This window comes from Mauremys mutica, chromosome 2 (assembly GCF_020497125.1).
Source record: "Mauremys mutica isolate MM-2020 ecotype Southern chromosome 2, ASM2049712v1, whole genome shotgun sequence".
Lineage (NCBI taxonomy): Eukaryota > Metazoa > Chordata > Testudines > Geoemydidae > Mauremys > Mauremys mutica.
In genome coordinates this window covers 63659196-63731284 of record NC_059073.1, presented here as the reverse complement: position 1 = coordinate 63731284, position 72089 = coordinate 63659196, and the positions used below count along the sequence as shown (strand labels likewise).

Here is a 72089-nt window from a genome sequence, read left to right as displayed (position 1 = left end):
AGACATTTAGTGCTGCTCAAGTCCCCTTGTGCGTTTCTGGGGTGCTGATCACTCCAAGATGGTGGGACTAGTGTTTTCAAAAGCACTGAGAGGCCCCCTGAGCAAGCTGCTCTTGACCAATAGTCACAGAGACCCTGCTATGCCAGGGTGCAAGCTAAGCCACTTACGGGTGCTCTCTGTGCAACACACATGAGGGAACTCCATTCCAAACTAATTTTAAAAGAAACCCAAACGTGAAGGAGAACATAAATGTGAGAGAAAGATTCAGAGACTGTCGGGCACAGAGGCAGACAAAGTAAATAATAGCTAAGGGGCTTGAGAGCTATGACAGTGCTCCAATAAGGGTACAGTACAAACACTACAGCAATCCTGGGCCTACCAGAATGGTCATAACGAAGGCATCTTGCCTTCTTAAAATAAGATCCAAGTGTTTGCACTGGACTGGTGGCAAATTACAATACATTCCTGAAAGATTAACAAACTATTCCTGGCATGTTGTATGTTCCACAGCATTACCATGAGATGTGGAATGCACTTACCTGAGGGGCTGACATTAATAACATAATGAACTCTGATAGTCAAGGGGATGAGAAAGATAATAAGAAGATCAAGAACAAGAAGCAGGTGGCAGAATATGAACAACAACCAGCTGTCCAAGCCTGAGAACCATCAAGACATAAATGACATAAATTGAGTTCCTTTTGGTTTATGCCAATTTAAGTGATGTCAGAATCAGCCATAATGTGTTTTAAAAGCACTCCAGGGCTTGAACTGGTTCTGCAAACGCTAAAATTCTCTAGCGTAGACCAGGTTTTAACAATAAAATCACTGGCCTTGCAAACAAAGTAATAGAAGTTCAATGGAAAATGGGAAAATAATAAAGCATATTAGGTTAAACAAATGAACATTTGTATTGTTTAAATTTTAATGTATTGTTTTACAGTGTACTTTTGCTATGGCTAAGCAGTATTGTGTCCCAATTTGTCAAAACTTGCTTTTTTTACAGTCCCAGAAATTTATATGCATCTGTTATGAGCTTGATACTTTAAAATTATATTAAATTCTAAATTTAAAGCAGTCCTGGAATAAGAGGGAAGGTCCACTCATGGATCAGTAACTGGTTAAAAGACAGAAAACAAAGGGTAGGAATAAATGGTGAGTTTTCAGAATGGAGAGAGATAAGGTGGCCAAATGTCCTGTTTTGGCTGGGAAAGTCCCTTTTTTAAACCCTGTCTCAAATTTTTTTTTTCAAAAGGAGGCAGTTGTCCCATTTGCTCTTGCTCACTTGATTAGTTGTCAAGAGCAAACGGGACAAATGTCCACTTTTGTCAAAAAAAGTTGGGTGTGGTGTGGAGGAACGTGGTGGGGGCAGCAAGGTTCCAGCAACAGGCTGACAGCGTTCTGAGGGGTTCTAGCCAGGGGCTGTAGCCACGGACAACAGTCTCAGGAATGGGGACCTTAGGCGAGTGGCTGGGGGTGTACTGTTTTCTCTTTGGGAAATATGGTCACCCAAGAGAGAGGTAAATAGTGGTGTCCCCCACGAGTCTGTACTGGGACCAGTACTGTTCAACATATTCATAAATAATCTGGAAAAAGGGGAAAGGTAGCAAAGTTTGCAGATGATACAAAATTACTCAAGATAGTTAGTCCAACGCTGACTGCAAAGAATTACACAGAGATCCCATAAAATTGGGAGATTGGGCAACAAAATGGTAGATGAAATACAATGTTGATAAATGCAAAGTAATGCACATTGGAAAACATAATCCCAACTATGCAGACAAAATGATGGGGTCTAAATTAGCTGTTACCACTCAAGAAAAAGATCTTGGAGTCATTGTGAATAGTTCTCTGAAAACATCCACTCCAGTGTGCAGCAGCAGTCAAAAAATCGAACAGAATGTTAGGAACCATGAGGAAAGAGATAGATAAGAAGACAGAAAATATCATAATGCCAGTATACAAATCCATGGAACGCCCACACCTTGAATACTGCAAGCAGTTTTGGTCACCTCATCTCAAAATATATATATATATATATATATATATATATATAAATGGAAAAAGTTCAGAGAAGGGCAACAAAAATGGTTAAGGGTATGGAATAGCTTCCATATGATGAGAAATCAAAAGGACTGGGACTTTTCAGCTTAGTAAAGAGATGACTAAGGGAGGATATGATAGAGGTCTATGAATCATGAATGGTGTGGAGAAGGTGAATAAGGAAGTGTTATTTATTCCTTCACATAATGCAAGAACCAGCAGTTACCCAATGAAATTAATAGGCAGCCGATTTAAAACTAACAAAAAGAAGTACTTCTTCACAAAATGCACAGTCAACCTGTGGAACTGAGTGTCCCTAGCCTCTGACTGCCATAAGCTGGGAGTGGATGGATCACTGAATAATTGGCTTGTTGTGTTAATTCCCTCTGAAGCACCTGGCATTGGTGACTGTCAGAAAACAGGATACTGTCCTATATGGGCCATTGGTCTGACCCAGTATAGACATTCTTATGTTCCTATGTTTTTATATTATGATACAGCAGAACTCACCTGACATACTCTTTAAAACAAATAGCAAATTTGCATAATATTACACATATGGGTACTGCAGCAAGAAAATTAATGACCATCATACCAATTTCCTTTTGGCATATACATTTGAGTAACTTGTCTTTAGTTCCATTAAACCAGAGTCAAATAAAGGCTGCACCAACTGAAGATGGTGGAGGATTTAGTCTATCTGCAGGGCAGCTGGTCAAAAATTTTGAGACGGAATAGTCTTCCGTGAGCAAGAAAATGCTGATTTGACAAAATCAAATATATATATATACCGGTATATAAAATATATAAAAATATAAATAAAGTCAAAATGAAACATTTCAACAAGATGCTTTGACACTACTGAAATGAAATATTTCAAAATGTTTGTTTTGTGATATATTTTAAAATTTTGACTTATTTTGATTTGTGACAAAAACAAATTGTGAAATGTTAAAATTTCCCATAGAACAGAAATTCTGAGTTTCGGCCAGCTCTAATCTGCAAATTTTAGAAGAATAATTATGGGGAAGCCAATAACAAGGGAAAATGTACTAAGAAGAAAGCCCTTCCCAATACAGGACCTGCAAAAGAGGCTACTTGTAACTGACTTCAGTAGGATAACACAATGGACAAATATGCCTCATGAAGTGTACACCACTGTGACACAGACACACCTTGGCAAAGGGTCCCCTACTCTTTGTAAACAGCTCTCACCCCAGACCTGACAAACTCATTACACCAAACACATATTTTGCAGGGTCTTTATCAATAAGAGATAGCATGTGAGATGTCAACAGAAAGCTTGTAACTTATCAAGACTCATAATAATTGTGAAATGTACATAAGGGTCATATGCAAGGAATCAAGTATGATTTATGGACTTGGAGTGAAAAGTAAAGATTAGTCACCAAGATGTTTTGATTATGGCCCATTTGGGCAAGAGGGAGTTGTCACCCCACACTGGCTGGCTGGTGATGAAATGAAAGGGTTAATTGGTTAGCCTTGTGCATAACAAAGACTTTGAATGGGAAAACCATCAGAGATGACAAACAGTCAAAATCACTTAAGAAGAAACTTTGATGAGTGGTTCCACGCTGTCTGTGAATGGAAACAAAAGACTATTTTCAGTATAACAGAGTATGGGGAAGGACACTCTGGATCCATTCACTGAGGAAATCCCTTGAGGAGCAGGGAGGCATTTATGAGCATCTGGATCCTCGTTTGGCTGAAATCAACCAGCTCTGCAAAAGACTGAACTTTCTAGGGAACATCTACTTTATTAGATAGGAAAGGTAACTATTAATACATATAGACCCAGGTTTGCATTTTATGTTTTGTTTTGTATTGTAACCACTTGTTTCCACCACTCTTTGATTTCTAGTTAAACCTGTATTCTTACTTAAATAAACCTTATTTTGTTTTATTATAAGTGCTCACAAGTGCTGTGGGGTTTACAGGAGTGGTGGTTTAAGGTAAAACTAGTAACCTGGGGTACACTGCACCTTTGACATCTAGGCTGAAGATCAGATCCAAAGTATGGGGATTGGACCATGTCTAGTTGGCAGCCGGTATCAAGTGGAGTGCCCCAAGGGTCGGTGCTGGGGCCGGTTTTATTCAATATCTTCATTAACGATCTGGAGGATGGTGTGGACTGCACCCTTAGCAAGTTTGCAGATGACACTAAACTGGGAGGAGTGGTTGATACGCTGGAGGGTAGGGCTAGGATACAGAGGGACCTAGACAAATTAGAGGATTGGGCCAAAAGAAATATGATGAGGTTCAACAAGGACAAGTGCAGAGTCCTGCACTTAGGACGGAAGAATCCCATGCACTGCTACAGACTAGGGACCGAATGGCTGGGCAGCAGTTCTGCAGAAAAGGACCTAGGGGTTACGGTGGACGAAAAGCTGAATATGAGTCAACAGTGTGCCCTTGTTGCCAAGAAGGCTAATGGCATTTTGGGTTGTATAAGTAGGGGCATTTCCAGCAGATCGAGGGATGTGATCATTCCCCTCTACTCAGCACTGGTGAGGCCTCATTTGGAGTACTGTGTCCAGTTTTGGGCCCCACACTACAAGAAGGATATGGATAAATTGGAGAGAGTCCAGCGGAGGGCAACAAAAATGATTAGGGGGCTGGAGCACATGACTTATGAGGAGAGGCTGAGGGAACTGGGATTGTTTAGTCTGCAGAAGAGAAGAATGAGGGGGGATTTGATAGCTGCTTTCAACTACCTGAAAGGGGGTACCAAAGAGGATGGATCTAGACTGTTCTCAATGGTAGAAGATGACAGAACAAGGAGTAATGGTCTCAAGTTGCAGAGGGGGAGGTTTAGGCTGGATATTAGGAAAAACTTTTTCACTAGTAGGGTGGTGAAGAACTGGAATGGGTTACCTAGGGAGGTAGTGGAATCTCCTTCCTTAGAGGTTTTTAAGGTCAGGCTTGACAAAGCCCTGGCTGGGATGATTTAGTTGGGTTTGGTCCTGCTTTGAGCAGGGGGTTGGACTAGATGACCTCCTGAGGTCCCTTCCAACCCTGAGATTCTGTGATTCTATGATTCTATGACTAAAGATGACCTGTGAAAATCCTAGAGAGGAAAAGAAGAGATGAGTTTTTGGGCTTTCGCATCTGTGGCCTTGCCTACGTGCATGTTGAAATCTTCCAGGACAACAAGCCAAGAAGGTGGGAGTGGTGGTCTGTGAGTGAGTGTAAAATCTATGTTAGCATTGACTTTGGTTTCTTTTGTCAGCTGAATTAATTTGAATGAACTTGAACTTGAGGCACCTCTTTTGGATTTGATGTTTGCAGAGAAGATGAATGCAATGCCACCTGCCTTCTTGGCCCATCTGGGTCGGCGATGTAGCATGCATCCTGTGGGGACAAGGTGGGCTAGCACAGGATTTGCAGAGTCTGCCAGCCAGGTCTCAATGATGCAGAACTATCAGGTTCTTCATAGCTGATGAGGTCATGTATGGTTCATAAATGATTGCTGACTGTCTGGCTGACATGTGATGTTGCAGTCCTAATGGGGAAGGAGAGAATATGAATAGGGGAGGATGACTTACTTATAATGTCACAAATCCAAACTTTTCATTCCATAGTTAGCACTCCAGTAATCATCTCACAGTTGCTCGTTAAGCAGAGAGGGGCATGAATTCTACCACTTTGCCAATGGGTTTCACGGATATTAGCTGACCTCAGAGGAATTCTGAGTCCATTCTAGTCTCTGCAGGGAATTGTGCTGTAGTGGGCAGAGACTCTTCTGCCCTTTTCCCCTCTTAAATATGCCCCTTTCTCTCCAATCTATCTCTCTTCCAGTCCTGTCTTTTCCCCTTCCGTCTTTCATCCCATTCCCATTCTCCTCAACCAGCCAATTCGAGTCTCCACTTTTCTGGCTTCTCAGTCCAATCCCAGTCTTCTCGCTCAGCAAGTCTAGTCTGACCTCTTCAGACTTCCACCTCCCAAACCCCATCTCCATGTCCAGCCATTTCCAGTCCCCATCTTCTCCTGGTTTCTCCAATCAGTCTCTCTTCCCCACCCTGGTCTCCATTTACCTCCTCCCACACATGTTCCCCATACCCACGCCTTCCAGTCCCAATCACCCTCCCGTGGTTCCTCATCCAATCTCAGAGTCCTCCTTCCTCCCTTCTGGATCCTTGTCCCAGTCTCTTAGCCCAAGTCCCAGTTTCCCCCTGGCACCCTAGCTCCTCATCAAATCTGCCTCCTCTCACCAATACCCCGCAGCCCATTGGTTCTCTGTCTCAGCTGCCCTTTTGGCTCCTCGTCCTATCTCTGTGTCACCCCCCAAGTGCTGTTTCACAGTACTCCCTGTCTCCCCAGCCTGCCCCAGTCTCCACACACGCTAACTCCCAGTCCCATATTCCTTCTCTCCACCAGCCTCCAATCTCAGTCTCTTTCCCTCTTGTCCTAGTACCAATCTACCACACAGAGAGGTTCTGTTCTTGTCCCCCCCATCTTTGAATGAGGCAGCTTCCTCCTCCGTGATGCCTGGGCCCGGCAGAGGAGTCACTGAGAGCACAGGAAAGACAGGATCCTAGCTTTCCCTTCAGGTGCCTTGGCTCTGGCACATCCCACAGATGCACCTGCAGGAAATGTCCTGCTTAGACCCAGCCTGGAGCCTGCCCAGTGTGGACAGGATCTTTGGAGATTTTAACTACTAAAGCCAAAGAAGTCTCTACTGAGCATGTGCAAATGGTGATTTTTTTCAGAGACTGGATTTGGGCAGATTTTCATGGCGATGGCAGGAAAAAAAGGCACATCCCTGACATCCTCTGCCACATTTCAAGTCCCTGGTCCCAAACATCAGGGCACTAGAGCTGTTCAAAGAAAATGCAACCCCAGTTCAGGAGAGGTGGAAGCTTCCTAAAAGTGGAGGGCCACCGGTGCCTAAACCATGCCCCGCCCCCACAGCACCCCTTCCCCTGAGACCCCCACACTGCCCCTTCCCCTCTTGCCCTCACCCTCACACTGCCCCTTCTCCCAAGGCCCCGCCCTCACGCTGGCTCTAACCCCCAAGACCCTGCCTCCCGCTCACTCCTCTCTGCCCCCTCCCCCATCACTCGTCCTTATGGCCAGTAAAAAGTGGGAGATGGAGCCATGGCCCCCTGTTCTGGCACCCTGCCCCAGTTTACACTACAGTCAACAGGGTGTTCTGGTTGAAAACTGGACACCTGGCAACCTGTCCTTAAGCACATACTTAGCTTTAAGCTTTGAAGTCAGTGAGATTGCTCATGTGCTTAAAGGTAGGCCTGTGCTTGGCACCCTTGCAATCAAGGCTGAAGGCAACAGTTATTTTTCCAGTCAGTTCAGTGGGAGCTGGAGGTATAACAGGGCTGAAGACAAGTTACTACTGGTTCCCTTAGTTAGCACCAGCCTAGCTTTAGTCATCTTTTATCTTTGCATCAAAAGCCCCAGATTCCCTCCTGGCAGACCATATGGACAACGGTACCAAATGAGAATGCTCTCATGTACACTGAAGTGAAACCCAGCTTAACTACACTCATTTCACTGCAGCTGCCCTAGGTTCTGGTGTACCTAAAAGCAATATTTGACTCCTGGATCCCATGGGGCAAAGGCTAGATCATGCCATTAATTTCTAGGCAGAACTCCTATGCTGATGGGAACTTCAACTTAAGAATCAATGTTATAATACGGCCCTGGAAAGAGGGCAGAATGGAAGATTTAGGGCAGCTTATTCTGGGACCTGAATATCTCAGACATTTGCATGGAGGGACAGGTTTGTAATAATTTAGTTGAATTTTACAGAATGATAATAAAGAAAATCAAATAAGGATCTTGGGTTATGTTCTGCTCAGTTACATCTACATATGTCATGGAACACATAATCAGGGTTTCCAAAAGAGAGGGATCAAGGGCCTGATTCACTAAGATGTGTAAGCATGTGCTTAACTGTAAACATGTAAATAATCTCTTTGAAATCAAAAGGACTACCCATGTGCTTAAAGTAAGCACATGCATAAGTACCTTGCTGAACGTGGGCCTTAATAGGAAAGCTCAGGCTTACAAACATGTTTCCTTAAAAATTTACAATCTACAGTGCTATGTTTAATACAATAGGTGAACATCACATGTGAATGAATAAAACAATACTATAAATTGTTTCCAAAGAACCTCAAATTGCAGTGTTTAAATTTGTAGTGTCGATATAAATTTCATATGATGCCTGTGTCTATGCATGCATACATACAGCAGTTCTTTCTTATGAAGCACTGAGGACAGTTGTTGAATCCATTAAGATTACAGACATGGATCAGTAAATTTCCAATCTGAAACTACGTTTTTTAGCAAGTGAGAGATTGATAGTATCCATTTATTTTTCTCTTTACTCAGTTGCTTGAGTTTAGAGGATTAATTTAGAAGACCAGGTTAGTATCTGGTAATTTCCCCATCATAATAATCTGTAGTGTGAATAAAACTGCATACCAAGATTTCTGAATAGCCACAACTGCTCCCATACCAACTACAGCTTTTTTCCCCCCTGCACTAATCAGCGAAAACGTAATGAGAATGTTCTCTAGTTAGGGCTGTTTTGCACAGCTTGAGTAAATTGGAATGAAGGAAACGCTGCAATCATTCAAACCATTCATTTTTAGGAGATGTTGTTCTCTTCCTCCTCCCCTACTGATCCTTTTCAACTCTTTTATAAAGTACTTTTCCATTTGGCTTCCCTTCTCCTTTCCTATATTCTCTATGCCTGGACACATTTGCGGTGTCATTGATGTAGCATGAGAAATACAGAAAAGCAAAGACTTTCCAGGTAAGTAAAAACAACTGCTTTCCAATCTATAGCTCTATTTGCACTCCATGTACAACCAGGGCTTTGTAACTAGTTTGTGACCCTCTCATCTGATCTGTGTCAGAGTGCTGAGACCAAGCCTTTGAACCAGCACTCTGGTCACTGTAAATCCAATTGTTCCCCCAGAGAAGGCCTGGCTGAGGGAAAGAGTGGCTAATTATTAGATCAGCCTGGGTTGGGGACAGCTAAGGAGCTAATTAGGCCAGTAATTGCACTAGTAGAAAAGGAGCACGGGAAGGAAGTGTGAGGGGAGAAGAAGAGAGAGAAAGGCCAGCAGGGCTCCAGTAAAGGGAGAGCTCTTCCATCTCTTATGATTGCATAACACTGGAAATAAGAATTTCTGCACAGGACTGTAAGGGGGTGGTGGTTGATAAAATACAAATAAAGTACACAGCAGTGGTTACAGACCAGAGGAGTCGGAGCAATTTATACAAGAAGATAGGAGCAGAGTGCCAAGTCGCATCACAGCAACAAACATGGTTGAGTTGTAAGCTTAATTCAATCATATTTCAGATGTATTGGTGCATCCACACTTACCTCATGGAGAGACTAAGCAATTTGCCCAAGATTTTCCAGCAAGTCAGTGCACATGGTGATAATAGAACCCGGGTTCCCTAACACCTGGGACAGTGCCCTATTGAGTTAATTATGTGACATGCACAGCCCAGTGCTCAGTGGGGAATGGAAGGAGATGGAGGGGCATAAGATACAGGAGTGGATAAGTAGGGAGGGGCTGAGTTGTGAAGGGCCTTACACATGTGTAAGCAGAATCTGAATGAGCTCTCCCCTGACATCTAGTCGTGAGCTGTGGAAAAGGAATTCAGGAGCTGATCTTGTTTCCATGGGCACACCTACCCTGCCTAGGTGCTCAGCATGATGGGATTGCTTGCCCAAATGATCACTTGTGGCTGGTGTTGGACAGAGGTGAAAGTAAGCTGGTATGGTACAGTCTGGCGTACCGGTAAGAGCCGGTACACAGCCAACCATATAGAGATGGAGCAAGGCAGGGCCACTGACGGGGTGGTGCAAAAAGGGCAGTGATGTTAAAGCACTGCTGCGGCAGCACTTTAACGTCGGCTGCATACGGGCTGGTACCAGTTTCTTACCGGTATGCCGTACCAGCCTGTACCTGCCTACTTTCACCCCTGGGAAAAGGACACTGCCCAACTTACTTGGGGGTGGGTCTTTTGCTCATGGTTTATGTTTATGAACCCTAGTTGCAGTGTTTTCCCAGATTAATGCTGAGTTACTCCTCTCCTTTTATTAAAAGCTTTTGCTACACTCAGACTCTGTGCTTGCGAGAGAGGAAGTATTGCCTCTTAGAGGCACCCAGCGGATGGTGGGTAATTGTCTTAGGTCACTGGGTGGGGGCTCGAACCAGGTTTGTGTTGTATTGTTGAAAAGGAACCTCTAGATACTGAACCCACCCCTTATTTCTGCCAACTCTGACTGGCAGGAGGGTTACACATTTGGCCTGCTAAACCCAGGGTTGTGAGTTCAATCCTTGAGGAGGCCACTTAGGGATCTAGGGCAAAAAAAAAAAAAATTGGTCCTGCTAGTGAAGGCAGGGGGCTGGACTCGATGACCTTTCAAGGTCCCTTCCAGTTCTAGGAGATTGGTATATCTCCTATTATTATTATTACATGAGGACATGAAAATTGAGCTGAATGCAGTGAAGGATTAAAAGGCAACAAGGAGTAACAGGATCAGAATGACGGGCTAAGATGAATATCTTAGAAGTATTTTGGATGGACCTGATGGGGACAAGGTGGCTGTTGGGAGGGTCAGAGAGAAGAAAGTTGCAGTAGTTAAGAGAAGAAGGCAAGGCTGTGGAAGAGAAGTTTAGCTGTATGGATGGAGAGAAAAGGCCAGATTTTGCAAATGTTATGGAGGTAGGAGCAGGAGATTTGGACATAGCCTAGCTGAGGGAGTTCAGAGGCACAGCTTGAGCAGAGTATTTAGGCATGTTCTAAATCCATCTCTCTTCAGCAAAGAAGTTAAATATGTGCTTAAGGAAGTGCTTTGCTTAATGAGGATGGGTTCAAGGTCTGATAGAGAGCAGAGGCAAAGTTGACATTCAGGTTATAAATCTGAGTGACTGGAAGATGGTGACAGAAAGGAGGCGCTATGGCTTTGTCGCACCTTGATGATGGAGTTGGTTGTGTTTGTTAAGAAGGAAATATACAGCTGGGTGTTGCCCACAGCATCTCACAACCTCTCCCAGTGGGCTCAGATGGAAACTGAAAATAGGTCTCTGCATAAATTACAGGTGAGGGCCCTGGACGGGGGAGGGGAGGGCCCATCACCAATCACTGTGTCCTGTCTGAGAAGAATGAATGGAGTCATTGTAATGCTGAGCAATCTACTCCAACTGTATCCTCGGGAGCTGTTGTATTTGTATTCAATGCTGTTGCAAGCTACAAAGAGATTGTATATTACATATTTATTTATGTATTATTTGTATTGCTGTACCCCCTGGTGCTAATGTGCTAGCTGCTGTACAAACACAGAACAAAAAGGTGGTGGCATGTAGGGTATGTGTAGCTACATGCCATGGTGAAAAGCCTATTTTATCCACACACTGGTGCAAACCTGCCTGTATCAGTGACAGGCTCTGGCATTATACTATTCAGCCACTAGGTGGCACTGTGTGTAAAATACATTATTTAAAGCTAACCTTAACCAGGGCAGAGCATTAAAGGATTTTATAATGAACACATGGTGTGTATAAGCAAGCTTTGTAGCCAGTCCACATCTGGTACAGAAGTACATGACAGCTTCCCGCTGCTAGAGCCTTTTACTGTGGCCGAGTCTTTCTCCCCCGCCTGAGGTCTTTCTCCATCTCCTTTCCCAACTGTTGGAGTCTTTCCCTGGAGAAGGCTCCAGCAAGGGGGAGGTAGTGGGACACTACATTGCTAAAAGTGGCCTTCTAGACAGGGAGGCAGGGCTTGGGCAAGTAGAGAGCCCTATAGGGTATGTACTTGGATACATATTCACAGGCTTCAGGTGGGTCTTACTTGCCTAAGCTGTGCCTCACCATCTACGTTGCTATTTATACCTGTATTGTGGGGGACTATCCGAGTATGTACTCTACATGCCGCCAGAAGAAGCATGCACTGTAGACATACCTTCTGTCTCTCACAGTCTCCTACCTGTATTGCTCCATTCACCGCTACTCACTGCTTGTGCTTCCTCTCCCGGGACTGAATGAAGTGAAGTGGCTAGAACCCCAATTTCTGAAGCACCAATGTAGAGCACTTCAGAGACTGAGGTTTTAGTCCATTTTACAGTACTGCCAGCACACTCAAAATGGAGCAGTAGATGAGCACAATGCAAGACACAGAGGCATGCTACAGGGGAAACGTGGACTAAATACTACCGTGCAGAATAGCTGATGTTGTTATGGCGGGGGCGGGGGAGGCCAGCTGTTAGATCAAAGTGTCACCCTTTAAACGGAAAGCAGAACACTGACTGCTGGTCAGAGCAGAGAGCTTCCTGCCGGTCTGAGTGCTGTTAGGTGGTTGTGCAATTTAAAATCAAATAACTTATGTGTTAACACAACTCTTCTCGTGTTAAAGTGGAGAACAACCTATGTACTTGGTACAAGAGTGTACAACTGTTCATAAATGACTCTCATCTTCCATGAGTCACTTGCAGTTGTCTGTGAATGGAAACCCTGCTTGTCTGCTGCCTAATAACCTGGATTAAACACATAAAGTGCTGCAATACTGTGTGTAAAAAGGTTTAAGCCAAAAGGTTTTTTTCCTTTCATTGATAATTGTCAACAGAAAACAGGTTAGCAAGTGACTGTAACTGATGTAATTGAAACATCACATTGGTGACATAGCACTTAGTATCTTTTACATGGACACCTACAGGGTACGTTATCAAAGTAGCATGTGGGAGGTACACTCACACATACAAACATTTTGCTATTTGTGAGCAGGACTTGTGCATATATTTCCCCCCATGATCACACTGCCTTGAAAGTGTATTCAGTAATTCTGTTTTCAGGGATAGTTTAAATAAAAAATAATAATAATGGCCTAGCTCTTATATAGCCCTTCTCATCAGTAGATCGCAAAATGCTTCACAATCTTTTAACGTGTTTATCTTCACAACACTCCCGGTGAGGTAGGGAAGTATTATCCTCATTTTTTACAGACCATATTGAGGATCAAATTCTGAACTGACTTATATCCTCTGCAACTCCATTAACAAAGGAGACTGAAGAGGGTATAAATCACAGCAAAATTTGGCCCCAAATATATTTTGTTGTTTGTGCTGATTTAGGACCTAGTCCTACAGTCCTTTCTCAGGCAAAATCATCATCTAAATTGCAATAGCCCACATTTTTTTTGCCTGTTAATATATTTGTACTTAGAGGTTATGGTGAACAGGAAAAGTATTATCTAAAGCCAAAATCATTATTATTTATTTGGATTGCAGTAGCATCTACAGGCCCTTGGTGTTAGGAGCTGTACAATGTAGTAAATTAGGATATTGTTGCTATGCATGGCAGAATTTGGCCCACAGATTTCAGCATTTAATCTAGATCCAGATGAGCAAATAATTTTTATAAAGTCTGTCATATAAAGGAATCCTTAAAAGTAAACTTTTACTTCAAGCAATATTGAATTAAAATCATAACTTAATAAAGAGGAATGATTTGGAGAGAGTGTACATATTTTAAGGGCCCCTTTTCTGCTATTTTACTAAATTACTGGTACACTGAGCTTTCCTGAAAAAAATACTCTCAGTACTATTCTCAGAGCAGGATTAAGAATTGGTTGAATCATTTTGTAACTATATCTACTGCCATCCAGAGGTAACTGACAAAAGTTTGGAGAGTAAATCTAAGTTAGTGGAGTGTCACCAGAGGGGGAAAAAGAATGAACATGAATATTATGATTTATACCAAGAAAAGCCCTATTGTATAGCAACCTTCAAATTGTAACACAATCCAACAGAAGGAAAGAAATGCAAGATTAAGCTATATAATCCCTTTGTTCTCTTCCTTTTTGATGATAAAAATTTTAAAACACAGGAAAACAGATGCTGACATCTTATCATCTTATCCTTTCTTGACCATAGACTCTTTACCTGAGGGTCTATAGTTTTGGATAAAATAATGATGAAAGTTATTGAATCTGTAACAGCAGGTAGAAGAACCAACATATATTTATTAAAAAATAGGCTCGGGTATAGGTTTTAAGTATTAAGGGCTTACAGTGAGGCCTAGAAGTTAGTAATATGGATCTTGTGATAGTTTAGCAATGCACTTTGTGATAAATAGGTAAACCATAAACAGATGGTAGCATCTTAAGGGCTTTTTGCAGTAAGAGCTAACCACATTGACATATCAAAACTACTGGGAAAGGGACTGAGGTGAATGACTGGATTAACAGTTGGAAATGGAATTATAGTCAATCGGACTAACACATATGGACAACCAGAACTCTAAAATTGGTCTCCCAGAATTCCAAATGTAAATAGGGATTGACACTTGATCAGATATGGTCTTGGATGTATGTGGGTGGAATGGGAAAAGATGTATAAAAGGTTGTCAAGCCCATCCCCAGTTGGAACATCAGGGTGATAACAGTGGCATGGTGTGGCATTTTTAGTCAGGCAGGGTATACCCTATGCGGCATGATCTCGCACTACGCCATTTTGTTTGGGGGGCAGATGGTATAATCCCGCATTCACAGCCGGAACTGGGGCATGCCATCCATGCCTGGCATACACCAAAGTTAGGCCACTGGGTGATAAGAAGGCAGAAGTCTGGACTGTCACCTCCTCCTATGATGCACTCTCCACTTACTTTGTTTCATCTTCATCTCCACTGGCTTCCCTCAGCTTGTAAGCATGTCAACATTGGGGAATTGCTTTATCTTGTACCAGCCTAAGCTGTAAGCATTCACAATGCAATGCCGGGGGCTAAAGGGTGCTTTACAATACCTACATGTTCCTGTACTTCTCTTGCTTTTCTATAATTTCTTGTATATAAGTATTAAATAAAAACTTCATGTCTCTATGTATGTTTTCACTAGTCTCATAATTAATACCTTACATAGCTGGAAGAGTAAATAATCTGTTACCTGTGACTGGTGCACTTTGCTCCCTAGATTAATCCCCAGCTACAACCTAGATGTTGTAGCTTATCTGGAATTCAGTCCAGTATACTGCTGAATGTTTCCTACAAGATGCTGAATATCCTCAATTCTCATTAAAAACAATGAGAGCTGGGAGCATTCAGTACTTCCCAAGATCGGGGCCATGGTGGACCAAACTTTCAAATATGGGTGTCTAAGGCAGGGTAGCCAATTTTGCATGTGCATTTTCATTTCTACATCTAGATTCTCAATCTAGTGTAGATGCCTAATTGCCAAATGGGCACCCAACTCTAAAAGCTGGACTTGATATGTGAAATCAGCCTGTCAGTTGCCCAACTCCAAATGACTTTCAATGAGACTTGGGTGCCTAACCCCATTAGGTCTGCTGAAAATCCCAGCCTCAGTGACTAGGAAACCACTGCAGTACATCCGTATAACAAAGTGTGTTTAAAAACTATGATTACACTTTTCATATCTATAGCATTTTCCACCTTTTTCATCTGTCTAATTTTGTATGTCTATGTCTATCTTAGGGTTTTGTACAAGTGTCTAGATATATATCACAGTGATAAGTGAGTAAAAATCTATAAACCAGAATCACCATAGCATCTAAATACAACCTGAAAATACCAGAGCACTTAGCAAACAATAACAAAGTAAGTTTCACAACACTCTGTGAAGTAACAATTATTATGCACATGGAACAGCTGGGGAAACTCAAGCAGAGAGAGGCCAAATTTTGTAGTGTCCATTAATTTGAGGGCCTCCAAGTTTGGGGTGTCCAACCTGAGACACCAAGGCCTGATTTTCATAAGTGCTGAGTACTTACAACTCCAGTTGTAATCAGTATGAGCTATCGGTGCTTGGCGCCTCTGAACATTAGACCTAGGTTTCTAAAGCTGGTCTCCTAAAACCTGAGACACCTAAAAATAGTGGGCACCTTTGAAAATTTTTGCCTAAATAACTTGCCCAAGAATCCTATATAGTTGTCATGAAATGTGGGGAAAAGTGAGATTAGAATTCACATCTCCTAGCTGCCATTTCCATGCTTCAACCACAAGATTATCTGTCCCTCTTTTATAAGAAGCCAGATTCTTCCTTTGGATATGGATGGGCTCCTACACACTTTAAGGGGAGTTATGTGTTTGTTTTTATGTTATGACCTTAACATTAAAGTGTGGTTGTGGTTAAAAAACGACCATCTCTAAAAATCACATCTCATTGTTTCATATTTTCCCAGGCCGTCATCAATGACTTCCACTGTCCAATTTTATTTGGTTTACAAATCCAGTCAAGCATCTTTCCAACAGCCACGATTACACTCACATCCTGCTATCACAAAATCAAACTTTTTTCCTGTCTGCATCATCCCTATCAAAACCAATAAAGATTCTGGAGTCAGAGATTTAATAGCTAGCAATTTAGTTGATGATACTTGAGGCAGAGTAGAATACAGCTTGCTCTTCAGTTACATTATACAGGTTCTTCAGGGCTTGCAGCATTCAAAGTTTGGTTTCGTCAGTAAATTAAGCAGATATATATCCCACACAGAGGGAACAGGTATGTGCAGTACTAAGGAATCACTATATAAAAATGTATACGAGGTGAAATCTGACACCACTGAAGTCTATGGCTGCACTGAAGTCAGAGGAAGTTTTGCTGTGATTTAAGAAATGTTGATTATATAAAAGATTCAAACAGTTCCTTCAGAGCCTTTGTGTACATACATATTTAGATCATTGTAAAAACTTGTATTATTACCAAACCATGGGGTATATTATTTCCACAAAAGATTGTTACACTTTTAGACCTATTTGTGCCACAACTTCAAAGCTCCATATAATGTGCTGGGCATGTAATTTCTTTTTAAATAGAAAAAGGCCTTGTCTACAAGTTACCACAAGTGCTTATGATGGTTTCTGTATAATCATGTATTCAGAGACTTACAAACTGAACCAGTTCTTTGGCACCAACCAGAGGGAGGGTGAAAAAGAGGGTGTAAAGGTCACCTTTGCACCGCTGAGCTGTGTGCCAGGTCTGCTCCCCAGCATAAATTACATTGGCTGCCAACAATCACAAGGGGCTGAAATAGGGTCAGGGCCGCCTGGGGGGGGGGGGCATGTGGGGCAATTTGCCCCAGGCCCTGGGTCCTGCAGGGGCCCCCACAAGAATATAGTATTCTATAGTACTGCAACTTTTTTTTATGGAAGGGTCCCCCAAAATTGCTGTGCCCCAGACCCCCTGAATCTTCTGGGCGGCCCTGAATAGGGTTGCCAACCCTACAGGATTGGTCTGGAGTCTCCTGGAATCAGCATTGATCTCCTGGTGACTATTGAAAGCAATCCAGAAGATTTTAATAGAATATTTTAAGAAAATTACATTATGTCATGTGGGGTAGGGGGCGGAGGGGGGGGAAATCTCCTGGAATAGCTTCAGTCAGAGTTGGCAACCCTAGGCTGAAATGATTGTCAGAAGTGTGTGAGACATAGGGAAGCTCAGGCAATAGCCTGGTTGCTCCAGCAATGGAATCATACCAGAGTAAAACTGGTGTAATGAAGTGGGTAAGCAAGCCTACTGACTTCACTAGATACTACTCAGAGTAGATAGGAGTGCTGGAATTAAATCCTAAATAGAAATTACCAAAACTGGAGTTTTTGCCTTCAGGAGTTCAATTTTTTTTTCCAAACTGATTCTTGCTACCATTCCAAAAAGTAAGCCAAGTGCATTGGCATGCTTTCGGTGCTCTGTGCTGTTCCAGCAGTACAAAACAACCATAAACTTGATTACGTCAGGTTTACGGCTGCTTTGTGTCATTAGGGCAGCACAAAACAAAGTGTGCCACTAAATCTGCTCCAATGTTTAATACTTTACAGCATTAGTAAAACAGAGGAAAATAAAACATGGCAGTGGAACTTTCTTATGCAGGACCCAGGTGTAAATATTTCCCATGTTTCTGAAATAGTGCCCATAAGCCTTCAAAAAGATGAGAACAACTCTCTTAACGTCACTTAAATCTGTAATTCTGGCTGAAAACATCAGTTGTCCAGGGAAGTGAACACAATGTAATATGCAATATAGTGCCTTCTTGTGGTAACCAAGAAAATTGTCCAGAGAGGCATTGATCTGTTTTTAAACACCCAGGACATTTCCTATGTCAGTGGTTCTCCTACTTAAGGCTAAGATTTTGTCATGGGCAATAAACAAAAATTCACTGAGCCTGTGACCTGTCCGTGACTTTTCTAAAAATAACTGGGAGCAGGGCTAGGTGAGGCGGGAGTGAACTGAGTCCCATGGTGGGGACTAACAGGCCGAGCCCTGGCTCCAGTGACCATAGCGGATGGCAGAGCACAGTTTCCCGCTCTGGAGCTGGCTGCAGCTGAGGGACAGGGATGTGCAGCTGACATGCCAAACCCACAGAAAAAATGCAGTCACATAGAGTGTTGGGGTTCTTAGGGATTGGCTTGTCTTGGCCTTGTTTTGAAATGGTATTAGCTTGATTTTTGGCTTATTGTGAAAGTTGGGGTGCTTATTTACCATGTGAAAGTTGGCGACTGTGGTGTGCAGTCAGAAGGGAAGCGCATGGCCCTAGGAAGCTGCGAGGGGGGTGCACAATTCCCACTGCAGCCCAGCCATGGGGCAGGGGTGTGCAACCTCAGCTGCAGCCCCTGCTGCAAGCCGCAGGGTAAGGGCTGCAGATTTCTGGTTCCAGCCTCAGTTGCAGGGCAGGGGCACACAGTCCCACCTCAAGCCCCAGCTTCAGCCCCTAACAACTGAAGCCAAAGAAGTCATGGAGGCAATAGCGTAGCTAGGGGGGATGCAGGGGAAGCAGCCGCTTCCCCTCAGCACATTTTCCAAAAGCAGCACCTTAGTTAGGGGTTACCATGGCGCCAGCGGGCGGGGCCCATGTTCCACTCTGAAGCTTGGCCTGCTAGGCTGGCGCTGGGCTCCTGCAGGCAAGGGGGGGCAGCACGGCCGGAGGAGCCATGGGGAGGGGGTAGCACGGCCGGAGGAGTGAGGGGGGGCGCAGCATGACAGCCCATAGTGCGGCCAGAGGAGCCATGGGTGGGGGGGCAGCATGGCAGCCCACAGCACAGCCGGAGGAGCCATGCGGGGGGGAGGCAGTGCAGCCTGTGCCTGCCCCCGATCCAGGTGTGCCTGCGGATGCTCCACCGAAGCCACAGGACCAGTGGACCCTCCGCAGGCACGCCTGCGGGAGGTCCACCGGAGCCACCTGCTGCCCTCCCGGCGACCGGCAAAGCGCCCCCTGCAGCATGCCGCCCCAAGCACGCGCTTGGCGTGCTGGGGCCTGGAGCCGCCCCTGTCTCCAGGGTGCATGAGGGGAAGCGGGCGGGCCCTGGGGAAGAACAGAGGCATGCGGGGATGTCAGCCTAGGCGGGAGCCTCTGGCTCTTTGCCACCTGGCCTGAGCCGGGCAAGCGGGGGATGAGTTTGGGGCGGCCGGCGCTCAGCCTGGAGCGCAGACTCCCCCAAACTGCCCCACTGCCCCAGGGGCTCGGACCCACCAGGAACTGTGTTCCTGGCCAGCCGTGAGGGGTCAGAACCCCTGAGCAGAGCCGGGCCCTGTAACCCCGATCCAGGCTGTAACCCCCTCTGTTCCCTGCACACACACGGGGCTGGAACTGGGGGGAGCTGCCACACCCCAGGCTTGAAGGGGGATGCAGCATGGCCGCAGCGCGGCCAGAGGAGCTGGGGGGGCAGCACGGCCGGAGGAGCAATGAGGGGGGGTGGCGCGGCTGAAGGAGCCAGCCAAGGGGGGCGTGGCCAGAGGAGGAGCCAAGGGGGGGCACCTTTTTAATGTTTGCTCCCCCTGCTCTTAGAACCTGGCTACGCCATTGCATTGGAGGTCCAGTAAAGTCATGGAATCCATGGTTGCCATGACCTCCGTGACTAAATCGTAGCCTTACTCATACTTCATATGTGAGCAGCAGTCAGGTGGTATGTGGGTTGATTTAAAAAGAAAGAAAACTCCATCATAATTATACCATGCCGCTAAGAATTTGCATTGGCTATCTTCTGTTTCTTCTATATATTTTCTGAGAACATAGGATAAAAACTCCGTTCTTCATTAGCAGCGTGTAGGCACTTCCATTATCCTCTACTCACTTTCACAGCAGCAAGACAGAAAGGTGGACAAAAAGACAAATCTGAACTACCTGTCATCAGTCTGAACAACTGCATGCCAGTATTGGTTGTTTAAAAAGATTAAGGAAAATGATCAGACACTGCCTTTTAATATGAGCAGAGCAGTTTCCTCTAATCTACAAAAAGAAGTGTGTGTGGTGTTTCATGTATACCCTGATTTATTTTACACGTTCCTTCCCTCCCCCTCCCCATCCTCATTTTGGATCCTGCCATAGATTTTAGGTCCAAAGTCTGCTCTCAGTTACACGATTGCAATGGAATCTTACTTGTGTAACTCAGAAGAATTTGGCCCTAAGTAAATATGGGCCGGGACGAGCCTGGATAGATAGATAATGTTTTTGTTGTGATACATGGAATGAACATGTGTTAAAAATTAAATAAGTGAAGACTTGGAAAATGTATGTATTTTTAGGCAGAAATATTTTGACAAAGTTTGATAAACCCATTTAGAGGCAGACCAGAAAGGATAAAATGTGTAGGTGATGCTAGGTCAGTACTAGCAGAGCAGATACAGTCCTCAGGGAAGCATGTGGCAGACACAGTTGCAGCTTAACAGCACACCTGTGTGTGTACTATTATAGGTTTGCCGAGTCTCCAGGAATTAAAGATTAATCTTTAATTAAAGATTATGTCATGTGATGATTTTGAAACCTCCAGGAATAAACCCTACTGAGTGTCTGGGGCAGACCAAGGCAGAACTGGGCTCTGGCTCCCAATCCCCAGGTGTCATAAACAGATAAGGGTTAAGGTCTCTTTTACCTGTAAAGGGTTAACAAGCTCAGTAACCTGATGAACACCTGACCAGAGGACCAATCAAGGGATGAGATAATTTCAAATCTCTGTGGAGGGAGGCTTTGTCTGTGTCCTTTGTTTGAATTGCCGTGCTCTCTTTGGATCTAAGAGAGGCCAGATATGTCTCCAAGTTCTCCTGGAGTATTTCCTACTATCCAGTATAGTGAGTATTAGAAAGGCGAATTAATCTTCTAATTAATTTCTGCATTTGCAATTGTGTGGTTACTGGAGAAATATCTTTATTTCTGTTTGCTGTTACTTTGATTCTTCTGAGGAAGGGGGGCGGGGGAGAAGCCTCTCCAGGCTTCTAAGTTAGACCCTGTATTTTTGCATCCTGGTAATACAGAGATAGTGTACTTTTTTTTCTCTCTTTAATAAAATTTTTTCTTTTAGAACCTGAGTGATTTCTTCCCTTGTTTGGATTTTCAGGGGAAGGGGAGGGGGAAAAGTGAATCCCTCTTTGTTTTGATTCAAGGAGTTTGAATCAAGGTATCTCTCCCAAGGACAAGGGGAGGGGGGAAAAGTGAATCCCTCTTTGTTTGATTCAAGGAGTTTGAATCAAGGTATTTTCCCCAGGGACTAGGGGAAGGGAAAGGGGATAGGAAATCCCTCTTTGTTTTGATTCAAGGAATTTGAATCCAGGTATCTCTCCCAAGGACAAGGGGAGGGGGAAGAAGGTGGGGGGAATGAATTATTTCCCTTTGTGTTAAGATCCAAGGAAGTTGGGATCTGTGTTCCCCAGGGAAAGTTTTGGGGGAACAGGAAGTGTGTCAGACACTTAAAACTTGACTGGTGGCAGCAAGAACCAGATCTAAACTAGGATTTTAGTTTAGAGGAGTCCATGCAGGTCCCCATCTTGTGAACGCTAAAGTTCAAAGTGGGGAATAAACCTATGACACCAGGCCTCCAAAATTACATTTCCATGCAGCCTTTACAGGCAGTCTATGGCCACCCCACGCTTCTTAGCACTCTTAGCAGCCACCACAAAGGGGGGGTTAGGGTTTAGTCTCCCCTTCACCCAGTAGGAGCCACTATGGCTCAGGGAAACTACAGGAGCCAGCAAGCAAAGCTGCGCAGATTGTGCATCCCATAATGCACTGCTTTCCTAGCCCGAACCCTGGGAGACTAGACTACAGGCCCCAACGCGCACCCAGGACAGGAAGCCGGACTACAAATCCCAGCAGCAATACACACTATCGGCCTGAGCAGTTGGCCCTAGAGCACTACAGCTCCCAGGGGGCAGCGCGGCACCGTTACTCACGCGATTAAGCACAGCCGGAGACGGTGCATTCTGGGACTTGTTGTTCTGGGTAAAGGGGCCTTCCGGTTACGGGCGCGCCCATTGGTCCATACACACATCCGGTGCCCCCACGCCAGCCGGAACCGAACCCTTTAACCTTCCTTCAGCCGGGTGACGCCTCCGCACGTGGGGCGCGGTTGGCCGGTGTCTCGCGGCCATGGCGGCGCTGTGCGTGGAGGAGTTGCTGGCTCGCGCGGAGCAGCCGCACCGGAGTGTGGCGGTGGAGAAGGAGCTGGAGCTGGAGTTCGACCTGGGGAACCTGCTCGCGCTGGACCGGAACATGCCGCCCTCGATGCCGCGCGCCGCGGGGGCCCAGCGCGAGAGCCGCCTGCGCTCGCTGGCCCGGGACAACACGCAGCTGCTGGTGGCCCAGCTGTGGGGGCTGCCGGCGGGGCGCGCCGAGGGGGCGACGGGGCCGCTGGTGGCGCAGCTGCCCGAGCCCTCCTACCGCCTGCCCCGGGAGAAGCCCCTGCCGCGGCCCCGGCCGCCCACCCGCTGGGAGCAGTTCGCCCGGCTGAAGGGGATCCGGCGGCGCAAGCGCACGTCGCTGGTGTGGGACGAGGCGGCCAAGCAGTGGCGGCGGCGCTGGGGCTACGAGCGGGCCGGCGGGGACCCCGCCCGGGACTGGCTCATCGAGGTGCCGGCCGGCGCCGACCCCAACGAGGACCAGTTCGCCAAGCGGCTCCGCGAGAAGCGCGAGAAAGTGGCGCGCAACGAGTTCAACCGCCTCCGCAACATCGCCCGGGGCGCCCTGCCCGGCCGCGGCCTCCACCCCACCGGCCAGCAGAGCCGCGCCGAGCTGGGCCGCGCCACGCAAGTGGCCCGCGTCTCCACCGCCTCCCTGGGCCGCTTCCAGCCCCGGCTGCCCAAGGAGCCGCCCGCGCCCCCGCCCAGGGGCGGCAGGAAGCGGCACTTCGAGCCGCTGCTCGGTGACCTGGCGGCCGAGAGGAGGCGGCAGCTGGAGCTGCTGCGGGGGCTGGGCAGCAAGAAGCCGCCGCTCGACCTGACCCGCGCCGTCAACAAGCAGCTGCGCGAGGAGGACGCCCAGGCGGCCGCGGGCAAGGGCAGGAAGCGCGGGCAGCGGGGCAAGCGGGGCCGGCAGCGCCCGGGGGGCGGCAAGGGGCCTGCGGGCGGCAAGGGCAAGAAAGGCGGGATCCGGCGGCGGCAGCAGCAGCAGCGCCCGGCGGGCAGAAAGAGGAGCTGAGCTGGGCGCAGGGCTCCTCCTGCCGGACACTGAGCCCGGAGGGACACGGGGGCTGCCGCGGCCTGTGGGGGACACTGAGCTTCCAGGGAGGCCTCTGGGGAGCTCGTGGGACACTGAGCTGCCGCCTCCTCCGTCCCGTTCCGAGGGGCTGCATGGGACTGAGCTGTGCTGTCTGTAGCTGCTAAGGACCCCAGGGGCTGGCTTGCTCCCCTGCTGGGGATCCCCTTCTCGCCCTCCTATTTATCAATAAAACCTGCCTTTGTCAAGCTGTCTGCTCGTCAGTGGGGGGGGGGGGGTGTATGGCATGAGGGAAAGATGGGACAGGAGCCCCTAATGTCCTGTGGCAGTTGAGCTGGAGTCCTTTACAAGCATAAAACTTGTAGCTGTATTGTGTGCTAGTGGCACAACAGGTAGTGCTGCCTACCCCAACAGGATTGGGCTCTGCTCTCCAGAGTAAACTGGTATCTCACCCAGCTAGATGGAGGTGAAGTTCCAATAAGATAAGAGATACAGGGTCATCTCCAATTCCTTTCCCCAGTTGGTAGGATTTGGCTAAGAAGGGATCTAATGTATATTTAAAATAACATGTGCACTCAACGTTACTGCTACCATACTGTGATCTTGACTGATTTGGACTGTGCAGGAGTTATACATCTTCACCTAGCTGTAGAGCATGTGCTCGCGCTCTTTCTCTCTCTGGAGAAACGTGATCTGCAAAACAATATTTTTTAACTGTGTAAAACATTCTCTGGCACTCCTTATCTTAATGTGTATGGGGTTTCTACTGTTTTAGCCTTTTTAGAAACAGCAGAAATATTCATCTGATTTCTGTGGGACGGCTGTAGAAGATCTTGGATAGTTGTGACATTTAACACCTTTATAAGTTGAAAGGGTGAATCTCTGAATAAAAGCAACTCTTTATACTGAATGGTGACAGGTTTCAGAGTGGTAGCTGTGTTAGTCTGTGTCAGCAAAAACAATGAGTATTTGTGTCACCTTAGACTAAAATTTATTTGGGCATAAGCTTTTGTGGGCTATAATTCACTTCATCAGATGCAGGGAGTGGAAAACACAATAGACAGGTGTGTATATATACACAGAACATGAAAAGATGGGAGTTGCCTTACCAAGTGGGGGGTCATTTTTTCATGTATTGTGTATATACCTGTCTACTGTATTTTCCATTCTCTGCATCTGATGAAGTGGATTTTAGCCCATGAAAGCTTACGCCCAAATAAATTTGTTAGCCTCTAAGGCAGAGGTGGGTAAACTACAGCCCGCAGGCCACATCCACCCATGGGACTGTCCTGCCTGGCCTCTGAGCTCCTGGCCCATGAGGCTCACCCCCAGCTCCTCCCCTGCTGACCTCCCTCCCCCTGCAGCCTCAGCTAGCTTGCTCACTCCGCCGCTGGCGCAATGCTCTGGGTGGCTGGGCTGTGAGCTCCTGGGGCAGCGCAGCTTCAGAGCCCGGGCTGACCCAGTGCTCTGAGCCGCATCGTGGTGGTGGCATGGCCCGGCTCCAGTGCTGCCAGCCTAGGGTGACCAGTGTCTGGATTTTGGGGTCTTTTTCTTGTATAGGCTCCTATTACCCCCCACCCCGTCCCGATTTTTCACGTTTGCTGTCTGGTCACCCTACGCCAGCCACTGGCGCTCCAGGCAGCGCTGTAAGGGGGCAGGGAGCAGGGGGGGTTGGATAGAGGGTAGGGGAGTTTGGGGTGGTTGTTGGAGGTGGGGTGTGGATAGGGATTGGGGCAGTCGGGGTTGAATGGGGGAGGGGTCCTGGGGGGGCAGTTAGGAAGGAGGGGGGGTTGGCTGTGGGGACAGTCAGGGGCAGGAGTTCCAGGGGACGGAGAAGGGGTGGTTGGATGGGGCTGTCAGGGAACAGAAGGTTGGATGGGGCAGGAGTCTGGGGGGGAGAGACTGGAATTTAGTGACATATTTTAATGTTTAAATGAGGTAATAGGAACTCTAGTTCCCACAACTTCCTTGTTTCCACAAGGAATGCTACTTGGTTTTTTTATGAATTTGCTCTTTAATTGAAAAATCAAGTGAAAGCTCATACTGGAAGGGTTTACATACTTCAAAATATTAACACTATCTGAAAAAGTTGTTACTCCTAAGATTGCAGATTCTCAGTTCACATGCTTTGGACACAAGCCAGTCAGATGTTACATAAGCCCAGCTTTTCTTAGCAAAAGTACTGTGGGTGAGGAAAAGAGAGTGGGGTTGGAGGGAGCTGAAGGATTGGGATGGGGGGTGGATGACACAGATTTGAAGGCTTGAGTAATGGAGTATCTACTGCATGTAACTTATGTAAACATCACATACTTAATGGTTTTGCTCTAAGTACCGTCATTCTGGTGTCAAGTGGTTGGAACTGAGAGTGTCACTACTTTCCAACTTGCCACCTGTTGTAGAGTTCATTTGGATGTAGTCTCTGAAGTTATGCCATTGGCAGGACAACAGGTGAGTCAGCACTTGTTGTCCCTTTTACATGGCTACTGTTTCAAGCCCAGGCTTAAACTCTAGTCCAGTGGTTCTCAACCAGGGATCTGTGCAGAGGTCTTCCAAGGGGTACAACTCATCTAAATATTTGCTTAGTGTTACAACAAGCTACATAAGCACCAGTGAAGTCAGTACAAACTAAAATTTCATACAGACAATGACTTGTTCAAACTGCTCTATATACTACACACTGAAATGTAAGTGCAATATTTATATTCCAATTGATTTATTTTATAATATGGGGTAAATGAGAAAGTAAGCAATTTTTTGGTCATAGTATGCTGTGACACTTTTGTGTTTTTATGTCTGATTTTGTAACCAAGTAGCTCTTAAATGAGGTGAAACTTGGGCATATGCAAGACAAATCAGACTCCTGAAGGGAGTACAGTAGTCTGGAAAGGTTGAGAACCACTGCTCTAGTCTCAGCATATCCTGTAAAATTCAATCCGGATTGCACAACAGCCAGAATGCAACAGATCTTCCTTGAGAGTCGCAAGAATTTTGGAGGGATGATATAGCCATTAATTATTAGCATTGTAGAGCTAAAAATGCTCAGGATATGGATCTCTGAGAGGCTATACTGGGAAAATATAGGGAGTGGGACCCCCAGGGCTGTTGCTAGTTGTGAAAACTGGAGTGTTTAAAAGATTTCAGAAATGGGAGAAGTATTAAGAGCTGTTGTCTTTTTTTTTTTACCCTAGGGTAGATTTTTTTTTGGCTGAAAGCCTTTAATACTCATAATTAAAAGACCTGTCTGATTATTGGTATAATTATGAGATCGTAATGTTAAAATGGAGGCAGCTTTTTGAGCAAATACTATTATAAAAAGTACACCACCTCCATGAATTTACACACTGGCTTTTTTTTATATCAGTCTTTAGCAGATAATGACTTAAAAAAAAGTTATATTTCTGTAACCAACAATTCAACCATACATATATTATTTTAGGATACTGTTTTGCTCCTCCAAGGGAATGGAGGGGATATCCAAACCCTAATCAGGTCTAATGTAACGTCTCCATTTGCCCTCTTCCCATGCTACTTTTATAAGTACCTCTCAATATGAAACCCCTTTGCTTCCTAGAATGCAGAGTACCAGCTGGATTCTGAAAGATGGAACATACCTATTTTAAAAAAATTAATTGTAGGCTCTGTCACCTGGACTAATCAAATTGATGTGTGTTGATTTAATATTAATATTGCATTTCTGGGATGCCTTTATTTCTAAAGTACATCTCACTTTTTGTCTAGGGATCTCTCTCCACTTACTGTCTGCATTCAAATACGACCCATGGTTTTAAAAATTTATTAGTCCACATTTTGAACTAAGTAATTGGCACTCTTTCACTGTTCAGGTCAGTCTCCTAAACTGGGAGATTGCTATTTGTCTTTTACATTGGCTTTTAAATTTTCCCTCTGACTAATCTCATTATGGAAGGAAGAGAGACCTATTTTTAAAAACTGCTTTCTGCCTCATAGCAGTCTAAGGCCTCAAGCCTGCATATGTATGTGCTACACCTCGTCTATGCATTCCCTATCCGTGGCCCCACAAAGTCACGGGACCTCCTGGTCAACCTCCTCCTAGCCCTGGTTAAAACGGCCATCTACACAACCGGGGAGAGGAGGTTGGCCAGTGGAGACCCCTGTGACTGTGGGGCTTGTTTCTGATCCTCTGTCCATTCACGTATCCAGGCATAGTTCCTCTGGGCGGCGTCTACCGGCTCCCTTGACGCCTTCGAGGAGCAGTGGGCGCTGCCCGGGGTTCTCTGCTCGGTGTCCCCGTCAGGCTCCCTTCTTTTGACCCTCTGACCGCACTCCTGTCCCTGTTCTTTTATTAGTTGTCCCCTGAACTCAGTTGGGTTTTGAGGTCCTATAGATCCTCCCCTGAGGCTGAGGGAGGGGGATCCTTTAGCAGTGGGTGGGCTTCCGGAACCCAATAGGTATGTATGTGCTAAATTGAAGTCAGTAGAACTAATGCCTAGAGTTATGGATATACTTTCAGTTTCTGCAGGATTGGGGCCCATTTTTGATAATTTGAGTTTGTATAGGCAGGTTTTAGAGGGGAAAAATCAAAACTTTAATTACAGCATCACCAGATGCCTGATTCATTATGAAATGAACAATAAGTGAGGCAGAGGTGTGCAGGAAAAACTAAGGATTCTGTTTGGGGGAGAGATTTTTCTCAGATAGGGGCTGTCCATAAATTACTTAAAACATTTTTGGTAGCTTCAGGACCTCTCCCATCCTTTTATAACACTGAAACAAACAAAATTTAAGGACCTATCCACCACTGAAATTGTTTTATGGACAGTCTTATAACACTATAAACTTGTTGAAATTTTGTAAGTACCCTATTCTGCTGGGTGAACAAGCCAGTAGTAAACACCAGTGGTTTTCAGCCTCTGGTCTGTGGACACATGAGGGGCTGCAGACTTAAGATTTCCAAAGGGATCTGCACCTCTATTTTGATTTTTTTTTTTAAAGGTGTCCACAAATGAGAAAGGGCTTAAAACCCCTGGTATAGCCAAATACATAGATCAGTGATTAGCTCAAATGGACCAGGTAGCCAAAGGCGGGCGTTCAAAGCGATCCAGCTAGCCCGTGTCCCTGCAGCCGACTTTGTCATGTGGCGGCCAGATGCAGCAGGAGAAGCCCACAGAAAGGGGAGGGGAGAGAGTTCAGCAAATAACTTGCAGTCCCGCCCGCCCCCTCGCTCTCCCATGCATGTTGTGTGCAGCTGAGCTGCTGCCGCTCGCTTTCCCGGCAGGCCCTGCTGGTGCCCTGCCATCCCCCAGCAGCCGCCGCGATGGCAGGAGGACGGGAGAGAGTCGCTCACTTGCTAAGGCAGCTGCAGCGCGCAGCGTGAGTGTTTGTCTCTGGGCTTGCCACCGTCCCCTTCCCTGATCCCCTGGGCCTGCCGGGCTTGGGGGGAGGGAGGGAAGGAAGGAAGGGTACGTGACGTGAGACTGCTGATAAGTCAACTTTGGGAGCCTCTTTAGTAAGAGACAGAGAATGTTGTTGCAAGCAACACATTTCATAGATCTGCAAGCTCCACAGAGGCAGGACTGTGTGCAATTTAGAAACTTGTTCCTTTTGTAGTGTATTTTCTGGGAGCAGCGTGAATGTATAGGAGAAGATTCCCACCCCCACGTCCAGCAAACTGTCTGCCTCCTCTGTCCTGCCCTGGGAAATCACTACTCCTCAGCTGCCTTTTCTCTTTATGCCTATTGCAGTGAAGGGGCAGGAGCAGGTACCCTTGCTGCAGGAAAGGAAGAAAGTCTTTCACTGTGTGATGGTGCTCTCAATGGACTAGTCTTGCTGTTTAATCCAAATCTGCATCATATCTCTCATCCACCTCAAAACCTTGTGCTCAGGCCTTGCTGCTGGGATTAGCCTGTGCACTGCATGTGTCAAAGTAGCAAAATGCAGGGGTGTCATATGAAGGCTTTCAAACATGCTGTTACAAACTACTAATTCAAAATCACCTGAAAAAAGGCCAGGGTGAGCAAATCTAATCATACATCTGTCCATTCTGACTGCCTCTCAGTAGTTTAAACAAGTGTAGATTTGGGCCAAAGTACATAAGAATGGCCATACTAGGTCCATCTAGCCCAGTATCCTGTCTTCTGACAGTGGCCAATGCAGCTGCTTCAGAGGGAATGAACAGAACGGGTAATCAAATGATCCATGCCTTGTCGCCCATTCCCAGCTTCTGGCAAGCATAGGATAGGGACACACCATCCCTGCCCATTCTGGCTAATAGCCAGACTCCTCAGTGCAGATTATCCAACCTCTATGTACCACTGTCTGCATTTTTTTTAAGACCACGTATTTGATCTGGAGAAGGGCAAGCAACCCAATATTGGACATACTATGATTATTTTTCTTTTGTAAATGCAGTAGTAGTGAAATGGTAAGTGATAGCTGAAACCATATATTTCCCAGTTGTGTGCATCACAAAAACCATCACCTCTAATTGACACTGGCAGTGATGGTCTCAGTATAGTTGGCCACTCTTAAAACTGAGTGTAATCAAAATCAGTGTACTGTCTAATTAATCATTAGAGCACCTAGAGCTTTGGAAAGGTATCTTTTTATCATTTAAAATCTTCAGATAGGGGCAGGAGCGGCGCCAGGGTTTCTGGCGCCCTAGGCAGAATTCGGGGGGCAGCATTTTGTGCGCTCCCCACGGGGCACGCGGGAGCTTCCGGTTCCACTCCCATCACGCCGCCAAAGAAGGACCCTCCGCCGAAATGCCACAGGCGACAGCGGCAGCCATTGAGCTGCTCAATTGCCTGCCAGTTTTCCGCGGCACGTTGGCAGCAGGTCCTTCTTCAGCGGCGCGACGGGAGCGGAACCGGAAGCTCCTGTGCGCCCCATGGGGAGTGCACAAAATGCCACCCCCCGAATCCTGGCACCCTAGGCGACCGCCTAGGATTGCCTAATGGAAGCGCCGGCCCTGGATAGGGGATACCCTTCTTGTCCCCAGAACTAGCAGCAGTAACTTCCTCATCTTCTTTCACAGTACTCGGACCTAACTATGCCTTGTGGCTGCTGCACAGCAGCCCAACAGAAGTGCAGGGCTGCTCCGCACCCATCTCCTTAGGGCTCCATCAGTACAACACAAGGAGCTTTTGCTTAATGCAAATTTCATGCTACTATCATCACATCTTCCTCACCCTCCAGTGGAGTGATTCTTCTTCCCTGGGATCCTCACCCCTCTAGTAATCTGCCTATTTAGCCTCTTCTGTGGCCTCTATCACTATGTACTCTGAACACCTTGACTATATTAACTCCTCTTCACAGCACTCCTGTGAGGTAGGGAAGTGTTATCTCTACTTTAGGGATGTTCTCTGGTGTTTCCATAGGCACCTATTCTCTTAGTACAATTTAAGCAACAGATGGTTTGAGGAACTCATTTAAACTGCACCAAAATCAGACCTAAGCTGCACTCACTCACTCACTCATGCCCGTCACCCCAATCGGGGTATGGGCCGCCAACCACAGATCTCCAGAGTCTTCTATCCTGCACATTTAAATTAGGGTCTAACAATTCAGCATTTGTGTAATAAAGAAACATTGTTACCTATGTGGAACACTAGATGGCAGTCTCTGTTTGTGACAAATCTTGTGAGATATGGTGGCAAGATAAATTACTTACAAGACATGACAATTGCTCTTAGATGTAGACTTGTTAAAGTCCTTGCTTTCCTATTTCTTTTTTAAACAGATATTTCTTTTTCGTTTAATTAGATGCCAGTGTCCCGCTCATTCCCACACTTACTCTCAAGGTAAGATTATCCTTAATGTGTGTGTCCCAAATGATTCTGCATTTTCACTTTTTCAAATTCAGGCTTGCATTCAACAAAAGTTACAACAAAGGTAGGGCAACGTGATAATAAATATAGCATACTTAGAAAATGTATGTAATCGATACCAAAGACAAGTAAAAACCATTTTAATTAGGGCTGTCAAACAATTTTTTTCAAATCACAATTAACCATGAGATTAAAAATAGTTGCAATTAATCTCACTGTTAAACAATAATGAATGCCAATTTAAATGTATTATAACTATTTTGGATGTTTTTCTACACTTTCGAATATATTGATTTCAATTACAACACAGTATACAAAGTATACAGTGCTCACTTTATTTTTTTATTACAAATATTTGCACCGTAAAAAGGTAAACAAAAGAAATAGTATTTTTCAGTTCACCTCATACAAGTATAGTAATGCAATCTCTTTATTGTGACAGTGCAATTTACAAATGAAGAAATTTTTTTTTACATAACTCCACTAAAAAATAAAACAATATAAAACTTTAGAACCTACAAGTCGAAGCATGAAGAGGCATATGAATACTTAGCATATCTGGCATTTAAATACCTTGCAACGTTGGCTACAACCTAAGTTCTCTCTAAGCTGCACGGCCACGCAACAGGCTATCAAGGGCCATGCAAGCGGGATGAGGAGCCCCTTCCCTGGCCTGGCCTGGCCCAGCCCCACCGGAGCTGCCACAATCGGGGAGAGGCACCCTGGCCCCGAGCTGCTGCAGCGAGAGAAGGCTGGGGGGAGTCCTCTCTCCCTGCCACAGCCCCGAGGCAGCCTGCATCCCAAGCCCCTGGTCCCACTCCAAAGCCCACACCCCCAGCCAGAGCCATCACCCCCCACACTCTATCCCTCTGCCCTAACTCTGAGCCCCCTCCTGCACCCCTAACCCCTTATCCACTGTCCCTCCCCAGAGCCCGCACTCCCAGCCAGAGTCCTCACCACCACCACCATCTGAGCCCCCTCCCACACTCTGAACCCCTCGGCCCCACCCTTGCCATACATCACCTCCATTTTGGTGCACATATCAAAACTCATTTTGCATGTGGGCGTAAAAAATTAGAGGGAACACTGGCTACAACAGTACCTGTTCTCACTTTCAGGTGATCTTGTAAATAAGAAGAGGGCAGCATTATCGCCTGTAAATGTAAACAAACTTGTTTGACTGATTGGCTGAACAAGAAGTAGGACTGAGTGGACTTGTATGAGGTGAATTGAAGAATATTTGTATTCTGTGTTGTAATTGAAATCAATATATTTGAAAATGTAGAAAAACATCCAGAAATATTTATAGTAAATTTAAATTGGCATTCTATTATTGTTTAACAGCACGATTAAAACTGCAATTAATGACCTTTTTAATCTAGTTATTTTGGTTTGTGATAATCGCATGCATTAACTGATTAATTTACAGCTCTAATTTTAATATGAAATTGGATATTTTCCCCAATCATGTATAAAGGAACATTATAAACATTACAGATACAAAATAAATAAATAAATATATATATAATTTCACTTTTAATTCTATAAGTATTAAATCTGCTTTCATCATTTTTATATATGAAGAGTCCTTTCATAATCATTGAATACATCCTGTAAGTTTGTTTTTAAAATCTTGGAAATATGCCAAGAGACTGGAATAGACTTGTTTTATAAATAGAAATTAAAACTATAGCCTAAATTTTCATAAGTGGTTAGTGATTTTGAATGGGTCAATTTAGAGCTAGGGTCAAGGGTTAGGTAACTCAAGCTGGGTTCTCAAAAATTGAGCCATTCAAAGTCATTAGCCACTTATGAAAATTTGAACCTGCCTCTTTAACTCTTCATCTCCAGTGTTAGGCCTTGTTGATCTTGCAATCAGATTCAATTAGGGTGACCAGATGTCTCAATTTTATAGGAACAGTCCCAATTTTTGGGTCTTTTTCTTATATAGGCTCCTATTACCCCCTACTCCCTGTCCTTATTTTTCACATTTGCTGTCTGGTCACCCTAGTTTCAATAGAGCAGATCCTTGTGCCATGGAGTTTTACATGGAAAGTGCTTTCTCAGGTACACATAGTTGCAGGATTGGGGCTCTGGAAATTCGGATATAATGCGGTAAAGCAGCGCTCCGGGGGGCGGGACTGCGCACTCCAGTGGATCAAAGCAAGTTCGATATAACGCGGGTTCATCTATAACGGGTTAGATTTTTTTGGCTCCTGAGGACAGCGTTATATTGGGGTAGTGGTGTATTTAACACTTATACAATTCACTTCAGTCAGAGATCTCCAAGAGCTTTACAAAGATGCATAGGCATTACCATCACCATTTTGCAGATGGGGAAACTGAAGCACCAAGAGGGTAAATTTATTTGCCCAACGTCACACAGCAAGAAAATGGGAGAGCTGGAAGTAGATCTGAGGTCTCCTGACTAACTGTTTGGTGCCCTATTGAGTTAATTCAAGACAGGTCTGAGTGAAGATGAAGTTTACATGATGTAGGAATCCCACCTGTATACTCTACAGTCTACAGCAAAAATTGATGATACAGAGTAGCAAGGCTATTATCAGTTCTATAGATCTCTAAAAAGTGGGGAATGACTTAATAGCAACTTCTGTCTGAAAAATGTCTGTTTCATGCCAGTGTTCTGCAGAAGCAATACAGTTTTTATGGCACGATAAAGTCCTTAACGAAAGTTAAGCTGTACCAAAGAATACAAGAGCAGAACTTCTATTTTACCATCAAAAGGAAATGGATGTAAGGGGCTTGTCCTCGTCCTCAGACTGACAAATTAATTACTGAAACAGCAACAGACTCCAACACTAGGAAAGGTCAAACGTGTACAGCCTGGCAAGGGGCAGTAATGGACCAACTGATTGTAGCAGGCCTGAGCTTGAATAGAGCGCACATAAAGGGATCCTAATGTTTGTGTTGTTCCTGTGGATCAGCACTCTAATGCAACACAAAGCACTTGTAGGCTCATTATCATGGCTTCATTCATTGGATCTGAATCCAAATAGTAAGTTTCCACTTCATATACCATACATATGGAATGACTTGATCTTTTGCTGGGAGGGCAGAATATTTTATCTTGTTTTGGTTTTTGTCTCTCTGATACTCTCTTTATTCAATTTTGTGGCAAACTTGTGAGTATGCCGATCTTTCCATAGCTTGTACGAGAAAGATTTGGCAATGGGGAGATGAGATGACTGAAAGTGTAGGATTTCCATACTAGTTCAGAGCAAGGGGCCATTGTAAATCCTGACACCAATCTTTCTTCAGTTTCTTGTGTACAAATAGTGCCTTTTACCCAAATATGTGTTGTGTTATATGTAATGAATATTGCCCTGGAGGCCAATGTATACCTATCTCCTAGATCTGGATATAACACACATGTCATGGAATCTAAGTGCTGTGCAAATATTGGAGTCTGTATTATCATTTGAAATCAATCTTTCATCTTTTGAGATTCTTAGCAAATATTTTAGCTATAAATACATGCAAAATTGCTGATAATTTATTCAGAGCATGTAAGAACAAAGAACTAACTTCTTTTTAAAATTCCACTCTTATTCAATTATGTCAACGTATATCAAACTAGCCCGTCAATGGGACTACTTATGGATAGGTTTGCAGGATCAGTAGTGGTCTGAGCCAGTGTTCAGCATGAGTAAAGGTTGGAAAAATCAGACCCAAAACAAGGAAATCCCAAACAAAACGGAGATATAAAAGTCAAACAAGGAGCAATATGTAAACACATTTTTTAAAAATCACATTTTAAAGCCAGGGAGTTCCTTAGCTGAAACTGTAAATAGTAATGAAGATTTGTTTTACATATCAAATTTCCTGCTAATGCTATTATTTAATTTCCATTCCAGCTCCTGAACATGCTGCTTTGAGGAGAACAGACTATGCTTTTGAGGTAGATTTAATAAATATGTATATTTCCATTTAGAGAGAAGATTTGGTATGTTATATGCAGTGTGGCCTTTTAAGAAAGATATTTCAATTATTAAAATGGTGTATTCACAATTGAAGCATTTGGATTGAGTTCCGTGTAGTTATATTTCTAAAACAACTATTCTTTAATTATTTTTGTAGATGGCTGTGTCAAATATCAGATATGGAGAAGGTGTTACTAAAGAAGTAGGCATGGTAAGCTCTTATCTGGTACATCTTTCACCTATGAAATGTTACTTTCCAATGAAATGATGATACTTGCCAGCAACTGACATTAATTTTAGCTGATTACAGAAATGTTTGTATTGTACATCAAATTTAAAAGACTTAAGACTAAATATCCTGTATATGGAACTGAAAATATACTTTTTTGTAACAAATAGTTATAATATGAGTTACACATATGCAACTCAATATCAATTCAACTCAACTCAATTACACAATATGTAGTAGTAAATACAAGTGTGGTGGTATCATTAATTATTATTTGTCTTGCCATAGCGCCTAGATAATAGTATTGAAACTTTCATTCTTAACCCATATACTCTGTTGTTCTTAATGATTAAAAAGAAAAAAAAAAAACTTTTTTGGGCTGAAAATTCCCAGTCTTCAGCCTAAGTGAAATTTTGGAAACCTTTTAAAAACAATAAATAGGAGATTTAAAAATATTTCTCAGCTTTCCAGACCAAGAGAAAAATACATTTTTAATATAAAAAAATGTAGCACATGTATTTCTCTGATTAGGTGTTTATGAAGCTATTTGAATATACAATGCACATGTGAAAAAGGAACCTAAAGGGAAAGACGGTGAGACCATACTAAACACTGCATACTAAGTGTGTATACCCTCTAGTGTGTGGAGTTCCTGCTCAGGGTAAGCCTGCTGAATACACTTCCCCTACAACAATTCTCTTGAACTTTTCAGTTTGTCACCTGCAGAAGATTTTATATAATCTTGAAGTTAATGGTGTGTCAAACTCAAATAATAAGAGATGTATAAACACATTCTAGATGGGATATATTACGGGAATTGGTATCAGTTGCACTTGCCAGGGGTAGGGGAAACAGGCCACTAGAGTACTGCCAGTGACAGAAAAAGCCATATTCACCTGTTAGCACAGTACATAGCCCTGCCTTTCCTTTTAGATTCAGAGCAAAATTTCCATTTGCCCCTAGATTAGATTCCTTAACATTAAGAATTATTTAATAAAGATTAGGGCTCTGTTGTGCTAGATGTAGTATATACTTGTAGTGAGAGACATTCCTTGCTCCAAAAAGTTTACAATCTAATAGAGAAGACAGACACAGTGGAGGAAAAAGGAAGTGTTATCAAGCCGTATTATAGATGGAAAAACCAAGGCTTAGATATAATGGGCCTGATTGTTTGTTGCCCATTTGCAATATTGTAAAATGGTTGTAAAATACCATCAAATCAGAATAGTAGCATTTTACATCAACTTTGCACATTGTCAGGCAATTGAATTGACTTGTCCAGTGTCACACAGGAAGTCTCAACGAGAGATGGAGAATTAACTCGGATCTCCTGAATCCCAGCTCAGCCTTAACGTCAAGACCTCAGTCACTTAAGACCTAAGCCACTGCTCATGGAAGTGATGGGAGAGTTTCCATTAACTTTATTGGGCATTGATTGGGGCCCTTAATTTTTGTTCACCTTGAGCTCTGATCCTGTGCCACTGAAGTCAGGGCTTTCCCCCCACCTTGCTATCAATGGTGTAGGATGAGTCCAGTGTCATGATTAACTTCTTGTGTTTTGCACCGTCTTTGTTATCAGGTTCTGCAGTTATTACCCCTTCTTGGCACTTATGCATTGCCAGTTTTAATTTCAATGTAAACACTGTAAATGAAATTGTTTTGTACATAGCAAGAATAAGTTAAATATAGCTGCTGTCATTGGACAATAGTATTGAGGACTGACTACTGTACCATGATCAGTAAAAACTTCAGAATTTATGTAGATGATAGAATTCTATAGCAGTAATTATTGTAGTGAAGGCTGAGCTGGTATTCTATCTTCACATTCTTTCCAATCACTTATTTTAAAAAAAATTGCATACAGTGAGCTATATTTTATCAATGCAGTGTTAAATTTTTCAGATTTTAATTTTGTAGAATTAAGGAAAGTCAAGTGTTAGTCTTCATAGCAACCTTAACTTGGCCCCCTTGCAGGTATGTGTTGTAATAGGATCTTCAAATACATGATCACACAGTGCTGAGCAATGTGACACACTTCTTCACTAATGCTGCAATGCAAAGTTACTGCCATATAGGAGACCTAGCTTCAATTCATAGACCCAGATGAACTGGTCCACTTTGTTCACATTATGTCAGAAAAATTAGCTTTTACAGTTAGGCACATACTCTGCTTAATCTGGGCTTTAGGTACTTGGTTTATAGGCATTCTTTGAAAATCTAGGCTAGATCAATTCTCTGGTGTTGCCCTCTTAGACCTCCTGGGCTGTGTAAATAAATGTAATTGTAAAATACTGATTGAAATCGAAGATGATTTTTTTTTCTATAAACTTGACTAGCACCTATGTGGCTTTGGCTTGCTGGCTATTCATTCATGGGGGCAGCTACTAGTGTACTTCCGTTATCTTGCATGTGTCCTCAATTCTATGTGCTTGAGTTATGTTTTAAACTACATCTTTTTCTATAACCGTATATGCATGTGTGAAACATTTTATTTTACTGTATAGCTGTTATATACATTTGTGATGAAAGACCTTATTACAAATTTAGTATTTTGTATCAAATAATTCAGTTTAATTGGATTGGGGTTTAAATAATGCAGTTCTAGATTTCAGACTTTATTTTTAATTGATATTGTAGGACCTGCAGAATCTGGGTGCTAGAAAAGTTTGTGTGATGACAGATAAGAACCTCTGCCAGCTCCCTCCAGTAAAAGCAGTATTGAATTCCTTGACAAAAAATAGAATCACTTTTCAAATGTATGATGATGTCCGAGTGGAGCCAACGGATCAGAGGTACTGTTGTTGGTTTTTTTATATGTTTCTGTAAGCTTCTATTCTCAAAGTATCTATTTAGGTTCTTATACATATCACTGTAGTATCTTTTGGTGCATCAGTATTGCAAAAAAGAACCCCCAGCAGTGAGTCTCAGAGCCCAGGTCAACTGACAGAAGCTCAGGGGGCTCACGCTGCAGGGTTAAAAATAGCAGTGTAGACACTCAGGCTGGAGCCTGGGCTGTGAAACCTGGGGAGAAGGGAGGGTCTCGGAGCCTGGGCTCCAGCCTGAACTCAAATGTCTACTTTCACTGCTAGTTTTAGCCCCATAGCATGAGCCTGAGTCAGTTCACTTGGGCTCTGAAACTTGCTGCTGCAGCGTTTTTGGGGTTTTTTTGCAGTGTAGACGTACCCATAATGCCTCTGATGTGTCAATGACATGTACATTGAGCTTAACAGTGTTTGCAGAAGTTTGTAAATTGCATGATTAGTGACAAAATCTTCTCTTCCTTTTAAGTTTCATAGATGCCATCACATTTGCTAAAAAGGGGGAGTTTGATGCCTATGTTGCTGTGGGCGGTGGTTCTGTAATAGACACTTGTAAAGCTGCCAACCTGTATTCATCCAGTCCTGAATCGGATTTCTTAGATTACGTCAATGCTCCCATTGGAAAAGGAAAGTCTGTTACTGTGCCTCTCAAGCCATTCATTGCAGGTAAAGAAGCAGAAGTGTGGTGTGTTTTTTGTTTTTTTTTCTTCCTTCAAGGTTCTGTGTAAGGTCTTCCTCTTGAAGTAAGTTTACCTTTGACCATTTAACCCTACCCTTGGGCCTGCTTCTGCTCCAGTTGAATTCAATTGAAGTTTTGCCATTGATTTAAATGGGAATGGGATCATCTTCTTCACCAGCTGCTCGTCTTTGAGTTAGTTATTTTACTCCTTTCGGGGGGTCAGAGGATAAAATGACTGCTTCTGTCTGATCCATTGGAACCAGTTAATAGATCTAGGTCTGGTATACAATACCAAACCAAAGTACATCGTGATGGGAGGAATATAAAATACTCTGATCTGTACCGCCCACTAGTAACTATATAATCCTTATGCTATAAGGAATGCATTTTATTGCTTATGTAATTGGACAGTGTTTTCTTTCCGTTTTTGATCACGGTGTGTTTTAAGGGTTCAGTATATCAGCATTTTATTAGCATTGACCTACCTAGTCCCAAATACGATAATTGGTGATACGTTTATCTAACCAGTTCATTACCTATTACATTCTGGTTTTAGGGCTTGATCCAAAACCCATTGAAGTGATGGAAAAACTCTTGTTGACTTTAATGGGCTTGAATCATCTCTTAGTAATTGACACATTTCTTTGTTCATACCACTTTTATTATCTTCCATTTCAAACAGCCCTCCCTTTCTTTCACACTTATTAAACCATGTGCAATTGATCCCACGAGGTGGACGATTAACAAAGAATGGTGATTAGTAAAGTTTAAAAGCTGCTTAAATATACAAACCGAGGCACATTAAGCCCAAATCATCATTGTTCCAGCTTCCAAATGTAAGAGAGCTGCTTTTATTAACAAAATGTTCATTTGCTTCCACCAGGGATGAATACAACCTGGTTTAAGGTTGGATGCACAGCAGTAGAAGTTAATTGTAATTTAAAGGGTCCATAGCATCCCTTGTCTTGCTATGCCTTTGTACAGCACATAGCACTATGGGGCCACAAAACTCTTTATGGCTTTTGGATGCTACCACAATACAAATATGTAATAATCCTGGACTGCGCCTATGCTAGAAAAGCCATTTCTAAAGTTGATAAAAATGCTGTGCTACTCTTTATATAACATTGTGCTTTGTTTTATGCTAAGTTTAAACTTAAAATACTATCTTCTTTGAGTGCACGTTCCTACTCCTGGGATGCTCCCATTGTGCTATCAGTTGCGCTGTCAGCATATCCAAAGAGCGTGACTGTGCAGAGTCCATTTCCAAAAACTCTGGTGACAGGTGAGTAACGTTTTTTTGTTGCATTATTACAATTGTTTGTTCTTCTTTTTAAGTTCCCACAACAGCTGGAACTGGAAGTGAAACCACTGGCATTGCCATTTTTGATTACAAAGAACTAAAAGTAAAAACTGGTAAGACTTTGTCTGTTACTTATCTAGACTCTTTTCCAAACTTGCATCATTTTCCTCTGCTATAAGATAAAGAAACACCTTCTGTAATGTCAGCTGTCTCATGTCACTGTATTCAACAGCTACAGACAAATCTCAGCAGATTAAAGCTTTCTCTCTTGAATGAAATTTTAAAGGATGTTAGCAATGAAATGCATATTGTCATAGGACAGTTAGTTAAGGGTTAAGGTCTCTTTTACCTGTAAAGGGTTAACAAGCAGTAACCTGATGAACACCTAACCAGAGGACCAATCAAGGGACAAGATAATTTCAAATCTCTGGGGAGGGAAGGCTTTGTCTGTGTCCTTTGTTTGATTTGCCGTTCTCTCTTTGGATTTAAGAGAGGCCAGACATATTCTTCAAGTTCTCCAAGGTTTCCTGAAGTATTTTCTTCTGTTCAGTTTAGTGAGTATTAGAAGGCGGTTTAGTCTTATAATTGATTTCTACATTTGCACTTGTGTGTTTGCTGAAGAAATATCTTTATTTCTGTTTGCTGTTACTTTGATTATTCTGAGAAAGGAGCGGGGGGAAGTCTCTCCAGGTTTATAGCTAGACCCTGTATATTTTCCATCTTGGTGATACAGAGAGAGTGTACTTTTTTCTTTCTTTAATAAAATCTTTTCTTTTTAGAACTTGATTGATTTCTTCCCTTGTTTGGATTTTCAGGGGAAGGGGAGGGGGGAAAAGTGAATCCCTCTTTGTTTTGATTCAAGGAGTTTGAATCTGTATTGGTCTCTCCTAACGGCTAGGGGAGGGGGGAAGAAGGTGGAGGGGAATGGTTTATTCTCCTTTGTGTTGAGATTCAAGGAGTTTGGATCTATGTTCCCAGGGAAAGTTTTGGGGGAACAGGGAGTGTGCCAGACACTAAAAACTTGGCTGGTGGCAGCGTTTACCAGATCTAAACTAGGATTTTAGTTTAGAGGAGTCCATGCAGGTCCCCATCTTGTGAATGCTAAAGTTCAAAGTAGGGAATAAACCATTGACACATATATAATACAGCAGCTCATGATTTGAAGGCATAATGGGAAAGTAAAATCTTTGGTGGAATATGTTAAGTGCACAGGAAAATTCTGCTTATGTTTGGGTTCAGCCATCTGTTCCTTATTTCCTTTTTTTTGGTCTTCCTGTTTTTAAGACCCCTAGTTCTTTGTTGTATAGTTGGGTCCAAATGTTTGTTTTCCTGACTTCTCGGGACCTCATGCCTGCAGTGCAGCAAAAGAAAGTGACGCTATCTTCCTTTGACCTTTTCATCCCTAGAAAATAGGATTCAGGCTAAAATGTCATCTTTAAACTTTATAGCTAGTCTGAGATTTTGCTGTGGTCTTTTAACATTGGGTGGCTTTAATGTACCATGTATGTTGCAATAGAGAAGATTAAGGAGTTTTAACTCAGATTAGTTGTGATTTCAGTCAGTCTAAAGCATGTAAGTATTATTATTAGCATGTCTAAAGAGCCATCACGAAAGTATCAAGACACAGATACCAAATGCAGCAAAACATCAATTCATTCTAGAAAATGAACCAAATTTTCCTTCTGCTTGTCTGATGGCTGCTTACTTGTGAGCAATTAGGTTAAAAAGCAGTGTGGCTTGGGCCATTCCACAATCACTTTGACAATGGAGCTGCTGGGGCATTATGGAGGGTTTCCAGCTGAGGCAAAGGGTTGCCCTGGGGAATTCACTCCAGGCAAGGGTCACCACTCACGCAGGCTCCATGCTGCAGGAAACATTCTAGTCTCCAGTATAGCAGACCCCTTAAGCTCATAGAAAAACTACAAGTTTCCAGTTGATAACCATCCTGTGCCCTCGGATTTTTATTTGTGCATGCAAAGTCAGCTGGATTGCGGGGGCTAGTAACCCTGACCAAAGCCAATAAATGAGACAAATCAGAAATAAAGGCAAAGTTCCCACATTAGCTGGGGATAGTAAAGGGGTTCTAATAAGTAGATTGTCAAAGACTGGGATGTAGGCGGTCAGTTCTAGTGGTTAGAGCAGCGGTGGTGGTCAGGACTAGTGGTTGAAGCCTGAGTTGGGAGCAAGGGGTTGGAGCTGAAAACAGTCAGGAGTCAGGCCACGGGTCAGAGTCAATAGTTGGGGGTGGGGGCTCAGAAGCAGGGATCTGGAAAGTCAGGAGGGCAGGAACAAGGCAGGGATCAGGATTCAAGTGAGAGGGCAGGGTCCAATGTAGAAGTCAGCCAGGGATTCACTTAGTTGCTCATACAACATCTTAGGCCTCTGTCTGGATTAAATAGTGAGTTTGAGCCAATCACAGAGGACAGATGTCTCCTCCAATCAGGAGCTTTGTGGGTAGTGTCTCTGGTGAGCTGGAGTCCACCAGCCCACATTCCTTGCTGGTAGCAGTGAGCTGCTGGGTGTTGGCTGCAGACCTGGGTTCGAGATCTGCAATCCTTGTACAGGTGTGCAGAAACGATTGGTAAATCAGCATCTGAATTATTTTCCACCAAGTCTGACTTCTTTGTGTGGAAGGAATCAATTTCTGTTTCTGCTGGTTGACAGTCTCCTCCTTCTCCTATGCTAGGATGGAAAATATGGATCACTGTAGGGCTGAGTGGATAATTCAATTTCTGTGTCCATTCAGTCTTTGTATCTTCACCCTTCTGCTGAGTCGGCCAGTGAGGGTGCACTTTTTGGGGATGTAGAAACCTGGAACAAGATGAAGAGCATAAGCTCATTTCACTTTAGGGTCTTCATCAGCCAGCATTTAGTAGCGCCCTTCAGCAACCGACCTTCCTAAGATGGATTTGAATAGTTGATTTAGAGGTGAAAAACCTGTCCCATTACCTGTGTAATTCAGACCCCAGAAAGATTGTCTTTAAGACTGATAAAGTGAATATTTTTCAGAATCTTGGTCAGTTTTCTCAACAGAATTTAGATGCATATGCATTTCAGGCTCTCTCTTTCCTTCTTTTATTATTAATGGCAATCACTTGTCCTGAGACTTTAACTTTTCTTTTACAATTTGAGGATTAAGACTCTCTCTTCTGTGCTGTTTATTGACAACAATCCTTTTTATTAACACTCTTTTATAATTCACATGTTTTTAGGCATTGCTTCTAGAGCCATTAAGCCCACATTGGGTATGATTGATCCTTTGCATACAATCCATATGCCAGAGCGAGTAGTGGCCAACAGTGGCTTTGATGTGCTTTGGTAAGTAGTCTATGTGGGGTGCTGGATTTGCGGGGAGGAGTCATTTTAACTTAGAAAAACAAATACGGTACTTTAGAGGGAGAAAAAGACCATTTTCCCTAACATGTCCGTTTTCAGTCTGTCTCAGTCCCACCTTCCTGTTTCTTCAGTGCACCATTCCCCTCGGTCCTTCTCACCCTTTGAAACAAATCCAAGTGCCTCAACTCAGTTGTATAAGATGAAATGTACATTGGATGCATGGACCAAAATACCAACTATCAGAAGTGTGAATTGTTGAGGCCAGTTTTGAAGGTTTAAATGCTTTGCTGGAGCACAGGCAACACATGGCAAACCTAATTTAGGCTGTCTGACAGTCATCTGCTTCTCATGAGCAGAGACTAGAATAGCAGGGACTTTAGAGGTCAGGACTGAAGCACATTGACAAAGCTTTCTGTGGAAGTCTGTGAGGTGCTGAGCGCTGCAGACAAGGTCTCAATCTCCCTCAACTCACAAGACTGGGCCAGTTTGCATTATATCTGCTCCAAACCAGTGCTTTTATTATGTTGCTTAGCACAAAAATCCTTCAAAGTTTTGAAAGATACATTGGAACAATCATAGATTAAGTATTTTAACTGCAGAAGATATGCAGAAGATTGGATTCATTGATATGGCTGCTTGTTTATGCAGACACACCTTAAGGAAATAGCATGTTAAAATAGGATGACAAATGTATTGAAAGTTATATTTGTCGTATTTCTCAAACTATTAGCTGACTATAGTGTCTGGAAAAATTCATTATTTTTAATGGAGTTTAGTTATTTATTTTTTTAAGCTCTAAATGGTTTGTCTTTAAATGCTTTTTGATTGGTTAAAATGTAAATAATGCTTACGTTTCATGACTGCCATACCTAGGAGACTTGTCCATCCAGTATTCTTGACTATCATACTCCCAGTTTTTTAAGGTCAGCCTTTAAAAGAAGGTAATGATAGTCCTGAAGTCCTTAAATCTCGCCTCTCCTGTAAGAAGGGAATGCCCCTTTTGCAGGAGCTCAATGTTGTTCCATGGAACTGAGCTTGTAAAATGCCAAATCCCTTGCAGGACAGATTGTGTATAGGAGAAAAATGGAACCTTTCCGTTTTCAAGTATTTCTTCCTTTTAGCCACGCACTGGAAGCGTACACTGCTCTTCCTTACAAGATGCGCAGCCCCTGCCCTTCAAATCCAATCAACCGGCCTGCTTACCAAGGCAGCAACCCTATCAGTGATGTCTGGGCTGTCCACGCACTACGCATTGTGGCAAAGTATTTGAAAAGGTAATGTATGCCTAGCAACCTTTCATCTTGATGATAGGTTTGATCCTGAACACCTGCCAGGAAGAATGCTGGTGAGGACCTGAGTGCTAGACTGTGAGGGTACGTCTACACAGCAAAGAAAAACCCATGGCTGGCTTGTGCCAGCTGACTTGGGATTTTGGGGTACAGGGCTATGTATGAGGATTTAGTTGAGAATCCCTGAGGTATGGTCATGAGTTGCACAGCTAAATCCTAGAGCAATGGTACCTCTTAATATTCACCTTTCCATAACAACCTTAGGCAGGACACACAAGTACTGCTCTCATCTGTCTCTATGACTTTCAATATAGTGAAAGGACATTTATACAAAATACTATGCAGGTACATCAAGTAAACGTTCACCTGTGAGATGTTAAAATGATATGTTTGTTTGAAAGTAGCTCATTTAGGGTACAGCCCAAATGGAGAGGCTTTTGTTGACTTCAGTGGGAGATGAAGATCTAGCCTGAGTAACTTTCAGCTGTTCTGTTTTTTATAATCTAAGGATCAACATTTTTCCATCTAAAAGGCTTTTATAGCACATAGATATCCTGACATCCTATTTAGGATAACTATAGGGTTGAATTTGCCCATGAGAGTCTTTCTGTATCATCAAAGTCCTGAAGCAGACCTGGGTGCAAGGAGGGGGAGAGTGGCCAAATCCTCTGAAGCTCTGAAGGCAGGCTCCATGCCAGCACCAAATCAGATGCTGTTGAGGGAAGAGCTGGGGGAGGTCTGGGATCTGCACTTATGCTAGTAGGCAGGAACCCCTACACAGGGGAAGGGAAGGAACAGTGGCCGTAATTCCAGTTTCTAAACTATAATAAAAATTGTAATGTTTTGGAAGATCACCCAGACCAGAAAGGGCTTGTGTCACCCCCTACCCTGGGTGCTGCTGTGCTGTTCAGCTTTGGCTCAGAGCCCTGGCACCAACAGCCTATTCACAGCACCTATCCTCACCCTGGCTTCCACCAGCCTGGTTACTTCTTGCTGGGTGACACCAACTGCCCTTCCAGCCCTAAGTCTCCCCAGAATCGTCTCCCCTGCGGTGCTCAGCCCCTCTCACTGGACCCTCACAGACATTATCAAGTTCGCTGCCTCCAAAGAGACAGAGCACACACCAGCCTGGTGGCTTGTCTGAAAACCCACATTTCAGTTTAACACTCAGCACGGAAATGGTTTTGTGATAAAGCAAAAATAAGTGTATTAACAAAGCGGTGGGATTACAAGTAAGAGTGAAAAGAGATAGGAAAGGTTACAAATAAAACCGACATCAGACTAAAACTTCCTAATAATTAAAACTTAATCTCAGCATGTTACAATCTTTGTCTAAGCAGTTTTCTTTCTTACAAGTTGCCAGCATCCCTAGCCCAACATTCCCAGAATCAAAGTGCTGTTCCCTAAGTGACAGATAACTAAAATGTCTTTGTCCCCCTTCCATTACTAAAAATGCATTGTTTTGTCCCCACCGTCAGGGTGATCTTCTGCTATTCTACCCTTCCTGTTGACTTCCCATCCCCCTACTGATGTGTGTAAATGGGGCTTCCATTGTTTTGATTCCATAAAGCTTAATTTACACTGGAGACAGTTAGATAGCTGCCTTCACTCCTGGCTGGTAGAGAACCTGTTCTCCCTTTGTTTGGTCACAGATTTCAGAGCAGAATATCAATAGGTATCAATAATTCCTCATACAGTGCTAATACATACATTTCACAATGATATTAATCACCAGTGCATCACCGTCTTTCGGAAAAAGCCTTACTCAATACACGTTTGCAATACAGTAATACTGTATACAGTCAGTTGATGCAATTGCTTATTCTTCGGAGTTCAGTCCTCTGTTCTCCCCCTGGGGTGTCTGGACCCTGATCGTCACAACAATCATGGAGGACTGTGTCCCTGTAGCACAGGGGTGGCCAACCTGTGGCTCCAGAGCCACATGTGGCTCTTCAGAAGTTAATATGCGGCTCCTTGTATAAGCACCGACTCCGGGGCTGGAGCTACAGGCGCCAACTTTCCATTGTGCCGGGGAGTGCTCACTGCTCAATCCCTGGCTCCGCCACAGGCCCTGCCTCCACTCTACCCCTTCTCCCTCCCCAAGCCTCCTGCAAGCCATGAAACAGTTGATCAGGGGGTGCGGGGAGGAAACGAGGGGGCAGGGCTGCTGATGGGTGGGAGGCACTGGCAGTGGGGAAGCTGATGTATTACTGTGGCTCTTTGGCAATGTACATTGGTAAATTCTGGCTCCTTCGCAGGCTCAGGTTGGCCACCCCTGCAGTAGCAGATTGCAGACTCACCATCACAGCGCTTCCTGCTGGTCATCCGGGAATTAGCTCGATTCCAGTACTCAGAGTGCTCCCCTGCTGGCCGGTGTCTCTCCTGCCTCAGGCCCCGTGTCCCTCCTGGACCCCAGTGCCCCTTTCCCTTGGGCTTCTGCCCACCGCAGTACCCCCACACTCTGGGTCTCCCCTCCCAAGGGAAACCCCAACTCTCTAAGCCCACCTTGCCTCAGTGGCTACTTCCAGTCATCATCTAGCCCCCTTTCCCTGGGGCAAACTGCAGTCTGTTTGATGTCCACTTATCACTGGCAAGGGGGTTGGACCTGCTGCCTTTCTTGACCCAGCTGTCTCCCTGCAGCCCCAGTACCTCCTTTGGCCTTCAGCAAGGCCTCAGCCTGGGGACTCGCCAGGCCAGAGCTCCCCAGCTCTGCCTGCCCTTCCCCAACACTGCTCTGCTTCAGGTACCCTGTGCTCCTTCAGGCAGCTAGGTCCTTCCCACTCCAAGGCTGGAGTGAGACTGACCCAGCTCCTCCCTTGGCCCTTATATCAGGGCCAGCTGTGACCTGATTGGATGTGGCCACAGCTGTGGCAGCTCTTCACCCCTTTTCTAATTGGCTCGCAGCCACAGCCCTCTCCAAGGGCTGCTTTTAACCCCTGCTCTCCTGAAGTGGGGCAGCCACCCCATTACAATCTCATTTACACAGCTGCTGCACAGTGATGGGTAAGTTTTGCCTTTACTGAAGCAGCTTAGTGTAAACAGACTTTCTCTTTGATTCTCTTTCTATCTGATCCTTTGCCCAGCTCTCTTTCTATTTTTATTTTAGTTCCGATTTTATTACCCCCCAAATGAGTGTTTTCCCCTCTCCTGAGTGAGTCACTGCAGGTATGGATTTCTTAGTGTTCAATGTTTGTGCACAGAGCTGTCAGAATGCCAGATGATCATGAAGCAAGGGCTAACATGCACCTAGCAAGTGCTTTTGCTGGTATCGGCTTTGGAAATGCTGGTGTTCATCTTTGGTGAGTAGAAGACGTTTGTCAGCCCCTTTCTAAAACCCTGTTTCTTTAGTGTTTGTTTCAGATTGCATAGGAAGCTTTCAGAAAAGCACTCCCTGAACTAGTGATTTGATAAGATGCTTTGGGCCAGATTTTCATATCCTTTTCACGTGAAAGAGTACCTTATGTCATGAGTAATCCTACTGAAGTTGATAGGACCCTTTGTGGAGCAAGGTACTTCTTGCTATTCATAAGGATAACACAGTCCAGTCTTATGAAAGTTTCTAGGACCAAAATTTGACCTACTTTACCTTGCTTGTAGGCAAAGGTTGCATAATGTTTTTCTTTTTTATATAAAAAAATCAAATGTCAGTGTTCACTCTTCTAAAAATAAATATGTTTTAACTCTCTCAGTTGTGCAGCCCTGTAATAAACACCAATAACACCCCTATAATAACAAGCTAGTGAACATACCCAGAGGAAAAATCTTCTGCCTTTCGTGAATCAAGGCCACATGCAATAAAACTTGTTACTGGCTTAATTGTTTTGCAGGCTAAAATGAGCTATAATTACTTAAAGCTCTTTAATTATATCCACAAAAATGTTAATGCCCATCCAGATGAGCTAATGACGGTCACGTCTTCAGTTCAGTAAAGTACATATGACTGTTCCTATTGAAGTCAGTGGCACCACTCCCATGCTCATAGTTACGTATGGGCTTAATGTGTTGAATCAAGGCCTAAACCCAAAATTCTATAAAAAATCATTGCAATTTCTTATAAATATTAATCTATTCTGAACTCGTCTCTGCACTCCTTTGGTTTGATCAAGTAAAATCCCCTTTGTAAATAAACTTCCAAAACTTTCCCTTAAGCACTGTTAGCATGATAAGAAGCTCCCAGATTTTGATAGTAAGGTGAAAAATGTCTTCAGTACTTTGAGCCAACCCCATTATCCCAGTATCTGAACACCTCATGATCTTTTAATGTGTGATGTAGAGAAGTGCTGAGATCTCCAGTTTATAGATCAGGACCTAAGGCACAGAGCAACTAAGGGAAGATTTTTGAAGTGTTCCCATTGGCTTCAGTGGGACTTAAGCTCCTAAATACATTTAAAATTCTGCCCCTCAGTGACTTGTCCAAGGTCACACAGGAAGTGTTACAAAGCAAGGAATTAAACTGAGGTCTCCCACGTCCCAGGCTAGTTCCCTGACCACTTTCTTTCTTCTCCAGCCATGGAATGTCTTACCCTATTTCTGGCTTGGTGAAGAGTTACAGAGCAAAGGATTATAATGTCGATCATCCTCTGGTGGTAAGAACTGATTGTTTTCATTTTCCTACATATTCCTAGCTCTTGTACTTATCTTACATTAACAAGCTTTAAATTATGTTAGCCTAACAAATTTATTGTGGCAGCAGTGAGAAGTCTGTCTAATGTGCACTGTTTTGTTTTTTTCCAGCCACATGGTCTTTCTGTGGTACTCACCTCCCCCGCAGTATTTACTTTCACAGCAGAGATGTGCCCCGAACGGCACTTGGAGGCTGCAGAGATACTAGGTATGAATCTCTCTTCATAAAACCTACTGGTACAAATCAAGTTTGTGACCGGGGTCCCAATGGGGGCCAGCTGTGATCACTCCATTAGGGTGAACTGCAAAGAATGGGGCAGCAAAACTCCAAAAAGCTGGTCGATATTCCAATACTTAAATTTACCAAACCAGCATAAAACAGCTTCTTTCTTACCTCACTGGTTACTCAGAATTCCAAACAACACAGTTCCCTTAAAGTGATCCAGCCTCAGGCCTCCATCCAGGTACCTAAGTCAAATATAATGAAGATTCCTGAAAATCTTATTTCATCACATAAAAGAAAAGGAATGGACACATTACTTCCCAAGCTATTGAATATTCCAGATCTTACCCAAATACGCACTACAGCCAATTCTTATTAACTAAACTTTATTAAAAAACAAGAGAGAGAGAGAGTATGGTTAAAAGATCTATCTAATCTATAGAGAGAGATATACACACACACACACGAGTTCAGTTCATTTAGGTGCAGATTTATATCAGAGATGGTGAGCTTTGTAGTTGCAAAGAGTTATTTTAGATATAGTTCATAGGCTATAGTCCAATGTCCAAACATCATATTCAGGGCATACCAGCATAACTGGGACCTCATTCTTGCTACTCAAACTTCCCCGATAAAGCCTAAGCAGATCTGAGATAACAGAATCAGGACCCAAGGATCTTTTATCCACTTTCATGTCCCTTTTGAGAAGTTGGAGTTCAAAAGCTGATTAACATGACTTTGAAGGAGGTCCATCACCGGTACTTAACTATAGAATTAATATAAGGCCATTTGCTTGTTCCTTCACTATTCTCAGTACATTTCAAAGAGAGAGAAATACAGAGATATCCCGTGTTTACAATTCATTTAAATGCTAGGATCTTCTTCTGATCTCTGAATTATCAGAATACAGCTTAGCAGGGACTGTTGATTACATCCTTGACCCTACTCATATATATGTAAAAACAGAAAAACACAAACATTATCTTCCCACATGTCTTTTGAGGGTTATTTATTTTGCAGAATGTTTAACCCTTTCTAGCCATGCATCACAAAGTTCTTTCAAAACTAGGTTTTTTTTGGGGGGGGGGATCTCGATATAGAAAGAATTAAAAAGTGGGTTGTGATAGTTCAGAATCTAAAAATTAGGGCTAGATCCTGGAGTCTGGCTGGGCACAGCACAAGGGGGGATAGTTTGTGTAAAGATGGGGTAAAGCTCACCTTTGTCACTTCCCCCAATCCTGGATCCATGGGTCTCCAGGCGGAAGTTAAAGGAGCCTTTAGGTTTCATCCTCTGTCTTTTTAGACCTCAACTTACACTCCAAGGGGCCAACACTATAGTGAGGAAGTGGTGCAGCATAAGGACATCCCAGCCATGCTCCCCTTTCCCCTGGCCACTCTTCTTATGCTGGAAAGTTAGGTCATATCAGAACGTCTGCTCTAGCTCTGTACTCCCACCTGTTCCATCTTTGCTCTGGGGTGATCATCCTGCAGCTGGGTGTGCTGGCTCACAGGCAGGATCACAGGCTGGCTCACAGGCAGGTAATGTGGCACATGACAGCAGAGGAGCTGACCCTAGAAATCTTCTTTCTAACTGGAAAACTTTCAAATTGAAAACAACTCATGTATGAAATGAAGATTAGCTTGATTTCATTTAGCAGAGATTAGTCATGACTGATGTCTCTGGTGTGTAAGAAGGGAAGACACTTAGGAGTAGATAGCATAAAGCATAGAGAGCTTTAAGTACCTGCATCTGCATTAGCTAAAAGGAAGTGATTATAAAACAAATACAATTAAACACTTGCAAGCAGGAAACATGTTGATAGACGAAATATTTTCTTACACAGTGGATAATTAACCTGTACAACTCATTGCTACCAAATATCCAGAGACTAAGAGCTTGGTAGGTTTCAAGACAAGATTAGACCTTTAGATGGATTGTGAGAATGTCTATACTTACTTTAAAAAGGATATATACAACATTAGAAGGGATTTAGACATTTCTACTTCAGAACATATGCCACCCATTGACTCATGGAGTTAGAAAGAATCTTCCCCTATTGGCAGATGATTCTGTAATTGCTGGATATGGGGTTTCTTACACCTTCCTCCAAAGCAATTGTTATTGGCCACACTCAGAGATAGGATACTGGACTAGATGGACAAATCGTCTGATTATATTATATATATATAGCAATTCCTACGTCCCTACAAGAAGCCCTTCAATAATAACCTATAACTCAAACGGTAATACTCTGTCTTATACATTGGCTGAGAAAATATTAAAAATATGTATCCTATATGGCCAGCTCAGAGTATCTGGCATTGCAATTCTTAGTTGCATTTGACTTCCTCAATGGAAATTCAACTGGTTACTGTCTGCTTTGCTGTTATATAAAGGATTCTGTATAAAATGAATCAAGTGTGTATAAGTGAACTTGTTGATTCTCATCTTGGGTATTTACTTTGGGACCATAATTCAGTGTCCAAGTGGCTGCAGTAGTTGATTCAAATACGTTAGGTTGCCAAACACCGTGCCTAGCAGTAAAGTAGTAACAAACAGCCATGTTTATGTGTATGTACAGCTGCAGATTTGAGTACAGCCAAATAAAAGCTTAATGCCTCTCCTAATGGAAATAGGGGTGTGTGGCCGTAGATTTATTGCAGTAAAGGAAATATAAGTGCAGCCTGAAGAGTGATGCATTCTTTAGGTTAGCAAAAGACTGGTCACTGGAACAATAACATTTGGGATGTTTTTCATCACCTTTTTAGTCTGGCTTTTCAGACTTCCTCTTCTCTTCCTCATTCTTTTCTTTCCTTTCCTTCTCTTTTGCTGCTATCTGATCATTCCCTGAAGCCCTTATATTCTAACTGCCCTTTATACTGCAACACAGAGAATGGCCATTGACTGCGTGGCAATAATTCCAGTAGCATGAAACTTCATATGAGACTCCATCATGCTTCATTGCCTAATCCCTTATAGCCACTGCCATCTTGCTACTTTACTATCCAAACATCTAAGCCCCCTGAAATGAGTTTGTTGTCCTCCCATTAGCTTTGAACTGTTTTGACTGTTGCACTGAGTTCTTGGAGAACCAGAGTGCATTTTCCTGTACTTATGTTTCACATTTACTCATTTTTCAGTAAACTGCATGAGACAAGTTCAGTTCTGGTGTAACTCTATTGACTTCATTGGATTTGCACAAGGAATGAATTTGGCCCAAATGGTTAAAAATAAAACTTGGGGTGTTTTCCTTGCCTTTATGCATGTACATCTTTCCCATTTCTAACGGAGCTATGGACACCCAGGGAGGGAGGGGGAATAGCCTTTTTATAAGAAACAACTGTAGCTTTTCCATAAATGTTGAGTCTTTCACCTCCTTTTCATAGCTGTTGCTAGGACTGTAATTCCTCATCTTCTATCTGATCTACCTATTTATTCTAATCTATATTATTATATCATACTAACTAATATATTATCCAAACACCTGAGGTAGCTCCACCCATAGAGCCCCCTTCCTTCCCTCTGCTCCCCCCTTCCTCTCTTTGAATGCTTGTCAACATAAAATTGAGAAGTGGGAGGGAATCATTAGTCATTGGTTCACACATCCTCTAGGTGTCAGCAAACTCAAGGCTTTGAAAAAATGAGCATATAGCACTTTGTCCCTAAAAATGAATATTATGGCTATCCACTGACCTGCTCTAACTTCCTTTCCACCGCTGCTTCCAGCAATTAGTCTGACTGAGAAGTGCTTTTCCAGGCAAGCACAGTGGGAGAGGAAGTTAACTTGACAAGGCAGTTAGTCTTTCTAGCAGCAGTGAACTTGCCTCTCCTGATTTTGTTTTATTCCATCTCTACAAACTAATCTAACTGCAAAATGAAGATAGAGATTCCTCTGTTTTATTTGGGGTTGCCTTTAGCGAGCAGGCTGTTATATGTGGATATATGCCACTGCTATTATGATTAAATTAAATCCAGAACAGCTTCCTCCTCTCTCTACACCCTACAGTCAAGGCTTTGTCTTATTTTAGGAGCTGACATCCGCACTGCCAAAATCAAAGATGCTGGGCTTATTTTGGCAGACACGCTCCGGAAATTCTTATTTGATCTGAATGTTGATGATGGCTTAGCTGCAATTGGTTATTCTAAAGCAGATATCCCTGCTTTAGTCAAAGGCACTCTCCCTCAGGTAAGATGGAAAGCACAGGTGATTCTTCTTAAAAAGCAAACTTTTAAAGTATGTTCTTTTAAAATAAATGTTCCATTTAGCAGTTTTAAATGGAGAAAATGATAGAGAAAGTCAGTTCTCTTCTCCTAGTACAGATCGGGTTTTCCTTGCAGTGAGATTTTGTGTGTGTGTTGTTTGGTCTTCATCTATCATTAATTCATCTTCAAAAGAACAGGCTAATTATTAGAGCTGGTCAAATAATCCAAGATGTACATTTTTTCAGGTGGGAAAAGGAACATGTTTTTGCAGAATTTTTTGTGAAAAATGTTCCCATTTTTTATCTAGCTGTTCTAATTATACAGGCAAGTAAGTTTCTATCTGATGCTTTTATAAGACTGCTATATGCTAAGAATGATTAAACTTGCTTTGCATTAGATTTTCCCTACCAAGGAGTTTTAATACTCTCTTAGATGGCTTTGTTCCACTGCCCTCCATCTGAATTTGAACTAATGTCCTCCTGGAATGAAACAGTTTAAACTTTTAATACCCTTTACATTTTTATACTCTCAAAAAACACTTCAAGTAAGATGAACTGAAATTAGAGGAAAATTCATTAATTCCCAAGTAAATGAGGACATATGAAGATTTGTCATGCTGAAAAAAATACAAAATGTTCACTTAAACATCTATAAACCTCAAAGCCTGTTACAAAAGATGTCCTCATTCCCATTTTACAGGAGGGGAAGTGACTTGATCAAGTTGTCAAACTGTTTAGTGGCAAATTTGCAATAAAACCAAGGTCTCTTGCTCCCAATCTGATGCCCTGCCAAATGTGTGTGACAGGCCTTTTTGACAGTTTGTGTTGATAAATATGTTGGTCCTTTAAAATATTACTTTTTACAGATAATTATAAACACAACATCCCAAGGAGGTATATTTTTTTGTTGTTGCTTTGCTGAGGTTCACCTGTGGCTTGTTTGTTTGTTTTTTTCTCATCTGTAACTGATTATTAATTCAGAACCCCATCTTAATTTACTGTCCTTTTACTGCAGCAGTAATTAGTGATTGCATGTGTAACGGGGTGAGCTAATGTGTTTTCAAACCCTGATTTAGTAAATAAAGTATAATGTGGTCCAAATTCATTTGCTACTGCCTGTGTAATACGTTACCTACAAGGGGATTTCAAACAGTTAACTCTTTGATATTTTTTCTTTTGATCCAGCCATCAGTTTTCTTTGGAACACCAACGCCACCTATTAATATTCGCAAAACACCTTGGTCCAGATTGAGACCACAAATAAACAAACACTGCCAAGTGTACTACCACCATAAAATGCATGCCGCAGAGAAATAAAATGATCAACAGGTTTTAGTCAGCCGGTTTGGAGGTTTGAAACCTTGGAGCATAAATGTTTACATTTGAAATAGCTCTTTTTTGAGAGAACCTGTTGAAAATGATCCTGCTTACGACACAGCAAGGAAATCTGGAGGAGAAGTTTATGTTCCAACATAATGGCTGGTCCTGTGTGGGTGTTCTGGTTGGGGGGGCGGGAAGGGTGGATTTGAAAGGAGACGTCAGAAAGGGCCTATTTGCTAGCCCCACCTCGCCTCCATGTAAACATACAAGAGGCAGCCATAATTTGGCTGCAACCACTGATGAGCACCAGGGATGTGGATGGCTAGCCTTGACACAAGAATTTACCAGCTCAGAGAGGCAGAGCCACAGTTCCATTCTCTGTGTACTGGCAATATCACCAGGGCTGTGTTAAGGGAATGCAAGCTGCATCTATTTAAAGGTATATTAAAAGCTTCTATTCATTGCACTCCATCCAGAGCCATTGGGAACATTGTGGCCCTTTACAGTTGTCATGTCTCCCATCATCTGCTTGGACAGGTGTTCTTAGTCCATCTGTGCGCTCCACTGATGGGCAGGAAAATTGGCCTGATGACACCATTGAGCACCATAAATAACTAATTTTTTTAGTGTTAAACTAGTGGTAAACTTAGGTAGAACCTTAGTTTTTGTCCTAAGTAATGTGACACTATGTAAGGCGTGTTAGCTTTTTCTCTATACCAGGGATCTCAAACTCAAATCACAAGGGCCACACGAGGCCACATTGGCCCTAGGGCTGCATCACTTTTCATACAACGATACAAAAGTATAGTCAAAAATGAAGAAAATAAGAGTAATATAGTATGCTATTAAAAGTCAATGTATTCACTTTAAAAAAACTGTAATGCAAAAAGTCAGTGCTAATTTTGACAGTCATTTCATTTTTGGCCACTTAGCTGGCAGTGTTTTGCATGAACCAGACCATCAATATTTAGTTTCGTCTCAGGATATCAAACCTATCTTAGTGTTGCTTGCAAATGTTCATTAGTGAGCCTTGACCTTAACACAGATTTGTTTATCTTCGTGGAAGAGAAAAACTGTTCATATATATATGTACTTCCAAGCATTGCCATTACCCTTGCGGAAGCAGAGAATAACATAGGAAATCTTTCTTGTGAAAGAAACCGGTAGAATTCTACCAAAGTCCAAAATCTGCATACTTCTGCTTCAAAATGGTATCACACTGAAGCTCCACTAACTCCATCTGCATTTCCTCTGCAACGTTGTCAATTTCCACAGCAAATGGTGTGGAAAAAAGTTGAAAATGTGGTTCAAGTGCCTTGAAATCTTTAAACTACACATCAAACTGTTTGTGTAAGTTAGAAATGATCTCTGCATATTCTTTCAAGGATTTGAGTTCAACTTTTCCTAAGGCATTCAGAGTTGAGAAATAGACCAAATTGCCAGCAGTCAGCTGTTTTCCCCCACAAAGTAAGCTTGACTTTGAATGACTTAATACTGTCATACATCTGTACTATCACCTGTTTTCGACCCTGAAGCTTCAAGTGCAGTGCATTCAGGTGATCAGTTACATCTGTTAGAAAAGCAAGGTTGCAGATAAAAGTGGAATCAACAAGCTGTGGAACCTCCTTGTTTTTCATTTTCATGAAGGAATCAATCTCCTCTCTAAGTGCAAAAAACCCTTCAAAACATTTCCACAATTCAGCCATCTAATTTCAGTGTGATACAGAAGTTCCCCATATTCTCTCTCCATACTTGGAAGTGAACTGTTTGATTCAGCCCTCATGCACGTATAAAATTAATGGTTTTAACAACTACATCCATAACTTCATTTGTAGACTTTTACTACACAGAGCTTCTTGGTGCAAAATGCAATGTATACTGGTGAAGCCAATTCCTGGTATATTGTGGCTGTTCAGTTTGGTCTTCAATTATCCAACCACACTAATGTTTTCAGAGCACATTGATGGCGCACCATCCGTAGCCAAAGATACAAGTTTGTTCCATGGCAGCGCAGCTTTTTCAATGCACTCTTCTAGTCCTTGAAATATGTCGCATCCCATTGTGGTACTCTTCAGTGGCATTAAGTCTAGCAATTCTACAGTTATATTCAAATTACAATCTACATGGCTAATGAACACTGCACACTGTGCAGTATCTGATGCATCTGTACTCTCATCAAGAGCAATTGAAAATGCTTTGAAGTCTTTTGCCATTTGAATCAATTGTTTTTGCACATTATCTGCTAAATCCATTATCCTGCAGGCAACTGTATTGGCAGACAAGCTTATGCCTTCAAAAACTTTCTTCCTATCAGTACATAAAATTTCGCTGGCCTTCACAAGACATTCTTTTAAGAATAGGCCTTCTGTAAAAGGTCACGATGATTTAGTTATTTCACCTATCACAAAACTTGCTCTTAATGAATCTTCGCTAGACTTGTTAATCTCCTAAAAGAAATTTATTTGCTTGGCAAATGCTCCTTTAAGTTGCCAAACTTTTTCCTCTCAAATTTTTCAGGTGAGTGCATCCTGTTTTTCACGGTGCATCGTGTCGTAGTGCCAACCCATGTTATACTCCTTGGGAACAATAATCATTTGACAAATAAGGCATTGAATTTTATCTTCTGTCTCTATGAAAAAATATAAATTCTCCCATTTGTCTTGGAAAACTTTTTTCTTCCATGAGTGTTTTTTTGACGCTGAAGTCATTTCCGAGGGGTTTTAATAAAATATAAACACTCAGTAAAGCACCTCACTCAAACGACAAAACACACATTTACTTTTAGAATTACTTCCATTCAAGATGGCGGTATCATCAGAAAGACAAAGAGTAAGTAAGTAAACACGCTTAAAAATAGGGCTCAATATTGTACGTTGACTGTTCTAAATACACCTCTACCCAAATATAACGCTGTCCTCGGGAGCCAAAAAATCTTACTGCATTATAGGTGAAACCGCATTATATCGAACTTGCTTTGATCCCCCGGAGCGCGCAGCCCCACCCCCCAGGAGTGCTGCTTTACCGTGTTATATCCAAATTCATGTTATATCAGGTCGTATTATATCGGGGTAGAGGTATATAGATTTACAGGTAAATTGGACCATGATGCAACACACTCTCCTCCATGTTTTTCGGACAACAGTTCTCGTAGTGCATTGGCCTTTTCACTGTACTTGTATAATATTATACGAGAATCGCACTCGGCAATAAATATTTTTAATAACAAATATTAGCAGTAAATAAATTTCATCATAAACAATAATCCTCATTGATTTTTTCCCCATTCAACAATCTCGACATTATGTAAACAACAATGATGCCAATGTACATTACCTTTCAACAAGTTCCTTCTTATTCCCAATATGCTTCAATTCCCAACACTGTAACCATCTTTAAAGCTGGATTTTAGAGTGCTTTTCAAGTGAAGAATGTCAGTTTTGCACCTGGAACATCATTTTCAGTTCATGTTATGTGCATAAATTCATTGTTACAAGCCATTGTTAGCAGTATTTTTGCTAAGAATCGGTCCCTGGCTGTCCAAAAGTTTATCTGCTCTATTTTTAAAATGATCAGGAATGTATGACATTCGTGTATGGTATCAAGCCCTATTTGCATTATTAATTATTTTACAAATTCTGGGTGTCGTTGCGGGCCACAGGAACCAAGAACAAAGCAAGAGGAAAATATGTTGGCCTTGTCCATGTAAATTCTGCCAACCTTTTCTCTGGAAAGCTCTAGTTCCTTTGTACTTTGGAGCAGAGGCTTGAAATCTGGCAGGCAGGTGGCCTTCATGACAGATTTTCCTTTTGACATCCCCAGTTCTGGTGTCCACAATTCAAGAAGGGTATTGATAAATTGGAGAGAGTTCAAAGACGAGCCACAAGGACGATTTAAAGCATTAGAAAACATGCCTTATCCAGTGTCTGGAAGTTGAAACTAGACAAATTCAGACTAGAAATAAGGAGTAAAATTTTAACGGTGAGGGTAGTTAACCACTGGAACAATTACCAAGGTTTCTGGTGGGTCTGGCAATTTTTAAATCAAGATTGGATTATTTTTAAAAAGATATGTTCTAGTTCAAAAAGAATTATTGTGGGGAAGTTCTCTGGTCTGTGTTATACAGAAGGTCAGACTAGATTATCACAATGGTCCCTTCTGGCCTTGGAATCTATTAATCATATGTGGAAGAAGGTTAGAAAGGCAACCTAATTTCTGGCATTTCCTAGCTTTTGAGTGTTTGACTTCACAACCTTAATGTTCTCTGTGTGTGTGTGTGTGTGTGTGTGTGTGTGTGTGTGTGTGTGTGTGGTAAACTAAAACAAACTTTGTTAAAATAACTGATTTAAAGTACATTTGGTGATGCATTAGCCTTGTTTCTTTTATTAAATGCTTTGATGGTTTGCAAAATTCGGTGCAATCTATAGTGTGGATTAATGCTGAATAATGTGTGACATTCTACTGTATATTCAACACTGTTTATTTTGCAAAAAGCCTTATGTAATCCAATTTTACTTTAATCTTTCAGGAAAGAGTGACTAAACTATCACCTCGTCCCCAGACCGAAGAAGAGCTATCTGCCCTGTTTGAGGCATCCATGAAACTTTATTAGTTTAAATATATTGCACGTTCTTTAATAATAAAAACTAACATGGTCTAAATCAGTTCAGATAATGAAGGAAAATGGAACTCTGATGCTTGTATTTTACTATCCGCTGCCAAAAGGTCAGGTAATTAATGTTCAGTTCAATACTATTTTTGTGATTTAGGGGCTGATTGTGTAATCAAAGGGAGTACTCATGTAAAGGTTGTTGGCTCAGATCTTAAGCTTTGCAAAGGACTTTCTCTTGCTTGAGAGCTGGACAAAAAATGGAGATAATTTGTCATGGACATATTTTTAAAATGTTCAGGGGGTGAATTTTATCATATATTTCAATTTTCTATGACTATTTTTGTCTTTAAAAAACCAAAACTATAAACTGTGTAGGAAAAACAGGCCACTCTTCTTCAGGCAATATTCTCAAACACAAAATTTGAATCTGCTCAATTCAGAAGGTTCACCTTATGATTTTTCTACCATCTCATTCAATTTGGGGCCTGATATATAAAGATGGTTAACATCATGGGTAAAAAAAATATAACTTTTTAACAAGTGGGAAAAGGTGTCACAACTTTTGTTCCACAGTATTTATTTTTAAAGTAGCTTGCCAGACATTTTTGTCTTTTCATTCAGAATTTATGCATGGGAATAAGTTTGCTTGTTCCGACAGGTTAGCTAACCGATTACCTGTCAACTGAGAAAGCAAACTAGCAGAAGAGGGATAAAATTCAAATGTAAGTATTAAAATCTTTTAAAACTTTCCTGGATTTTTCACCCTCTGAGCCTCGTTAGGGTAGTGAGTTTTGTTGCCTACATAGCATAGCATTTGCTGCCTCACACAACAGACTTATACAGAGAATACTGGAAAACAGGAAGATTATTTTGAAGAGATTTTTAAAGTTATTTCTGTTTTGTGGAGTTTTAAATTGAATCCATTTACTGGTTTTCACAAAAACTCTGACTTTTAGTATTGCTATTTTTATCAATATTTTATCAGACTTTTACCAAAATTTTATTTTTACTTTTTTTTTATGAAAATAGCAATTAAAAATGTTGCAGAAAGTTTTTTCACACAAAATAGAAAATTTTGATAATGTTGGCAAATTTGGCAGAAAGTTTTCCAAAAAAGATCAGTTTTAAAAAATTTCTTAAGCAAAAAATATCAGTCATTATATTTTTTCTCTGTACTAGACAACTAGACAGGGCTTTAATGTCATGTCATAGTCACAGTTTGCTTCAGCAAATTCTGGAAGTTGGCACATGTTTCTATCACAGGACAGAAGAGAGAAAAGGGTTTTTTTAATTGAAAATTATTTCTATTAGGCACAGATTTCATTGGCATTGTACTGCAACACCGGCAGCAGTATATACAATACTCATACTGTATTCATTTTAAAAACAAATCCTGATGTTTTTTAAATTCTGTTCAGACACCAATTTCATGCAGTTACCATAGCACAAGCTCGGTGTAGGAAAAGCATAACATGCTAGTTAGTTCCTTTACTCAGTTACTTTTACTCTTTGCCTCATTATAATTCTGTTCTGCAGCCACCCCACATGCAACTCTTCCACTGAAGTAGAGGAAGGATGTCTTGTACATTTATGACTATTAATCTTGGCTCAATAAGACTGGTGCCTTCCAACCACATGTTAGGACCTTATGATGCAAATATATTGGATGTGGGGTTTTTAGGTCCCTTTAGTGCTTGTTACAAGGTTGGATGGATAGCGATGGAGACAGACGGTCCTCTGTCTATCCACTGAATGGGTAAAGCATGGACAGTGGTTATACAGACAGCTCTGCCAATATCCCTCAGCCTATTCTGAGAAGCTAATTCATTTTCCCTGTCACTCCATATCCATTACCTCCTTGCTCATTCTAGTGAAAATGCCAGCAAGAGCCTCAATTGTGAAAGCTGGTTTCACAATGTGTGGATTTTATTTTCTATATTACGTTGTTATCTCAACAAAGGTTCGCCTTGCACTTAACTTTTTTGTTGCATCTTTTATACATAATTTCTGTTCTCCCTCTCTGTGAAGTTTCATCTTTGTGCTATAGAAATGGTACAGTGCACTGAGGAGACAATATTTGTGGGATTCTATCTTCTAGCCAGACATTTTGGAATTGGAGGGGATGTAGCTTCTTCCAATTGAACAGCGGAGGAGTTTGTTAGGTATGTTATTTCTCCTGGGTGTTTTGATGGGTAAGAAGGAAAGTGGGTCTTTCATTATATCATGGTTCTTATTTACCATTTATATTGATATGCGAGTAATTAGTAGAATGGTTTCACTGCTAATAGTATTTTACACTTACATATAACCCCTTTAATTGAAGGAACTCAAAGCAATTTACTAACATTCGTGAATTAAGCCTCACAACACCCTGTGAGGTAAGCTAATATTATTACCCCTATTGTATAGATGAGGAGACTGAGGAACAGAGCAATTAAGTGACTTGTCTAAGGTCACACAGGAAGCTTGTGACAGAGTCAGAAATAGAACCCAAGTCTCCTGACACCTATTACGCATTATCCATAAGACCATCCTTCTACTACTAATTATTAGCCAGTGCTGAAAACTATGTGAGAAGAATCAAGAGAGATGAATCCATCTGTAGCAGGGTGGTTACCCTGCTCCTGCCCAAAAGGGCTTAAACCAGCCCTGGGAGGGAGCTGTGGCTGGAGAAAGCAGCTCTAAAAGGCTGGGCTGATTGGGGGAAGTGGCTGGAGCTGGGGCTATGCCCCAAACAGACTCAGCTGGCCCTATAAAGGCAGAGAAGCCAGGGGTAGACAACAGTCTCCCTCTGTTTGTAGAGGGAGATGGTCCTGGCTGCAGGGAGCTAGAGACAGGGTACCTGAGTGGAGCAGGGCTGGGGAAGGGCAGAGAAGCTGGGGAAGCTCCAGCCTGGAAAGCCCCAGGCTGTGGCCTAGCAGAAGGCCAATGGGTACTGGGGGCTGCAAAGGCAGCAGGTCCAAACCCAACCTTGCCAGTGATGAGTAGGCTGATACTGCAGTCTGCCCCAGGGCGTGGGGGCTAGACAATGACTGGCAGTAGCCATATACTGAGGCGAGGTGGGGATAGTGGGTGGGGGTTCCCCTGAGATGGGAAGACCCTGAAGTTAAGAGGTTACTGCCAGGGGGCAGCACCCCAGGTAAATGGGGCACCGGGGTCTTGGGAGGGACATGGGGGCCACAGGTAAGGTGGATCACCGGCCTGCAGAGGGCGCTCCCAAGCTGGAACGAGCTAATTCCCAGAAGTCACCAGCAGAAGGTGCTGCAGGGGTGAGTCCGCATGTCTACACCATCCCATTCAAATAGTAACAGTTTGACAGTGCTAGTGATGTTAAATCCAGAACAGGATCCAGGATACAAGTACAGTTTATTGGCAGTTTTATCTGCCACTGAGTTAGAGGTTTTTAATGTAATAAAATATACTATTCCGTACCTGAAGGTCCACATTTTCAAAAGTGTGCACATATCTTTGTGCAGGTCCAGTTTGCACTCATGAATATGGGATTTGTGCATGTGTGGTTACAACTCATGAACACCCATTGTTTGGGCACGTGTAGAAAATCTGAGCCACTTGTTCGTCATCTGATTTATAAAAATGTTAATGCCTCAAACTCTAAAGCCTTCCATAATGTATCTTGTATAGTTTGAATGGTGCCTTTGAGAGCTATTGCAATACAAATAAGTAATTATGCATTTCCTACAAATATAAGCATGTGAAAATGTTTGAGAACTGTGTTTTAACTGTCATGTTAACTTGAATCTTGAAATGTAGCTGTGAATCCAAACCATTCAGAGGAAATAAGCTTTCATTAGCTTCACTGGGCAGTATGATTATTCCTGATTAGATGCTTACTCAATGAGCTGACAGTATGTTGACAAACCATTGCATTGTGAATAATTGAAAAGAATGTCCAATTTCCAAAAATAAAGAGCATCCTATTTACTGTACTGTCTCTGTCTGAACACTTATCTGGGGCTTGTCTACATTACCCACTGGATAACGGGCAGCTGGATCAAATGGATCCAGTGGGGGTTGATTTATCACATCTAGTCTAGATGCGATAAATCGACTGCCAAGCACTCTCCCGTCAACTCCGGTACTCCACCAGGGTGAGTGACGGAGTCGACGAGAGATTGTCAGCCGTTGACTTACCGCAATGAAGACACTGCGGTAAGTAGATTGAAGTACGTCGACTTCAGCTATGTTATTGACGTAGCTGAAGTTGAGTAACTTAGATTGATTTCCCCCGCCCTCCAGTGTAGACCAGGCCTTGGACACTGAATATTCAATATATAGCGTTTAAGTCCTATTATAAATGGTTACAAGACCAGCATATTTTGAATGTCATATTGTTAGCAGTAGAGCTTGATTGATGTTTACATGGATTCAAGGACTTTCTTATGGATAGTTTACATTTAAATCACAAAAATAATGAAGTCCTTGTGGCACCTTAGAGACTAACACATTTATTTGGGCATAAACTTTTGTGGGCTAAAACCCACTTCATCAAATGCAGAGTATATTGAGTATCTTTATTTTAAAAAAAAGTCCAATATCCAGAGCAGCAAAGGAGACAAAAATAGATTGAAAAATACTTTTATTTAAAAACGCTTAACACAGGTTAATCTTTGACAACTTTTTTGTCTTATGTGAGTAGCTCTGGAAAACACAGGGCAAAATCTAAGATTATTTAACACATGCACTTAGGGCAAGTCTACACTATAACACTTCGTTGACGCAGCTGCCTAGCTGTAGCGCGTCTGGTGAAGACATGCTATGCCAACAGAAGAGCACTCTCTCCTCAGAATAATTACTCCACCTTGGTGAGAAGTGTCAGCTATGTTAACGGGAGAGCATCTCCCACTGATATAGTGCCGGTGTAGACAGCGCAAAACTTGCGTCACTTGAGGGAGGGGAGGTTTTCACACCCCTGAACAATGCAAGTTAAATCGACTTAAGCCATAGTTTAGACCTGCACTTAGTCATCACAACATATTTACTTTAATGGGGCTGCCAGGGCTGTGAGCATCTGGCCAGGTGCTGAGTCAGCAACATTTCTCACATTCCACAGATCTGAAAAACAAAGGAAAGGGGAGATGTTAATGAAAAGACATATAGCAAGGCTAAGTAACTACTCCCCCAACTAAATCTATGTACTTTATATGGTGCTCCAGCACTCATGTACATCATTCCCACCACCCTTGTATCTCCTGCCCAAGGAGCAATAAAACCCCTGGGGCCTCACTACATCAGGTGAGGCAGGGGGCAGGAACTACTTGCTGCAAGATACTGAAGGACCAAAAGGTATGTCTTCCCAATGGGCTCAGCGCATTCCTGGCTCACAGAGGGAAGGAAACTTAGGTCAGCTACAAAACAAAGGCTGAAAACAAATGGCAAAAACTTACGAACACTATTGAATGAATAAAATCAAATCAAATCAAGCTCCTTATCTCCTCAAGCACTGACAGGCTCTGGCAGCATTTCAAGAGGAGGGTCCCTTTCTGCCATGACATCTCCACTGATAGTGTGCGGAGGGAGCAGTATATGTCCTCTACCCTTTCTGCTGCATGTCCAGATTCTTGTATCCCTTAGTACAACCCATAAAATATAGATAGGTGCAAACAGATATTGTATACTTCATAGGCATTATGTACCCGCTTAAATGCTTGATTTTTTGCAATCTTAACACTCATTTTAACTTTGTAAAATGCGATTATAACTAATGTTGGCTCTGGTCTGCAGGTGACTATCCTTTCTGTGAAACAGAGCTTTTCTTAAAGCTGACATTTTCTAAGCCATCTTATATTTTTATGATGTATTTACTTAACCTATTTGTATGGTGCCTCTCTCAAAACATCTAAGCCCCATCCAGTACAAAGCAATACTAGTCCAAAATCCTAACGTTGGACTTACAAATGAATTGTACCTGAGGTAACACTGTCCAGTAGTAGGCCCCAAGTCAGGACCTGTTTGGGGCTGTACTTAAGCATGTGCTTACAGTTAAGCAAAGAAGTGCTGTCTTGAATAGGGATGTACTTCAGAAAATGCCTAGAGGCTTTCCTGACTTAAGACCATACATTTTTACAGAGCAGATTCTATTAAGCTAAAAGCTTAAAATTAGCTATGTAACATTGAGATGCTGATTTACATCTGCAATCAAATGGATAACACATTTTAAAGATTGATTGTCAAAGGTGCTAATACATTGCTGCCTCGTTATGTGGTGTCACTTGCTTCTATGCGATTAAAGGATGCCATTGTGTGGCATTGTTAATGTTGCTGTGGACACAGCTGTAGGGGGTTTACTCTTTGTGTAGAGTTTAATCTCTTCTCAAATGAAAGTTGGACAAAGAATAAATCATCACTGAAAATATGGATGCATATTTTAAATAGATATTGGGCAAAAAACTGCTTTCCTCTTCCATAAAAACAAAATGACAACATATAGCAAATTTTGCTTTTCTGACCTTTTTCACCTTAAGAAAGATTAATGGTTGTTTATATTAGAAATCCTACTCTAGCCAGGGAACTGGATGCCACTGGGAACGATAAACAAAGCTATTTTCACCCCTAGGTCACTAGCACAGATCTTATCTAGATCTCCAATGACCATCATGGCTGCTGAGTAGCCTCTGTGCAGTGGGTTGGTGATCTTAGTCCAGTTCCCAGCAGACAGGTCTCTGTATCATAAACACAGTTGCCACATTTGGTGCCCTTCTAGCTAGTCTCAGGAGAGAGGCCAAGGAATAAATGGGTACAGAGACTGAACTTCCTTCCTCCTACATCATTAAAACCAATGGAATTATGCCATTGACTTCAATGGAAGCAGGGTCACTTTCCCTTTGAGGTAGTCTGTTGTAATAAATGGAGCCTACTTTAATTGTTAGCCTACCCAGTGAAAGGTGGGTAAAGGTTTATGAGTGGTCACAATGAACTGTGTTATAAAATTGTGTAAGGAAAAGATGTAGGAAGACTGGACTCGTTTAAAGGGCTTATTAATACCACTCAAGGATTGTTTTAAGACTATGACTGGTAAACCAGAGGAGTAGAGGACCAGAAATTAATGGACCAAAATTGGTGCTTCAGAAATTAGGTCTAATTGTGAGCAAAATAATGAGAGGATGGACCATTCCATACATTGCCTTTTTGGGGACCCTGGTGGAAGAGACTTTGGGAAGGACAAAAAAAACTTTTTACCATCACTGCAGGAAGGATCACCGTGACACCAGACCTTGCTACTCCCATGGGGGTGCTTGGACATCATCCTTGCACCAGCAAGATCCCCAGCCAGACACATAAGGGATCCTGCTCTGTTTTCCCCTCCCTTGTGTGCTCTTTTCCATTCCCCCACTAACTGCCTCCTGTCCAATCTCTCTTGGCTTTTGTGCTGCACAGCACCAGCATGGTGAGATGAGACAGCCCGTCCAGCTCTGCTCAGCCTGAGAAGGACTAGTGAAGGAGAGGGACCTGATCAAACCAACCAGAAAAACAGCTGTCATGGCTCTTCTGCCAGCCTAAAACATCTGTCTGTGACTGACCAGCCACCCCAGCAAAAGCTGGATTTTCTCCATCTTTACTAACATATCTCTTATCTCCCTTCTTTCTGTCTGTTTTATCTAAAGTAGGAACATCAGAACATAAGAACAGCCATACTGGGTCAGACCAGAGGTCCATCTAGCCCAGTATCATGTCTGCCGACAGTGGCCAATGTCCTGTGCTTCAGAGGGAATGAACAGAACAGGTAATCATCAAGTGATCCATCCCCTGTCGCCCATTGCCAGCTTCTGGCAAACACAGAATAGGGACACCATCCCTGCCCATCCTGGCTAATAGCCATCGATGGACTTATCTAGTTCCTTTTTGAACCCTGTTATAGTCTTGGCCCTCACAACATCTTCTGGCAAGGAGTTCCACAGATTGGCTGTGTGTTATGAGAAGAAATACTTCCTTTTGTTTGTTTTAAACCTGCTATTAATTTTATTTGGTAACTTCTAGTTCTTGTGTTATGAGAAGGAGTAAATAACACTTCCTTATTTACTTTCTCCAACCCAGTCATGATTTTATAGACCTCTATCATATCCCCACTTAGTCATCTCTTTTTCAAGCTAAAAAGTCTGTCTTTTTAATTTCTCCTAATATGGAAGCTGTTCCATACCCCTAATCATTTTTGTTGCCCTTTTCTGTACCTTTTCCAATTCCAATATATCTTTTTTTTTTCAGCTGGGGTGACCAGATCTGCATGCAGTGTTCAAGATGTGGGTGTACCATGGATTTATATAGAGGCAATATGATACTTTCTGTCTTATTGTCTATCCCTTTCCTAATGATCCCCAACATTCTGTTAGCTTTTTTTACTGTCACTGCACATTGAGTGGATGTTTTCAGAGAACTATCCACAATGACTTCACGATCTCTTTCTTGAAGAGGTAACAGCTAATTTAGACCCCATTCTTGTATATGTATAGTTGGGATTATGTTTTCAAGGTGAATTACTTTGCATTTATCAACATTGAATTACATCTGCCATTTTGTTGCCCAGTCACCCAGTTTTGTGAAATCCCTTTGTAACTCTTTGCAGTCTGCTTTGGAGTTAACTATCTTGAGTAATTTTGTATAATCTGCATATTTTGCCACCGCACTGTTTACCCCATTTTCCAGATCATTTCTGAATATGCAAAGCAATGGGCTTAAATTGCAGCAAGTGAGGTTTCGGTTGGACATTAGGAAAAAATTCCTAACTGTCAGGGTAGTTAAGCACTGGAATAAATTGCCTAACGAAGTTGTGGAATCTCTATAATTGGAGATTTTTAAGAGCAGGTTAGACAAACACCTGTCAGGAATGATCTAGATTATACATAGTCCTGCCATGAGAGCAAGGTCCCTTCCAGTGCTATGATTCTATGTTAAACAGTACTGGTCCCAGTACTGACCCCTGAGGGACACCACTATTTAACTCTCTCTCTCTCCATTCTGAAAACTGACCATTTATTCCAACCCTTTGTTTCCTATCTTTTAACCAGTTACTGAGCCATGAGAGGACCTTTCCTCTTATCCCATGACAGCTTACTTTGCTTAAGAGCCTTTGGCGAGGGACCTTGTCAAAGGCTTTCTGAAAATCTAAGTACACTATATCCACGTGCTTGTTGACCCCCTCAAAGAATTCTAGTAGATTGGTGAGGCATGATTTCCCATTACAAAAAACATGTTGACTCTTCCCCAACAAATCGTGTTCATCTAGGTGTCTGATCATTCTGGTTTTTACTATAGTTTCAACCAATTTTCCTGGTACTGAAGGTAGGCTTACTGGCCTGTAATTGCCAGGATTGCCTCTGGAGCCTTTTAAAAAAAATTGGCGTCACATTAGCTATCCTCCAGTCATCTGGTACAGAAACTGATTTAAATGATAGACTACAGTTAGTAGTTTTGCAATTTCACATCTGAGTTTCTTCAGAACTCTTGAGTGAATACCCTCTGGTCCTGGTGACTTATTACTGTTTAATTTATCAATTTGTTCCAGTCAGGAAAATGACTCAGAATTGAACAACAGAACTAACCCTTTTTTCCTCACCAAAGACTGTTTGACTGAATAAGAGACTATAATGAATATTCATCATCTCCAAAACGGGACTTTGTTAGGTATTGATTGATCATTTTGCATAATCACTCAATTTCAGCTTCAGTGCTCTTTGCCTCATTTTGGTTCCTCTCCTTTTGAGTGTTTCAATCAATAAATTTTTAACCTTTGACATGAATTTCCTAATGTGTTTGCCATGGTACTATGCATACTGATGTCTCTGTGTACTAAACCTTGTTTGTCACTGTTTGATATAGGACAGTGACAGCGTCTCATTAACACATTTGACTCTGTGTGACTGTATTCCAGCTAAATTAAAACAACAGATCCTTCCATAGTGTGATTTGAAGCATAAGTATAAATCAGTGTTTGTTCTATGGATAAACAGAGAAATTTCTATTGAGTTCTTTTAACATCCTCAACATCCTAGTAGCTGGGCACCTTCCAGAAATGCACAAAGTAAGCTGACCAGCATTTCTCACATGTGGGATTCTTTCTCTCATGTTTCCCTTTTTCTCTCCAAAGGGAAAATTTAGTGGGCTTTTTTTTTTTTTTTTTTTTTGAACAACGATTTTCTCTGGCCTGTGCTCTGTGTGTGTGTTGATGTTTGAAGGCAAGGTAAAAGAAATGGCCTTGCATTTGGAATGGAAAATGGTGCTTTTAAGGCAGTTCTTAGATCATGTGAGAGCTCATTACACCATCTTAGACTTTTCCCCCTAAGGTCACTTTCTGGTGCTGTCAATCTGGCACATTTCATAAGCACTCCTTTTATATTTAAAGTATAAGCTCTACCCTTGTGATGTAATTAACAAGGCTATATACAATGATGCAATTGACAAAATATAGCACTAACAGGAAGGGAGAGAGTTTTCAAAGCAAGGTGAGCATATACTTGCATGTGAATATCTGATATACAAATGAGACATTTGTACAATCAAGTAGTATGCACCCACAGGTATGTGTGGAATTTTCACAGCTTGAACGTCTGACCCTAAAGATTTAATATGTTTCCAAGGGTTCAGGACTTGGTAATAATGGTGGTGAAGCCAGGAGAAATTTACTGATCTGTACCAAACAATGTTCTTTTATTACCTGATACAGCACCAATTAATGTCAGTAGCAAAACTCTCCTTGACTGCAATGGTGCAAGATTAGACCCTTAGTGATGCTTCATCTGCAAGAAGAAGAATCCATTTGGTTTTGGTGCATGCAAGTTAAACCACATTCCCATTGTTTAGCTGTTGACTTGCAGTGCACTGACCTAGCATTTTCATTGTTCACCCTAGTTATTGACATGGGTGTTTCATGTCTGTTTGCATGATTAGGAATGTTTTGATACAGTTTGCTTTTGTTTAATTTGGATCACAGTTGACTGTAATTTGGCAATTAGTTGAGTGAAATAGCCCAGATTTTTTCTTAATGCATTTTGATCATTATAACGGGTGTCTACAATTTATATGACAGGACGTTCTTGTTCTTTAATATCAGAACTATTTGGGGACTTGCAGGCTGTTCACAGTAAAGCTAATGGCCCTGGTTCTCCATTGCACTGCAATTTATGTAGTCATTGCATAAAGTGGATTTAAAGGCTGCCATTCTGAATGAGAAGTGTTATACAGCCACTCACTTTACGCAGGTTTACGTTTTTGTGGACTGTGCAGGGTAGTGAAGAATCACATGTCCCATGTGTTCTGTTTTTGCCTCATGAGAAATTAGGTTCAAGTTCTTGCATTTTTATTCTTTAATCCGTTTTTAAATGTGATATGATAAGTTCTGTGTGTTTCAGGAGAGGATTAGCTCCATGTGCCTCTCATCCCCATTTCCCTCCCTATTCCTCCAGGCATTTCAAAGCTAGAAATAGGGATAATTATATATAAAAAAGGAAGACTTGGCTTTGAATTCCATTGGAAAAACAGAGCTTCCTAGTGGGGCACAGTGGGGAATAGTTTGCAATAAAAATAGGGCTTGTCCCTACCTAGGTAAAGATGATTGACATTTACTTTTCTCCTACTGAAGGATCCAGTGATATATTTATTCTTTGGGCTAATATGTCTCAACCTGTTTTAAAAATAAACCTCATACTTTACAATTTATTATCACCGTTCAATTGGCTGGACTGCTGATGATTTCCAAACTTTGCTTAGGCCTGGAATGAAAAATAACAGGTAGCAATGTGACAATGCTGTGCTTTAGGAGGATTTCTAGGCACGCACCAGGTGTTTACAGATAACCACATTAAAATCCAAAGGATGTAGAATCTACAAATCGGTAATTATTCTGAAAAAGATGCCATCACTGGTATACAGCCAACAAGCCCTTTACTGTTTTATATTAGTAAACCCCATCCTAAACTGAGGTCTGTGCAATAGTTGCAGTGGGGTTTATAGAGTAACTGAATGGATTACCACAGGGGATAAATAAGGATAAGCATTTTAAGTTTAATGGCGAATGGGTCAGAAGAAAATGACAAGTAAGGATCATCAGCTCCTTGTACATCAAAAATCTTGGGGGCAAGGAGATTTGAAAGGGACTGACTCACACCCAGATTATGATCTTGGAAATCCTCCTTGGTATGTATTTGCAGCATTAACAAATCTTTCTCTGAGGAGATTTACTTTAATCCGATTCCTAGAAACAAGTCATGTACTTAAAGTAGTAAGATA

The 72089-nt window shown here is 42.5% G+C and overlaps 2 protein-coding genes across 4 annotated transcripts; both read left to right on the top strand.

Annotated features, from left to right (window-relative positions):
- Window positions 1–22272: 22272 nt before the first annotated feature.
- RRS1 (ribosome biogenesis regulator 1 homolog) lies at window positions 22273–24383 on the top strand. Its single transcript, XM_045002968.1, has one exon. The coding sequence runs from the start codon at window positions 22409–22411 to the stop codon at window positions 23453–23455; it is 1047 nt and encodes a 348-aa protein (XP_044858903.1). The 5' UTR covers window positions 22273–22408; the 3' UTR covers window positions 23456–24383.
- Window positions 24384–28728: 4345 nt separating this feature from the next.
- On the top strand, window positions 28729–62571 carry ADHFE1 (alcohol dehydrogenase iron containing 1). 3 transcript variants are annotated; one of them, XR_006577483.1, is made up of 15 exons: window positions 28729–28822; window positions 31214–31251; window positions 35154–35197; window positions 35377–35430; window positions 38086–38240; window positions 38737–38933; window positions 40285–40362; window positions 43462–43567; window positions 44707–44859; window positions 48075–48173; window positions 49382–49460; window positions 49609–49705; window positions 53750–53907; window positions 59769–59970; window positions 60511–62571. XR_006577483.1 is itself a non-coding variant. In XM_045007929.1 (14 exons), exons 1-14 carry the CDS (start codon window positions 28767–28769, stop codon window positions 59850–59852), a joined length of 1398 nt encoding a protein of 465 aa, XP_044863864.1. In that variant the 5' UTR covers window positions 28729–28766; the 3' UTR covers window positions 59853–62571. The 3 variants fall into 3 exon arrangements, 2 of the variants coding, with proteins under 2 accessions (XP_044863864.1, XP_044863865.1); XM_045007929.1 differs by having other exon boundaries at window positions 59769–62571; XM_045007930.1 differs by having other exon boundaries at window positions 28773–28822; window positions 31191–31251; window positions 59769–62571.
- Window positions 62572–72089: the final 9518 nt, after the last annotated feature.

Coding starts and splice junctions, on each gene's coding strand:
- RRS1 (XM_045002968.1), top strand. CDS start 22,409: ATGGCGGCGCTGTGCGTGGAGGAGTTGCTGGCTCGCGCGGAGCAGCCG.
- ADHFE1 (XM_045007929.1), top strand. CDS start 28,767: ATGGCAGGAGGACGGGAGAGAGTCGCTCACTTGCTAAGGCAGCTGCAG. Junction 40,363..43,461: donor AGAACTAAAAGTAAAAACTG/GTAAGACTTTGT, acceptor ACATGTTTTTAG/GCATTGCTTCTAGAGCCATT. Junction 53,908..59,768: donor TCAAAGGCACTCTCCCTCAG/GTAAGATGGAAA, acceptor TTAATCTTTCAG/GAAAGAGTGACTAAACTATC.